Here is a 53,096-nt window from a genome sequence, read left to right as displayed (position 1 = left end):
TCGGTTATTTGTTTATCTCCTCTAATCTACACGTGTGAAAAATTGAGCTTCTAGCAATGGACCTACTACGAACACGCGTCTTAAAAGTTTCATTATTTTGAATAGGAGGATGGGGAAGAACTACATCAAGAAGGCGGGAAACTCGAGTGGTTTAACAGTAACGGCGGGGACATAAGACGTCAGGAAGGCGAGTCAGATGAGGGTTGTAACAAAACCGAAATACCTGTAGAAAATGAAACTGCAGTTGACGGTGAACAAGAGGCAAGTGTCTAACTTTGATGATTTCGAGTATTTGTGACATTTGTGTACGTAAGTATGAATCTATGTACGTACACCTTATTAGGCCGAAGTCCAAGCACTACAAATTGAAAGCGATGGCATGGAGGGCTGTAACAAAACTGATGGACATGTACAAATAGAAACAACAGTTAACCTCCAATTGTGCAAACTTATTTTTTTATTTCGAATATTTGCCATATTTATAGTGTCTACTAAGATGGTCCAGTGTACGTCACAACTAATGTATGTACGTGCATCTTATTAGGCCGGAGACCAAGCAATACCCAATGAAAGCGATGTCGAAGAGGGCTGTAAAGAGACTAGAGGTCAACCAGATCAAAGTCCCGGGGAGGAATGTATTCCCGGTGACTCAGACAATTTAGTGCCGCAGACGGTTATTATTGTGGATGAAACAGGACGGGCTGATATATTGATAATGGAGATACGTGCGAGTCAACCATCCGAAGCCATAGTGATAAAAGCAGGGTCAGTTTCATACGACCCTATGGAAGATGTTGCTGATGGGAAATTCGCCAAATTCACCGAGTTGATAAAACAAGATAATGTGTAAGTGTAGTATATATTACTCCCATGACATATTGATATCCTCAATCATTGATATAGGGTATTCATAATTACAAAATTTCGCAGGGTACACACCTTTTTCGGATTCCGCAAGGCAGATATCCTATTTTTCTCTACTCTTATATCGTCTTAAAAATGGGTCCATAGTCAGGTACATATTTTAAACTTTAACTACACGATTTTGGTGTGTTCATGGTTTCTTGTTGGATTTAAATCCCACGGGTTTGCATTTAACTGCATCTGCAGCACATGGAGATGATTGCCCTAACGCTGTGGCACAAAAACGGAGAAGAAATGATAAAACAAAGGACCGTAATTTTGGACGACGTTCTCTTTTACGAGTTGACAAGAAGGTTCCAAGCATTCAACAGGAGCACGGCGAAACGGAATTTCAGATGGGACGAAGTACTCATTGACATCGTCAATGGGGAAAGGATGCACCACGAACCAAGGTTGAAGTGGGTTACAGATGTCGACGTTACATATGCTCCAATGAACTGGAAATCTAGTCATTGGGTAGGAGTGGGCATAAATCTTAAAACGAGACATGTTTCCATTTACGATCCTTTGATGACCCTTACCAGAGAAACTCTTGTAATGTCCCGGATCAAGCCGGTGTGTGAGATGATACCGTACCTACTTCAGAGGGTTATCGATGTCAATTACCCTCTCCATCCATTTACCGCTGAAAGGGTTAGCCAAGTAGGACAAAACTTGAGGATGGGAGATTGTGGACCTTATACTATGAAGTATTTAGAACTGTTGAGCATGGGCAAACCGATGACTGATTGCTTGAAGATCACCGACAACAATATTGACAATTTCCGAAAGAAGTTCGCGATGGACGTCTACGAAGCTGGTATTGGTCCAATAAATTAAGTAGCGAATAAACAATCTTCTTGGTTGTACTTATTACTTTCACGCAGGTGGTCCATATGATCCGCCACAGTCTGTTAGGATGATTATGGTTCGCTGAATTTGAATACAATTTAATTGCCTCGCTCATCATATCATATGATTGCCAGTAGGGACAAGTTAGTGTGCTCAAAAAGGATAGAAACTAAGCACCAACGATGCACGCATAAATCAAGTCTATAACGTTAGAAAATTGATTGTACGTACACTAATGAATATACGTACGTGTGTACACTGACCATAAATATACGTACGTGTGTACACAGACCATAATAAGGCCGTTACTTAGTTGATGGTACGTACACATATGAATATACGTACGTGTGTACACAGACCATAATAAGGCTGTTACTTGGTTGATGGTACGTACACATCTGATAAAGGCCTAACATATACTAATACTGGTTAAAAAGACGTCATAATGATACATAGCTAGACCCTCCAATATACAAAAAACACTACACCTGAAGAGGGTTTACAAACAACCGATAGGAGCTATGTGAGTGACCAGACCTCGGAAAATCTAAGAACGACATCCTCAAATCCCACATGTTACCAAAAAAATGACCAAACACGCATCTTCTATTAGCAACACGCGTAAAACCAATCTTCAATTTTGCAAAATCATACTGCTCCGGTAATGTACATGGAACCTCTTCAACTTTTTGATCCCGAGTTGAACTCAGCTTCCGGATAATCTACTGTCTCCGACGTAGCATCTAGTTGGAGAAAGCAGTCTCGGTCTAGGACCTCATCAAACACGTCTGCAGCAAGTTTCATCCTAATAGAAGGCATGGCCGCATCACATAGGCCTGTGTAATTTACTCCAAGAGCTATACAATCTAAGCACTTCAACGTGTACACACCACAGTCACCTTGTTGATAGTTCTGTGGGAGTGTTTTCACCCGGTAGTAACTAAATGCCGCCGCCCCGATATGCTCATCTTTGTACCTCCGGTTATATGCTTGTATCAAGCGTGGGATCATTTTTGCGAACGGTTTGCACTTCTTTTGTAGACTCTCGTCGGTTCTACCGCTGTTTATGCTATCGTAAACTCTTAGCCTCCGCTAGACTAAGTCAGCTTCGATGGCTACCCAATGGTTGTTATCGAGGTTGTATGGGAAGAGCAGGGTGTCTACATCGTCAACCCACACCTTGTTTGTCATTCTGTATTTTGGCAGCCTTCCCACGTACGTCTCAAAATAACCTTCTCCAAAAACCCATTGATTAGAGGCTTCCATTTTAGGGAATTCGAATGCCCACATACTAACAAACAAAGGATCGAGAAAAGCAATACGATCTGTTTTATATGGGGATGGCGTTTGCGTCTCCCTAATACGGAACATATGCATACATGTAACCATGTGCTGCAACACGAGTGACATCTATCAGGCATTAGTATACCATAGTTAACTGCGTCAAATGTTATGCTACGAAGCTTACCGCATCCCATAACCAGCCGAATGTTGTAGTTGGCCACAATTGTTTAGGGGTCAGGAGGCGAAAATAAAATTCGGCATTTCCAGTGCAAGGTACTTTAGCCCTGAATACCAAAATTAACAAATCAGTTATAGATCGTAGTCCTCAAATCCGAATATAGACACTAATTATATACAACTCTAAATGAAGACTTACAAATCATCAGTTAGGAAGGACATCAGCTTTGCAATTTTCTCAGGACTTGCCTCACTAAAAGGATCGTACACTGCGGGAGATAGGACTACAATGTGGCTTTCACGTCGGGTCATTAATGCAGCTCGCATTGATTCGTCATTAGGGTTTAACCCTATGTTGGTGCCCACTGGATCTACTAATAGAAGATCAAGCTCTCTTGATGGAGGAAACACCTTTTGTAACAAATATGCAAAATACCTGGCTTTCTCCTTATCTTTCACTGTATGAGACGATGCAGGACTGCTGGTCCCCTTGGTTAAATCCACAACAGATTCGCACTTTCGATCCGACGAGCCAGGGTTACCACCACTTACCGGATGGATAACATTAATAGGAACGGGTTGAGCACCTGCTCCATCAACTTTGTCATTATACTTTGCTCTTTTATCGCCTTCCTCTGTCTCCCAACTTTGTACTCTTTTGACACGCTGTACACTGTCTACCATCTGCTTTGGAATTCGCTCTACACTGTCCTCTGGTTCAATGTTAATACTCCCAGACCACATGACCTTATCCTTAATGGCTAACGGATTCCTAACACAACTAGCAACTTTATAACCATCCTTGTCCGAATGCTTTATCTGATATAGCCATGACTTGAAACAAAAGACATGTATTTGACGTTATATACAAGACATTTGAAATATAATATGACGATGTTAAAGTAGAGACAAAGTATACAAATTGCTAAATTGTGTGTACGAAAAAAATTATATATCAAAATAATTACAAAATTATACAACTTCACAAAACTGAAATTAATATTGTTTCCTCGAATAGATAAATACAAAGACTTCATACTGAACAATAGATATATAATAACAATTTTAGCAACTTGTACGCAGATCATACCTCCTCTATTTTTTGTTCGTCATTTCTTAATGTAAGAGGTCCTTGCGTATGCGCTCCTCCATCTGTTGTGTTGATAACAACTTTCTTCAATAGTTGAACGTCACTCTCAAAGTTACCCATCCTACTCTCCATAACTTGAAGTTTGAACACAACTTCCGCTATTGCTCTAGAAAACGATATCTGAATATTATCCATTTTCGCCCCTAGTGTTTCAACCATAGTAAATAACCTTCCACTACCATCTTCACCCTGCACACCTGAATGCTTATCTCCAGACGCCTTCTCTGCTGAACATTTGTCCCCAACACTTTCTTTCTGCTCCTTCGCATTATTGGGGACATTACGGATGCTGGTTGGGGCTGTTTCAAGGAAATCATCGTCACTTACCCCTGCAACATGTTGCCTCCTCTCCCTCTTCTTCGTATGTTCCCCCTTCCTTTTTTTTACACAATCCCATTCTCTTTCATCCACTTCGCCATTGATCACGTCTAACAGCAGATTATCCAGTTTCTTCTTCAAACCTTCTCCTACACCATACACACAATACTGTCCTGGCCAATCTGGATATATGAACTCCAAAGGTTTAGGTACTAAATGCTTCACCTAAAGCTGCATTTCAGATACCATAACTTTTAATAATCTATCACAAAGAAAAAATGCAGACAAATAATGTATACGTAAATTGAAGGCATACCTCCCCATTATTAAGGAGCTTGTTCCCGGATATGAAGGCTTCGATATCCTTCCTTGGCCTCCCTCCTCTCCACCTTAACAGAGGCAAATCTACACCTTCTCTTACATTCCCGTAGCTAGCCCCCAGCACCTTCACGCTCTCAAATGCCCATATCAGCAATACATGGACACATCCATGGAGGGTATAAGCATTGTTAGGTAACCCAAGGACTTTGATGGAATCAACTAAACTCTTGAATCCAACCCTACCCCATTGAAAACTCTCAAATGCTTCTTCATTCAATGCCCTTTTAGCTTATTCCAGAGGAATCCGACTGTTCCTTGATAAACCAAGCACTCCAACATGAACAAGATACAACCGAGCAATCTGCGTCTTCATTTCATCAGACCACCCACGGCAGCTTCTCAAACCCTCAACTAGCTCCTCCCAGTTGGGTCCATTAAAAGCTTTCAGCTTTAAAGCCGCCCATAAAGGTGTATGATCGACTTCAAACTCTGTTTCATCAATCTTCTCACAATTCAAACCACTAATTTCTTCATATTCATATAGAGAGAACCTCAGCGGCTTTCCTCCAACCAAAAACCATACCTCCGAAGGAATGTTTATTGCCAATTGATTGGACAATAGATAATGGATGGTCTTCCCACAAAACAGGTAGTCAGATTCGGCTAGATCCAATAGAACTCCCAGCTGCGAATTCTTTCTTATTTTGTCATACACCTCATCACCAACAAAGCCTTTCAAACCACCAAGATTGGACAAACTACAATCGTGGTGCATGCTTCTCATTGGCAGTGGAAAATTACCAACCCCATACAACCTACTTGGATACCTCTTGCTTGACCCCATATCTACGACAGAAGCTTTAGTTTAGTTATTAATTCAATATCACAAAACATTTGTTGCTTAGATTAGCAACGAAGCAACATGAAGTCACACAAATATCTTCCGAAAAACAGAGTTCAACAACATACAGAAAACTAACATACAATATACAAGGCCTACTATGTAATACTCGGGTATAAGAAAACAGTAAGCAATAGAGACTAAACCACGATATAGAAATTTACCTCTGAGCAAATCGCTTTATTTCCCTCCTCCTCTACTTCAAACCACCTCGCCGTCAACTCGCCGTCAGTGGTCCTCCAGCCAAACGTCCTCCACACAGATTATTTTCACGCCGCAAGCTATCTAAAAATAGCTGATCTCAACCCAACAATCGTAAGACAAACAACACAAAGATTCAAGGGATCGACTTAGGTTTATGATCTTTTTATTTTCCCCTTTTAAGATCTTCGTTTTAAAAGAGAATGGCATAAATCGTAATAAAACACACAACTCAGATATAGAAGTAATTTGCAAACTTTTATGTGTTATTCTAGTAAGACAGAAATCTTAACGTGTTAGTCTAGTAATAAACCTACTTTTATGCAATATTCTAGGTAATTTCCCTATATTTAATATATATTTTTTAATAAATTCATAATTTATTAAACTGAATTACAATGTAAATTTTGTGCTAGAATAAAATAATTATATCAACAATACATATCTATAGTTGACAAAACCATAGTACAAATATTTTGCTACTATTGATTATAATATGGTACATAAAAAACGTTACTAATAATTTTAATATAACAATAACATAACGCTATTACGGAGATACAAATAATAGCATAGGAAAAAACGCTATTGTATGTGTCCCCTCTAAGATAGCTCCGGCAAAGACAGCGTTTACGAAATTGCTATTAAAACGATATAATAGCATTTTTCGTGGGCTAAGAATACACATATTTCTTGTAGTGGACAAGCGGATCGTTGTTTGGACTTGCATTGCGCGCGTCCTCTTCAGTAAACGTAATAGGATCAGAGGATGTTTTGAACATGTTGTTGTGGGAGGGCAGGTTGCGCTTTGTTTCTGTTTCGTGACAGTAGGCTTGGATCGACCGAACTGAGTCGTGGCATGTTGACAAGCCGCCCATGATCATGTTGATCCTCCGGCGTGGAGCTGGTGGTTCATCGCGCTCTTCCGCGTCATGTTTTCGTTTTGGGGGAGGAGGTAGGCGAGCGATTTCCCGTGCTCAGTCATTTTGTGCCGAAGCTTCTTCTTCTCACTGCCTGTCGTGCTGCTGCTCGTCTCCCAGACAGTACTGGTTGTCTTTGTGTGTTAACCTTTGTCCGTTCTCGTTCTACATCATTATTTTACCCATTTTAGCTATAGTTTTAGTATGCATTTAGGATGAGTTTAGTATGATTTCAAGGCTCTAATGTCTATTATCAAGTATTTTAGGTTTCAAGAAGGTTTTACAGGTTTTATAGCAAAAAGGACCAAAAGGCAAGGAAAATACGTTTTAGAAAAGTTTCAGAGCTTTACAGTACGGACAACGTTTGAAGATTTTCCAGAACTCACATTTCGACGTACTTGGTGTCTATGGAAAGCTGAGAGAGTCATCTTTCTCCTCGAAGTGGAATCAAGTCGATCCATCCAACCATCTGGAAGTTATGCCCGAGTTATCGAGACGTACCTTAAACCGACCTAAGAAGAACCATCAAGCCCATGGGCTTTTATTTGAAGGCCTGACCACCGACCACCACGGCGGCCCAGTCCAAGTCTTCACCACCGTTCTAGAAGCTTCCTATGCCGCTCTTGCCATGCACTTATCAAGAGAAGACGTTTTTACCCTTACAAAACTTAAACCTAGATAGAACCCTATAAATACTCTTCTAAGCCCTAGGGTTTAGGGTGTGCCTTAAAAGTGACTTAGAAGTGCCTCAAAGCAACCCCAAAGAGCCAACGACCAGAAGAAAAGCCACGACCAGCAGTCCTCTCTTGTCCATCTGTTGAAGCTTTGAAGATCCACCAAACTCTTTCTACTCTATTTGCTTTGTACTTTGTTTCTAAGGAAGAAGATCTTACAACTTTGTTTGACAACCATTGAAGTAATATCTAAAACCCTTTTCTCTATTTATTCTTTTATGTTTATGAGTTTATTAAACCTTGCTTTGATGATTCCCTTAAACATGCTAGAGTATTTTTCTAGTTGGGTTTAAAGGGATAAATCAAAGGGGGGAGATGATCTTAGTTTAGGTGGCAATTTTTAGGGTTTGTTAGATTTAAATTCTGTTTATTCTATGCTTTAATTCTAAGTCTTTACTTAGTACTTTAAGTTAGCCTCATGAACTAACTATGATCTAAAGTGTGTGTGCTTTGCCAAAAGCTTGCATGTCTTCTTGACCTAGCTTAGATGTGTGGGGAGACATAGGAAGCACATACCCTTTACCTATGGAATTCCACGGATGTTAATCGAACCTGTTTTAAATGCTTTGATCTATGCGTCGTAGTCTGCGACAGTTGAGTTACGGGGTGTAGTGATCTTAGACGGTTAGCTTGAGAACTTTAAGTTAATGGTTTATTAGTGTTTCGTAGTCCAAGTTTTAGATAAACAAACTAACCCTAAACTTTCCTAGATAGATAGATAATTTAACCCCAGCGATTCCCCTTGATGCCTAACGCTTGTTTTATTATTTTTATTTGTTATTATTTACATTCATTTGCTTGCTACAACCGTGAAAACCACAAACCCCCATTTTTATTGAGTTCTAGCCTTACTTACTTCTGTTGGATTCGGTTGAACAACAACTCTCTCTCTGTGGGATCTATTCGGTTAAATACTACTACCGATTAGTTGTGCACTTTCAGCAGTTGTGTGGTCTTTTAAGGTAAAAGATTTGAAGTGAAAAACCACACACATCAACGTCTCTACTCTTATGCTTATTCAAAATCAGCCTTTGAAGCGTTTTGCACTCTTCGGTTGAGTGTCCGTTGAATCTGTGGAACTCGCAATACGAGCGCTTGCCTTTGTAGCCGGGATTTTCGGACTCGCGTTAGTATTTGTTCCAAGGCTTATGTTGCTGCTGTTCTTTTCCATCAATGGCAAACATCGTTGCTTTCCTTCCTTTCGCTACGGGCATAGTCCCTGTTGTAGTGTTGGCGTGGCTCGTGGTACTCGTCTACGGCTCTGCCTTTTGAGCTCGGGACCTTCTCTGGTGCTTTTTCTGTCGCGCTCGGTTGATTGGGGTTCCTCTTATCTTTGTCTTCCTCGACTTGAATGTATCGATTGGCACGTGCAAGTACTTTGCCTAAGCTTGTGATCGGCAGGATTGTCAGGTCGTCCTTGAATCTGGTGCCATGGGCGAGCGCGTTTTTTAACGCACCAATTACGGAATCGTCACTTATAGCAAGTTGGAACACGACACCTTTAAACCTTTCCATGAAAGTCCGTAATGACTCGTTAGGCTTCTGATACATTCTCCACAGGTCGGCATTTGACGCAGATGTGCGCATGAAGCACTGGTGATGCTGAAGGAATGCGCATGTCAATGCTTCGTATCCATCGATCGAGTTCGGCTCAAGTTTGGACAACCAATTTAGTGCTTTGCCGGAAAGACTCTCGACAAACAACTGACAGCTTCCCGCGTCTGATTCCTCAGGTGAGAAATACGACCGATTGATGTGGATCGTCATTGATTTCAGGAAGACGGTGGGGACTCCCTTTCCATCATATGGAATTGGTCTATTCTTGTTGTTGTCCGGATTGTGCCTGACTCTGACTCCTGAGACCCTTGCAGTGAATGGTGAGCGTCTTGCTTCCACCAGCACGGTTTCTAGCTCTGGTGCTGCACTTGTTGCCCGGTGCATCTGAGACGTAATCTTCTTCAGCTGAGCTTGCATCTGTTGAAGTTCTTCCCGTAGTGCGCGATTTTTGGCATTCTCAGATTGATTTGACCCAGCACGCTGATCCGCGAGCATCTGGTTGGTCTAGAAATGTACTCTTGGCTTCTCGCCATTAGGTCCAACGACGATCGACGAGAGACAGGGCCTTCCATTAGCGTTGTGCTCAGTGTGTGGAATGGTAGCGGCGTTGTGCTCAACTCGCGGTATGTTGTGCTCAGCTCGCGGAGTGTTATGTTCGGCTCGCTGAGTGTTGAGCTCAGTTTGCGGGGTGTTGTGTTCAGCTCATGGAGTGCGTGGCGCCAATGCGTCTTCATTTTGTTCGTGTCGAGGCTCCGATTGTCGCCTTTGATGCCTTGCGTGGTTACTTCGCCCTTGAGATTCTATCTGCGCCGCTTGACCGCTCATCCGATCCAGGGTTCTTCGTACAGCTTCATCGAGCGCGGCTTGATTGATGGTCACATGTCTGGATGCTCGACGGGGGTGAATGTCGCGCGTAGTGCCCATAGCTTCGCGGTTGTTCAGAGTGTCGCCAGCAGCTACACGATCAGGAAGGATAACTCCGGTTAAGCCATTTGTTAGAGCGATGCGCGTAGCTCTACAGCTTCACGAACAGGGGACGTAGCGCCTACAGCTACGCCATTGGTTGGAGCGACGCACGTAGCGCCTACGGCTGCGCGGTCAGTGAGTGTTACGTCCTCGCCCGTAACTGCTTCGGTCATGTTGACACCTTGGAGCTGGTTCATCCTCGCACGGGTGCGCCCCCATACGGTGCACCTGGGAGACACGTCGCGGGTTGCGGATGAGTCAACGCCTTCATTGCTGGAGAGATCGGTGTGAGACATGCTTCTGGTTTTCTGAAAACGCCTTGTCTTGAAATTCTTTTCGTCAAAATGAAAGGATTCCGTTCAGCCCCACGGTAGGCGCCAAATTGTTGATGTTATAAATCGACAATATAAATAATACGGATCTTAATGGGAATAAATCGGAACTGGTCTTTTTAGTAACGTAGAATTTAAGGATGGGTTTACAGAAAATGACAATTAAAGAGCTAAGCGCAGTTAATACGAAAATAATAGCTATTCTCTCTCTAATTGCCCAAAAATTGGATCCCCAGCTCTGACAATGACATCTGGGATATATAGTGGGCCAGTGACCTAGGGCTTCTTCTGTCTCTCTGCAAAATGACGATTTTGCCCCTGTGGCCAGATGGGCCAGATCCAAGACTTTAGGCCCAAAACTTCCTAAGATCTTCTGTTTGGGCTTCTGTAAATGTTGGGGGCAAAGCCCATATCCAACATTGACCTGGATCGTTCTTCAAATATTTGAGGACATGATGAGTAGCCTCAAGGTGGACGTCTGTTGGGCATGAAAGGAACTGGCTCAGGCGATTGACAGCAAACGTAATGTCTGGTCTCGTGATGCACAATTGTCCTATTAGTTCTCTATAAAGCATACCATCAGTCAACATGATGCATGTGTCTTTAGTAAGAACCTTCTTATAGTCCATAGGAACTGATTTTGGTTTGCAACCCAATAAACTTGTATCAGCTAGAATATCAAGACAATACTTGCGCTGACTCACTGATATGCCACTTGCATTTCGTGCAATCTCAAGACCCAAGAAGAAACGAGCTGGACCAAGGTCTTTAGTCTTGAAATGCTTTGCCAGAGATACCTTAAGCTGGAAAACAGCATAATCACTGCTACTCACAATTAGAATATCATCTACATAAACCAAGGCAGCAACATAAGAGGTAGTTGTCTCCTTAATGAACAGAGTATTATCTGCATACGCCTGTGAGAAACCATCATCAAGAAACACTTTTAACAAGGATTTTTACCATTGTCGTGAGGCTTGTTTCAAGCCATAAAGAGATTTGTGAAGCTTACACATGGGATTCGGTGGCAATGAAGTGTCTGGAGGTGGTGTATAACCCCGAGGTAATCTCATGTATATTTCTTCCTCTAGCTCACGATGGATAAATGCATTGGTAACATCCATCTGAGTAAGACTCCACCCATTCTTAGCAGCTAAACCAAGGACCAATTTCACACTAGCTAACTTTGCTACAGGAGAAAAGGTTTCAATATAGTCTAGCCCCTCTTGTTTTGTGAAACCCTTTGCTACTAGACGAGCCTTATATCTTTCTATGGCGCCATCAGCATGGTACTTGATCGTATAAACCCACTTACACCCCACGACATTTTTACCTGGAGGTAAGGAGACAACACTGAATGTCCGATTAAGTTCCATAGCTTCAAGCTCCACATCCATCGTCTTAGTCCACCGTACATATATTATGGCATCCTTAAAGGTTGTTGGTTCTGTTTTGATAGAAATGGAAAGAACATAGGAATGATAGGGTGGTTTGAACATATAATAGGATAAAACCAAAGATAATGGATAGGGTGCAGTAATATGTTTGGAATGTGTAGAAAAACAACGGTTAGAATGTTGAATGAGAGAGCAGTGGTATCAGATAAGTAACCTAGAGCCTTCGTCGTGCGTCTCGGTTTGGCATTAGATGGTGAAATGATTCATGTTCATGTAGTGATTGTTTATGCTATCCCATTTGATGTACTAGAAACGAATGTGTGTAATGCAGATGATGCAGGTGTAGAAACAATAGGCATATCTAATGCAACAGGAACAGGAGATGGAAGAATCAAGTCACTAATAATGTCAGAGGGATGGGGAGCATGACTAGAATGAAAGGGAAACTTGTTTTCATGGAACACGACATTACGAGACATAGAAATGACATTAGTATCCAGATTGAGCACCTTATAGCCTTTACACCCTGGAGAATATCCTAAGAAAACACATTGTTCTGCTCTATGACTAAACTTTGTTCTATCCTTTAGCAGTGTCGAGACATAACAAAGACAACCAAAAGTACGAAGTGAATCATAAGAAGGTGGCTTTTTATTTAACAATTCATAAGGAGATAAGTTCTTTAAGAGCTTGGATGGTATTCTATTGATCAAAAATACAGCTGTCAAGACACAATCACTCTAATAAGCAATAGGAATATTAGATTGAAACAATAAGGCTCTAGCAACATTGAGAAGGTGTTGATGCTTTCTTTCAACTACAGAGTTCTGCTGTGGAGTGTATGAATAGGAAAATTGATGAATCATGCCATGTTGTCTAACAATGTCAGTAAAAGCTAATTCATGAGCAATATCTGTTCTGATTGCTTTAATATTTGAATTATATTGAGTCTTAACATACTGAATAAAAGCTGGAAAATGTTGTAAAACGTCATTTTTATTCCTCATCATGTAAACCCAAGTACATCTAGTAGAATCATCTACAATGGTGAGAAAGTAAGTATATCCTTCTACAGACTCGATTGAAAAAGGACCACAAACATCTAAGTGAAGCAAATCAAAAGGTGAACTAGACAAACGATTATGAGACTCAAAAGGTAAACGTCTTTGTTTAGCTAACGGACAGATAGAACAATGAGATTGTAATGACAACCCAGATTTGGAAATATGCAAAACATCATAAAGCTGTTGTAATTTGTCAGTAGACAAATGTCCTAGGCGTTGATGCCACAGATTTCCATCCACCATCAAGGATCCAGAGAAGTTCAAAGAAGTAGGAGACTTAGACAAGGCGAGAGATGATGCATCAAGTTGTAGAATATACAGATTATGCATAAGAGTTCCTCTACCAATCGTCAAGCCCTGAATAAACTCCTGAATAATGCAAGAGTCAATATAAAAATGTGCAGAACAATGATTATGTTGCAATAAAGAACTAACAGAAATCAAATTGAATTTGAAAGTAGGCACATGTAAAACATCAGTCAAGATAAGAGATGATGATAATGGGACAGTGCCAGTATGTGTGATATCAAAACTAGTATCATTTGGGAGAGAAACAATAACTCTATAAACTAGAACAGTTTCACCAAATAGTGACAAATCAGAATACACATGAGTAGTGGCTCCACTGTCAATTATCCAAGAACCATGAGGAAGGTTTGAATATAGGGAAGAGAGACACTGGTTTGAAAAGTAAGAATATTATTTTCTAAACGAAGAGAAGTTGATGGAAAAGGAATAATACCGGAGGTAGGTTGGACAGCCATAACACCATGATCGGTAATAGACGCAGTTGATGGGGAAGGAGCCGGACTCTCTGAAATTCGAACATGTGCTGTTAGATGTATAATAAGATCGTGTACCTGAGTAGGCGTCATGTTGTTCAAGTCTACGCTAGAGACTGTTGAAGCCGAGGACGACTGAGCCTAGGAAGAGTTTGTTATCATCGGGTCACTTATAACATTTGCCACAATATGTGGGTGTTGCTGACTCTGAGATAGTCCTCTAAGTTGAGAAGATTGTAATGGATCAGAATGTCTCTAAGACTGATAGTTAGAGAGAGAGAGTTCTTGAAGCATGGAATGTAACCTGGAGGATAACCATGAAGCTTGAAACATTTGTGAAGCACCATGTTGAATACTATTCAAACGCTGCTCAATTTCAAAGACTCGAGGAGCATCATCCTGCTTAAAATGCGCCAACACATTCTTCCAGATTCCTTCAGCCGTGGGAGTGAACAACAAACTTTGACTAATCTCCTTACTCACCGAATTCATTAGCCAAGTCGAGACCATTTCATTGCATCTGGACCAAGATCCACAATCTCGATGATCATAAGCCGGTTTCAAGATAGTGCCATCTATGAACTCAAGCTTATTACGAACATTCAATCTGATATGCACCGAACGACGCCAAGAAGTAAACTCTGCACCAGTACAGAGTCGACCATAAACAAGTATGAGTCCAGCATGATCCGAACTATGGAGAAAGTAAGGATTCTCATACTGATTTGTTGCATAATTCATACCAGAATTCGCAGATTCCATCATACAATAAACGATGAACAGATTCCACAAAGCAAGAATCACCAAAGCTAAATCGGAGTTCGATGATCTTAAACACCTAACCGATCAAGAAGATAAAGCAACCAAGATTGCAACAAAGCACCAGAAAGAAGCACTAACCAGCTCAACAATAGCAATCAACAACTCCGCAAAGAAGAAAGCGACGAAACAGCGATGTGAGGCACTCATTGATTCAAATCGGTGCTCAGAAAAAGCTGAGAGATAGATCACGAGATGCGGAATTGAGAAGCAAAGCTGGGACAGAGACGGATTGAAACCAATTTGAAGAAGCGGAAGTTCAATTTTCTCGAGAAAATTTACTGTTATGCGTTTTCTCGAGAAACAAATGAGAAAAAAATCATTTCGCTCTGATACCATATTAACACTTTGTAAATGGCAAAGTAAATTTCTCATTAGAGTAAAATATAACTAATACAAGAGTATTTATACTAGACTGTTGAGACTAAGAGGGGGTTATTGGTTCTATGATTTTAATGGATTTGGAAATCCAGACAAAAATCATGTGTTATTCAATCATTGATTTTAGAATACTTATCAAAATGATGTGTTATTGGTTCCATGATTTACAAATACTGTTAAAATCCCATGTTATTCATTCAATGATTTGTTTTTGGATTTCAAAATCCACATTATGTTTTAAATGGATTTGAATGGATTTGAAAGTGTAAAATATAAGGATTCAAATCCAAGGATAAAACATGTTATTTCAAAATCCATGTATTTTGATTTCTAGAATTTACAATTCCTTATGGATTTATAAATTACCTCTCCAATAACACCCCCTAAGTAAAAGGAAGCTTAATCTCAACTTAACCAACTATATAACTTTATATGCTAATAGTGGTTATAAAATGATGAAAAAAAAATTCCCCTTTTTTATATCGGAGCAAAACTAAGATGTTGACAAATATCACTAAGCGAAATATCTTAGCCCCTCTCAGGTCCGTACCACACCCTCTTTTGTTTATTCTTTGGAAGGTGAAACATTCTTTATTGGTCTTCGTAATTATTACAAATATGTGCATATATACTTTGTTGATTGTAAGTATGGTTGGCTAACCGCGGCGAAGGATGACATGAGATGAGAATGTAATTACGACGTAACGTGTATATTTTAATTAGGCTTATTCATACCATCTCTCGAGGGTTTGCAATTTGTCGTCAAAGTCTGCTTTGACTTTTTTTTTTTCATATTTGTACAATATATATATATATATATATATATATACTAGGTTTTGAACCCACGCTACGCGTGAATTTATTTAATATATTTTGATAAAAAATTATATATGATTGATGATGGTAATAAAATATTATCTTATAAAAAAAATTAAAATTAGTACTAAGGAAAAAAAATTAAATTTTAGATACATAACTTTTTAAAATATAAAAATTAGTTGTGTTTTAAAATCAAATCTGATTAAAAAATCATGAATTTAACTCGACGTCCAGGCGAGACAAATCAAACTGATGACCTCACATATCCTAAACCATTTCTTTGACCACCAGAAAAACGAAAAAATTTTATAATCATCAATTTAACTCGTTTTCATATTTAATTGATCGCTACCAACTATGTTTTCGTATTTTTTTTTTCCAACCACACATTAATAAATTAAAAGATAACTCTGAGGTTGGTTGCCCAAACCGGAGAAAAAGAGTTTACAAAAGAAAATTCAGAAACTAAAGTTCTTGAAGAACGGGCTAAACAATCTGCCCTTGCATTAGACTCACGGGGGACCCTGTCCAGGACGAAGGAAGGGAAAGATGATCTGATGATAGAAAAGTCCTCCAGAAGAATCGAGAAAGCGGGCGAATCATTGGGCTTCTGCACCATCGCGATTAACTCTGCACGATCCGTCTCAAAAGCTTGACAATCCACTCCTGCCGCCAATAAAGACTTCATAGCCCAAATCAGAGCTTGAAGCTCCGCATGTAAGGGAGTTAAGCCGCGCCGCTGACTCCGTGCTCCCAGAAGAAGCGTCAAACCATCACGACTACAAAACCACCACCCCAAACCCTGGAAAGCATCTGGACTTTTCCAAGAATCATCAATCTGACAACGGGAGAAGACTCCCTAACATCCAAAGAATCCGGAGGAGTTGAATAACTCCCGGTGAAAGATATGTTTCGTGTTTTTTATTCAATGTTTTCTTATTCTTCATATTCTTTCTTGTCATTTTCATTGTCAAATTTTATGGTAATTGTCATCGTTACTTTTACTGTTTGGTTCTTCGTTATATCTTTTTCTTCTTCTTCCTCGTCAACTTCTTCACATTCTTCCATTGAAAAATCTTTTTTTTTAGACTACCACACAACTTGGACAATAAACTGTAACCGTGACAACTGTAACCCTGATCCTGCCTATGTATATCTAATAAAACATGTGTGTTTGTCGTCCATCTTTCTTCTTTAAACCTCAAAATTTGACTCAAACATCAAATTAGGGTCTTGCGATGTCAATCCTTCTTCCTTAGACCCAAAAATAAAAAATAATGAAAGAATATCAACTCATCTAGATAAATAAAAAAAGCACAAATGTGTTTCACAGCTCATAAGAATTAAAAAACACAAATGTAGATAAATAAGATAATTTCTGTTTTACATTAATATTTATAATATTTTAAAATTTTAAAAGATTTCGAGATATAAAATTTGAACCTTTTAAAAAGTTTCAATATTTATAATATTTTAAACTTTTAAAATTTAAAACTTATAATATTTAAAAACTTTTTAAAACCTAAGAACTTTCAAAAGTTTCAATATTTATAATATTTAAACTTTTAAAATTTTTAAGTATTATAATATTTTTTTGAAACTTTTTAAAGTTTTAGTTTGATCAAATAAAAAACCAGATCAAACCAAATAAAACTTTTAAACTTGGACGCCTGATAAATCAAGCTTTCTTGCTCATTCGTTGTTGGAAGTATATTAATCTTATTTATACTGGTTCTGAACCATTATCTAAAAGATTTCTAGCCGATGTGGGATATTGTGCATAGTTCTTTGATTTCCATAAATTTTAAAAAAAAATTTCTGAAAAATTCTGTAAATTTAAATAATGTTAATGAATGACATGTCAAATCCTGATAGGTTGTTTAAAATAATTCCTAATATAGAAAATTCTGGAAATTGTATAAAATGTTAATAAGTGATATGTTGAATCCCTATTGGATGTTTTAAATCCTAGGTGGACAGTTTTAGGAGCTTATAGCTTCTACTTTTTATTAGTATAGATTATTACTAAAACAAATTTACAGTATTATTTTTACTATTTTAAAATTTTCATTTATTTTACTTAATTCATTTTTAGATAGTTATTATTTTTATTATTTACTACAAAATTATATTAGTTTTTCTACTATTTTAAAATTTAATTAATTTTAGTTAATTATTTTTTATTTAGTTTTTACTATTATTAATTATAAGTAATAAATATGCACTGAATGAATATTAAAAATAGTGTTTTATTAAAAAAAATTGATTAGGTGGATGCTGATGTGGAGGGAAGAGAAGTGAGCAAAGTTAACTTTATATATATAGATATATACTAGATTATGACCCGTCCGTTCCGTTGTGCAGTTTTTTAATTTATCAAATAAATTAAATAAACAAAAACTATATTAATATTTTATTATAAATAAAACTATTTTTAAGAAGTATAAATTTTTTTTTTTTTTTAATACAATTAATTTTATTAAATTATAAAATCTAAACTCTAATCCTCATTTATAAATCCAAATTAACATATAATTTTGTTTAGTTGTAAAATCTAAACTTTAATCCTCTTTTATAAATTCAAACCAATGTATAACCTCGTAACTTTAAAGGTGATTATATTACAACATGTCATGTTTCTAATTTTATTAAACATTTGAGATTTTATATTGGACAAATTTAATTTTATTGGACAACTTTAGAACCGCACATTGTGTTTTGCTGTAAATGAACTATAATGTAATTTATTTATACCAAATAGACCTAAGTGATACAATCATTTGGATTTCTTGATTTTTTGGTTAATAATTATTTGAGTAACATATAACTCAATAACAATCTTAGATGTTAACTAATAACATATTATCCTAATTTTAAGCAATAGATTGTATATATAATTTTAAAATAATCAATACAGAAACAATACACAAATCACTAAAAAGATAAGAATGGACCCTAATCATACATATATTTATACTCAATTATATGTAATACTAGATAAGGACCCGCCCGATGTGCGGGTTTAAAGTTTTATAAATTAAATTAAATTTAACAAAAATATATTAAAATTTGTAGTATGTTATTTGTAAATTTTATTTTTGTAAAAATACACTGATTTATATCCATTTACAAATCTTTTATGTATGTTATTAGAAAGTATATTTTTACACCTATATGTACTCTATGTTACAAACATATTCTTTATCACCACCTAGAAAATGTCTATATGAATACATTAAGCCAACTATTTTACTTTCACTTCTGCATAGTTTTTTAATTACTAAATTTGATGCTCAAAAACATTTTGGAAAAATATATATTGCATAATATACTAATCAATGATGTATTATTACAATAATATATGACCACCATAGAGAAAACCCCGGCTCCGCCCTTATCCCTTATAGAAAGAACCTTGCGTCCAACCTCCTCCACCATGAAGAGAACCTTGGCTTCGCCTACGTTCCTTGGGGAGATAATCTTGCGTCCAACCTCCTCCACCTTCCTCCCTTGGGGAGATAACCTTGTGTCCAACCTTCTCCACCATAAAGACAACTTTGGCTCTGCCCTCCTCCTGTGTGAGGAGAACATGTTCACGTCTTTTTGCTATCTCAAAATGGCTTGCTCCGACATCCAATGAAAGTAAAAACTTTTTTCTAATATCACAAAATCTTTTGATAGTAATTACTGTTAAATTTTCTAATGTATTCGTGAAAGTGTCTTTGACACACCATGATGTAGCCTCTGTCTCTGTAACGCCTCAACCGCCACCTTGCTTAGTGAATCCATGTCCACTCTCAGTTCATGGGCCCACCTTCCTAAGTGGACCCTACATCTATTCCCGGCCTGTGGACCCATCCATGTTCGATGGCCGGTTTGTTATGTCTGAGAGACTTTAAAAACTTCACTCGCACAGTAAAAAAAGTAGAAGGTACTCACAGAGGCAATTGATAAAACTAAATTGGGATAAGGGCCATCATAATTGGCACTTCGCTACTCGTGAATTGATTACGTATAACTTCCAGTGTTTGATGATATTTTCCTGTGTTTTGTCCTCACTCGCACAGTTCCGACAATCACTTCCAGGAAGTTCACCCATCATGAAGTTTTCTGAGGACCCTTGACCGAAAAATAATTGTGCTTTGATGAAATACATATGTGGCCAAATCAATTTTTTTAAACCTTTCCGCAAACCAGGGTGTCACAGTCTTTAAGCTCCTATGGATCTATCAACAATGATTTATGTTTTTCCAATGTATCTATCAATGTTTGTTGTAAACTTGTATTTGATTAGTTCTATTTTATTCATCTATTAGGTTGATGAGCTTCCACTTGTTATATCCCTTTGGGATTGAATGAATAATGGTAACAATTATGTTTGCAAAAAAAAAAAAAAGATTTATGAACAACCAATCAAGGTTGAGATATTAGAAGAAAATTAATTTGACATAATTAAAAAAACAATAGAAAATTATAAGCACGGTAATATGAATCTCAAATAATTCAAAGATTAAAATATAAAATTAAATAAAACAATCTTAAAATACTACAATAAATTTTAAATTTCAATATTAGGAAAAGAAGACGCATGTATTAATCATTTTTTGGGTCAACCTATTATTCTTACCTATTCCCAACTGAAAAAAAGAGAAACTAGCAGAAAATTTTTGTTTTATAAAATAAGAAAATTTTACCTTCCCATTAAAAAATATTTTCCAATTTAACAAAATTGGAAGCAGTATTTTTGAATAAATTATTTAAATATGAGACGATCTATGTTTATATAGAAGTGAGTATTTACAAAATTTAGAATTCATAATTAACTGTATATTTTCCTTAATCTCTTTTCTATTTTTTGTAGAATTAATAACTTAAAATTAAAAATAAGTAAATAATATTATAATTCCGAATTTTATGAAAGAAATATATATATATCTATATATATATTTATATATATATTTATATATAATCTCCTTATAATTATTTAAAAAACTTTTTATTTTTTTAAATTCTGTAATTTTTTATAGTTATCCTTTTATATTATTATTATTTTATTAAACAAAATATTATATTTTTGTTGTAATCAAAAATTCCTCTTATTAAATATTAACTTGACACATGTCAAAATCTCATATTGATAACTTGACACATGTCAAAATCTTGTTAATGGCTAACTTTCAAAACCCAACTTTATATAATAAGATAATAAATCTATTGTTTATACGCTACAATTATTTATTGTTACTTATGTATAAAAAAAATTTATGATAGGCTTAAAAATTTTCCCTTTTTCTGAATTTTAGTTTATATAATAAATTTAGAATTTTCAATATATAAATAATTATTCATTGTTACTTATTTATATATTTCTTTTTATGATAGATTTAAAATGTTTCATTTTTGAATTATAATTTTTAGTAAATTTAGAATTGACACGTGTCAACATATTATCGATACAATTGACACATTTTTAATACCAAATAGACCTAAGTGATACAATCATTTGGATTTCCTGATTTTTTAGTTAATAATTATTTGACTAACATATAATTCAATAATTATCTTATATGTTAACTGATAACATATTATTCTAATTTTGAGCAGTAGATTTTATATATAATTTTAAAACAATCGATACAGAAAAAATGCTAAAATCACTAAAAAAAAGAATGGACTACCCCTAATCATATATATATATATATATATATATATATTGTCAAACAATCATATATATTTATACTCTACAATTATATGTAATAGACTAATTATATTTTATTTATTTTTTCAACCATTTACACGAAATAAAATATTTCTTTAGTAAGAAAAACTGAGTTAGATTTCTTCATATAGTAAGCAAATTTGAGTTAGTAAGCAAATTTTTATTGTTACTGTAGTTTTGTTGCAACTGCATCACATACATTATTGTATAGATCTGCTCTAATTTTTTCTGGTTATAGAGATAAAAATTCATACGTTCTTGTTCGATAGCAATATATGCATTAACCACATATTGATGGAAAAGACGGCCTGAACGTATTATTGTTCCTGGAGATGTCAATCTTGTATGTATTTGGTATGCATAATACTCTCGCATTGTGACATATGACCTCTTCGTAGTTTATCCTTCTCTATATGAAATGGTTTTTTCCATATAACCTTGTTCACCATATGGAAACAACAAAGGATATTGTAGAGACATATAGGATGGATGTTGATAGACTCCTGGTAAGGAATCTGCTTCCCAAGAACACACTCGCAGGGTTTTGAAGATGAATGGTCGGATTGATGATGTTCAGGGGATGAAAGGTGCAATAGATCGAACAAATGGAAGGTGAAGGGGGTTGATTATGCAGCGGATTGAAAGAGATGGAATGGTGAAATGATGCAGCGGATAGAAAAGGGGATTGAAGTGAACTTCCAAGAGAGATGAAAATCTCTTAGACTTCAGGCTCGAATTCAACTTAGATATAACACACTAAGAAGAAGACAAGTTGAGAAGATATTACACACTTCTCAGATCAAACAAGTAAAAGAAAGGTTTTTGATTAAAATGTTTGATGAGAAACAAATGAGAGATACAAGGTCCTTAAATAGGAGAAGGGAAACGAAGAAGAAGGATCTAGAAGAGAAGAGGTCGAGCTCATGCAAGAGGCCACACTCATGCAAGCTCATGCACAAAGTCTTGGAAATTACAAAAGCATTAAATGCAAAGTTTTGGAATGAGAAAGAGATAGAAAATGGGCCAAGGCCTTCGTGGGGAACCTTGGACCACGAATTGGGCTGGCAAAGGGGCTTGAAAATGTTACTTAGGCCTCATTAAAAACCTTGTCAAGAAAACCCAATGGGACAAAACTTGACCAAGGGAAAAAGAGCACCAAAGCAACACTTTACCCTTTACCGAGCACCTTGAGCTGTGAGCAATGTCATAGTGGTTTGAGCCATGTCTTCTTGGTTCTTGTCCAGCTCCTTGAGTAGTCCAGTGATGGCTTGGTTGAACCTCTTGGACCGTGACCTTGTTATAGGACCCGCCGGAACGATTAGTGCTTCCTCCGCTGCTTCCGCTGGTACAAGCTGCTCCTCTGGTGCTTCCTCTGGTTCAAGCTGCTCCTCCGGTGCTTCCTCTGGTTCAAGCTGCTCCTTAGGTCCGTCTGGTTCGGTTGAGCCGTCCATGATCTCATCATCCTCTCCCACTTGAAAAGGATTTGACCTCAAATCCGAATTATCTGCACAATAAGGAAGAAGATCAGAAACGTTGAAACTGCCACTAACTTTGTACTTACCTTGGAGGTCGAGTTGGTAGGCATTGTTGTTGATTCTTTTGAGCACTGTGAATGGTCCATCAATCCTCGGCATCAGCTTGGATGCTCGCTCCTCCGGGAATCGCTCCTTCCGAAGATGAACCCACACTTGATCACCCTCATTGAAGATGACTTCTCTATGCCCTTTGTTCGCATACTTCTCATACAGCTTCGTCCGGGCCTCCAGATTCTCCTTAGCCTTTTTGTGAACCTGTTTAACTAAATCGGCCTTTTTCTTGCCATCAAGACTTGTTCTCACACTCAAAGGTAAAGGCATTAGATCCAAAGGAGAAGTGGGGTTGAACCCATAAACAATTTCAAATGGAGAAAACTTAGTCGCGGAATGCATAGAATGATTATAAGCAAATTCTACATGCGGCAAGCAATCCTCCCAAGTCTTAAGGTTCTTCTTGATAAGCACACGCAACAATGTGGACAAGGTTCTATTGACAACTTTAGTTTGACCATCTGTTTGCGGATGACATGTAGTAGAGAAAAGCAATCTAGTTCCTAGCTTAGACCACAAAGTTTTCCAAAAATAACTAAGGAACTTAGTGTCACGATCAGAAACTATGGTCTTAGGAATGCCATGCAATCGAACAACTTCCCTAAAGAACAAGCTAGCAACATGAGATGCATCATCAGTTTTATGACAAGGAATGAAATGCGCCATTTTAGAAAAGCGATCAACCACCACAAAAATAGATTCCTTACCTGCCCTAGTCCTAGGCAATCCAACCACAAAATCCATAGATATATCAGTCCAAGGATGCAAAGGAATAGGTAAAGGGGTATACAAACCGTGGGATTGAACCTTAGCCTTAGCTTGCTTACAAGTCGCACACCGTTCGCAAAGTCGTTCAACATCTCGTTTCATGTGCGGCCAGTGGAAATGTTCTTGCATTACCTTATAAGTCTTAGCAACTCCAAAGTGACCCATTAGACCACCTCCATGTGCTTCCCTTAAAAACAATTCTCGCAAAGAAGAGTGAGGCACACAAAGTCTATTTTCAAAGAACAAATAACCCTCATGGCGATAATATTTTCCAAAGGCAAACTTCTCACAAGATTGAAATATTTTGCTAAAATCAGAATCATCAGCATATAAGTCCTTTATTTGCTCAAAACCTAGCAATCTTGCATCCAAAGAAGTAAGCAAAACATACCTCCGAGATAATGCGTCGGCAACGACATTATCCTTACCTTTTTTGTACTTGATAACATATGGGAATGTTTCAATGAATTCGACCTACCGCGCATGACGTTTGTTGAGCTTTTGTTGACCTTTTAGGTGCTTAAGAGACTCGTGGTCAGTATGAATGACAAACTCCTTTGGCCAGAGATAGTGTTGCCACGTTTGTAGGGCTTGGACCAAAGCATAAAGCTCTTTGTCGTAGGTCGGATAATTGAGTGTAGCTCCTCCAAGTTTCTCACTGAAGAAAGCTATGGGCTTATGATCCTGCATCAAAACAGCTCCAATACCTCTATCCCTGAGGCATCACACTCAATTTCAAAAGTTTTCATAAAATTTGGAAGAATTAAAACACGGGAATTAGTGAGCTTCTCTTTCAAGGCCTGGAAGGCATTTTCCTGTGCTGCTTCCCATTTGAAACCAACGTCCTTTTTAATCACTTCCGTGAGTGGGGCGGCAATAGTGCTGAAGTCCTTGACAAACCGTCGGTAGAACCCTGCTAGGCCATGAAAACTCCTCACCTCGCTCACATTGGTAGGACTTGGCCAATCTCTGATTGCCTTGACTTTCTCCTCATCTACCTTGATTCCATCTGCACTCACAACAAAGCCTAGGAAAACAAGATTATCTGTGCAAAAGGTGCACTTCTTATAGTTCGCATAAAGTTTTTCCTTGCGAAGCAAATCTAAAACAAGTCTAAGATGCATGACATGATCTTCTGAGTTCTTGCTATAAACCAAAATGTCATCAAAATAGACCACAAAAAATATACCAATATGCTTCCTAAGGACATGATTCATCAATCTCATGAAAGTGCTAGGCGCATTAGTTAACCCAAACGGCATGACTAACCATTCATATAACCCTTGTTTGGTTTTAAAAGCCGTTTTCCACTCATCACCTTCTTTCATACGGATTTGATGATATCCACTTTTAAGATCAATTTTAGAAAAGATGCTAGAGCCATGCAATTCATCAAGCATATCATCTAATCTAGGGATAGGATGGCGATACTTAACCGTTATATTGTTGATTGCTCGGCAGTCCACGCACATTCGCCAACTCCCATCTTTCTTTGGTACTAGCAGTACTAGAACGGCACATGGACTCATGCTTTCTCGAATATGTCCTTTGTCCATCAGCTCATTCACTTGTCTTTCAAGCTCCTTTGTTTCGGTTGGGTTGGTGCGATAGGCTGGTCGGTTCGGTAGAGCGGCTCCCGGTACAAAGTCGATTTGATGTTCGATCCCTCGGATTGGTGGCAGACCAATGGGATTATCCTCCGGAAACACATCACTATATTCTTGCAAAACCAACTCAACTTTGCTCGGTAGCACCGGTTCGGGGTTAGTAGAACAAGCAAGAGTTTCTTTATAAACAAATAGCAAACTATTATGACTTACCTTGCTCTTACCCTTGTTATCGGTTGGTTCAGTTTGTTTGGCGGTTCGCTATTTCATGCTAAGCTGATCTAGATAGACCTTATGCGGCGTCATGGGAATGAGAGTCGTCTTGCGGCCATTGTGTTCAAAGGTGTGTCGGTTGGTGAAGCCATCATGGTGAACTTGTCGGTCTGATTGCCATGGACGTCCAAGAAGAATGTGGCTAGCGTCCATCGGAAGTATGTCACACATGATTTCGTCCTGATACTTACCAATAGAAAGCGGCACCTTGACTTGTTCCTTAACGGACATCTCACCTTTTTCGTTGAGCCATTGAAGCGCATATGGTTTTGGATGTTTGAGCACTTCTAAGCCAAGCTTTTCCACCATAGTCCTGCTTGCAACGTTAGTACAACTTCCACCATCAATAATCAAGCTACATACCTTGTCTTTGACAATACATCGCGTGTGGAACAAGTTTTCCCTTTGCGCTTGCTCGTCTGATTTGGTTAGAACACTCAACGATCTCCTAGCAACAAGCAGCTCTCATTTAGCTGGGGCTTCCAAACCCTCTTCCATAGAGTCATTTTCTGAACGCTCTTCTTCAGACTCCACCTCGCCATTATCCTTAAGAACCATGATCCTTTTGTTGACACATTCGCTGGCGTAATGCCCAAGTCCTTGACACTTAAAGCAACGAATATCCCTTGTTCTTGTGATCACTTCCTTACCCTTACCTTTCGGGTCTGACTCAAATGGCTTTGGCTTGACGAATGGCTTGTAATCCTTCTGGTAGCCGGGCTTATCCTCCTTGTGATAACTTGACTTACCTGAGCTGTAGCTGGTCTTAGCGGTGCTGTAGCTGGATCGAGAGTTCTTCCTCTTGATTTGCTGTTCGAACATGACTGCTTTGTGAAGCATCTCCTCAATTTCCACATAGTGCTGGGTTTCTAGACGGTCTTGGATTTCGCGGTTAAGACCTCCCATGAATCGCGACATTATAGTTTCTCCATCTTCATGAACATCAGCTCTTAGCAATAGGGTTTCCATTTCCTTGAAGTACTCTTCGACAGTCTTGCTTCCTTGAACTAAGTTCCTCAAACGTTGATGAAGATCGCAGTGATAATAACTCGGCACAAATCTCCTTCGCATGACAGTTTTCAGCTGGTTCCATGTATCGATCGGCATGTCTCTGGTACGTCTGCGGCTGGTAACAAGCTGATCCCACCAACTTAGAGCATAGTCGTAGAACTCGGTTGCGGCTAGTTTAACTTTGTTGACCTCGGTGACCTCTTGACAAACAAACACTAACTCGATTTTCTGTTCCCACTCCAAGTAGGTATCCGGGTTGCTGGTTCCGTGAAAGGCTGGGATCTTGCACTTAAGACCTCCTAACGGATCTCTTGGTACTGGACGTTCACGTCGACGCCTCCGCTGACTGCTGTGTGAAGAACCGTGGCTATAATACTGCCTGGTTTCGTCGTCTTGCCTTGGTTCCTCCTGGTTCTGCCTTTGACGCTGAATTGCTTCCGGGTTTGGTTGATTCAAGTGTAGAGTGCCAAGTCTAGTATCAAGCATGGTTGTCATAGCTGCGGTGACTGACTTAAGGATCTTCCTTTCAAGACTAGATGTAGATGACTCTTCCTCTTCTTATGTCACCATGGTACCTGAAAAGAAAAACAAAGATCCACCAGTAAATAGTTCTAAAAACACGTAAATGAAAACAGATCTGGGAAAATTATGAAAACGAATCCAAAAATTCTCAAATCAATTTTCAAAAATACATTTTATAATTTTTGAACGAGTAAAACATTTTATAAAACTCTCGCAAGATGAAACGACAGATCTGAAAATAAGAGAAAAGTGACGATTGGAATTCAAAACCTGTTTGCAGAGCGGTTGCTCTGATACCACATGATAGACTCCTGGTAAGGAATCTGCTTCCCAAGAACACACTCTCAGGGTTTTGAAGATGAATGGTCGGATTGATGATGATCAGGGGATGAAAGATGCAATAGATCGAACAAATGGAAGGTGAAGGGGGTTGATTATGCAGCGGATTGAAAGAGATGGAATGGTGAAATGATGCAGCAGATAGAAAAGGGGATTGAAGTGAACTTCCAAGAGAGATGAAAATCTCTTAGACTTCAGGCTCGAATTCAACTTAGATATGACACACTAAGAAGAAGACAAGTTGAGAAGATATTACACACTTCTCAGATCAAACAAGTAAAAGAAAGGTTTTTGATTAAAATGTTTGATGAGAAACAAATGAGAGATACAAGGTCCTTAAATAGGAGAAGGGAAACGAAGAAGAAGGATCTAGAAGAGAAGAGGTCGAGCTCATGCAAGAGGCCACACTCATGCAAGCCCATGCACAAAGTCTTGGAAATTACAAAAGCATTAAATGCAAAGTTTTGAATGAGAAAGAGATAGAAAATGGGCCAAGGCCTTTGTGGGGAACCTTGGACCACGAATTGGGCTGGCAAAGGGGCTTGAAAATGTTACTTAGGCCTCATTAAAAACCTTGTCAAGAAAACCCAATGGGACAAAACTTGACCAAGGGAAAAAGAGCACCAAAGCAACACTTTACCCTTTACCGAGCACCTTGAGCTGTGAGCAATGTCATAGTGGTTTGAGCCATGTCTTCTTGGTTCTTGTCCAGCTCCTTGAGAAGTCCAGTGATGGCTTGGTTGAACCTCTTGGACCGTGACCTTGTTATAGGACCCGCCGGAACGATTAGTGCTTCCTCCGCTGCTTCCGCTGGTACAAGCTGCTCCTCTGGTGCTTCCTCTGGTTCAAGCTGCTCCTCCGGTGCTTCCTCTGGTTCAAGCTGCTCCTTAGGTCCGTCTGGTTCGGTTGAGCCGTCCATGATCTCATCAGATGTAATAATGGTTTTTTAGGATGAACTATTATGTCTTTCTCACAATTTGGAATAAACATGTCACCCACAATAAGTCCAGCAATCTCATCTCCTTGTGGAAGGTCAAACTGTCTACCACGTTCGTTATTTTTGATTAATCTAATTGAGTATTCTTCAGTTTTTCCAGATTTGTATCTATCTCTAGCTATTCTGAACACTTTAGCTAACTTGTTGTATTTGTCAAGCATTTTAATCAATCCGCTGAGAATACTTCATTCAAGTCATTATTTTTTCCTTTGGCAAGTGCATTGAGACGGTTTTGAAGTTCATGAGCAGTATCATATACATATAGCTGCGCAAAAGGTGGTAGATCTCCTTCGACTCGTAGTAGAGATCCAATTTTGTGGTAATTCTGACCATTCATGCGAAAAGTGAAAGGACCATTTCCTGAATTGATATCGTAATCAATTTTTCCACCCATTGATGTAAAAGCAAGCATTGAATTATATGCTCGTATGTTGTTCTGAAACGATATTGACCGTGACCATAAGTCATCTAAATAAGTTGGTGGTTGTCGAGATGGTTACAGCACAACTCGTCCTTGTTGACAAAAAATCAAAATTTTCAATTTTTTCCACTATGTTTAAGACTTTCAGATTTCCATACCAAAGCTTCACAATAATTACATGTCACTAAGTCATTGTTTTTTCCTTTATTGTTTCCTGAATAAAGAACAACACACTTTTTTGTAAAATAACATGATTTTTAACATATTTTTATTAATTTAATAATTATTATAATTAAAAATATTGAACTACATAATATGGGATAGAATTGTTACCTCGCGACGTTTTATTCCGGAGACATCTTCGTTTTTGGTTTAGAGCATGATCATCTTGATTGTTATCAATACATCCTCTATTAGATGGAATGCCATCCAAAATATATTCAAATTTCCTTTTTTCTGTTAGATTCCATTGCAAGATATATGTGGTTAAATTTGATGGGTTCGAATGTTTGCTAGTTTTAACTTCTTTTAATCGTTTGTAGTAAATCCTGAAATATATATTTTTGTTAGATGAAAGTGTCCAGAAAAAAGGGGAAAAGGTTAAAAAGTTGAAGTTATTAATATTTTCTTAGTTGCATAGTTGTAAGATGTGGTCCCTATATTTTGTAAAATAATTTTAGTCAAGTATGAAAAAATATGTATGTGAAGCTGAATATGAGTTTTATACTTACGCATTGATTTAGTTTGTCCACCCATGCTTGAATTATAGCTACTTTCAGCCGCAGATGAGGTTCATCGGTAAGCGTTTTCTCCATCATAACAATCTGATCATTATTCATAATGGTTTTATTCCTTTTATTGGCTGACTTTTTGTTATTTTCACAGTTTTGGTTCCCATATGTAGTGTTCATGATTAAAATTCTGATTGAATTTGATACATTGGAATGACGTCTTCATCTCTCTATATATATGAGAGTATACATATTTTTATATTTAAATTCTTTTTTTGCTAAGATTAGGCCAAAAAATTCAATATAACGTAGGATTATTTTTGTATAAGTTTAATTATCGTAGAATTTTTTGGATTTTCTTTAAGATAACTATGTGTATTTTTATTGTTAAATTATTTGTAAGGATTTTTTTTTGTTTAGATGATTCATTTTTCTTTAGAATTACAAAATTGTATAATTTACAACATAATAATAAGATTTTACTAATATTTTAATAATTTACAACATTATAAGATTTTGACACATGTCGCAATCTTATGATCGTTAGTAATTTTTGAAACCATACTTTATATAATAAGATATATATATATATATATACACCTACAAAAGACATAAACAAAACCGACCAAATTTGTAACACACGAATAAGAAAAAGCTTATATCTCATTCGACTTTTTTTTTTGGTAAAAGGTTAAGATTTATTATCAATTTTCTGTTTTTTCTGTACAAAGGAAAGAAAATAAAAAGAGAAATTAATCGAGAGATTAAAAAGGAAAGCTTATACCACTACAAGAAAACACGGATTTTACGACTACAATTGGCGACTAAACTAGTAGTCGTTAAATTTAGCGACTAAATACCCACTAATTAGCGACTGTTTGGCGACTATTTTGCGACATTTACGGCGTGTAGCTTGTGTAGTCGTAAATTTGGCGACTATTTTGCGACATTTACGGCGTGTCGTAAAATTTAGTCGCAAAATAGTAGCAAAATGTTGGTTCAAAATCACGTTTTTAACATTGCTGAGTAGGTGTACTGGTATTTGGTGACTACATGATTTAGTCACTTTTTAGTCGCTAAATTTTTCTATATAAACTTAGCTCACCAATCGTTTTTCTCACTCACAGAAACACAAAGCAACACAAAAAAAAAAGATCTTATATATTTTTAATAATGTCATGAAGTTACAATTATAGTAATTTCCGAGAGTGGATGTACAAGAGGATCGATGAGGTGACGGGAAATTTTACAGAAGAGTTCAGAGCCGGGATGGAGCAGTTCATGCAATTTGCAAATAGCCAGCCTTTTGCACAAGAAAACGGGGGTATGTTTTTTTGCCCTTGTAGTAGGTGCAAAAACGGGAAGCGTTTTCTAGGGACTAGAATTTGGAATCATCTTTTTAGTTATGGGTTTATGCCAGATTATTATGTTTGGTATAAGCATGGGGAAGAAATTAATACGGATATAGGAACGAGTAATGTTGATCCGAAATTTATTAGTGGGAGTGAGGAAGTGGGTAATGTAGTAGAAGATAGATATGTGGATATGGTGAATGATGCATTTCCTTCTAATGTGGGTTTTGATGATAACTATCAATGGGATGGGGGTTATCAGAGTGTAGAAGAACCAGTACTTAACCATTCAAAAAAATTCTATGACTTGTTAGAAAGTGCAAAAAATCCAATATATGATGGTTGTCGTGAAGGTCAGTCACAATTATCTTTAGCTGCTAGAGTTATGCAAAATAAGGCAGATTATAATATGAATGAAAAGTTAGTGGATTCAGTATGTGAAATGTTGAGTGATTATTTACCGGAGGGAAACCAGGCTACGGGTTCTCATTACGAGACAGAGAAATTGATGTGCAATTTAGGACTCCCATATCATACAATTGATGTTTGTATAAACAATTGTATGTTATTCTGGAAAGATGCCAAAAAGGAAGAAAAATGTTTGTTTTGTGATACACCAAGATGGAAGCCTAAGAATGACCGACGCAGAACCAAAGTATCATATAGTCGTATGTGGTACTTACCTATTGGTGATAGACTGAAGAGAATGTATCAGAGTCACAAGACTGCAGCAGCAATGCGATGGCATGCCGAGCACCAAGCAAAGGTGGGAGAAATGAGTCATCCGTCTGATGCAGCGGAGTGGAAGTATTTTCAAGAACAAAATCCTCAATTTGCTGAAGAACCACGTAACGTGTATTTGAGATTGTGTACTGATGGGTTCAATCCATTTGGGATGTCTCATCACCATTCATTATGGCCAGTGATATTGACGCCATATAATCTACCCCCTGGTATGTGCATGGATGCTGAGTACTTGTTTCTTACAATTCTGAATTCTGGTCCAAACAATCCGCGAGCTAGTCTTGATGTCTTTCTCCAACCTCTTATTGATGAGTTAAAAGAGTTGTGGTCTACCGGAGTCGATGCATACGATGTGTCCTTGGGCCAAAATTTCAACATAAAAGCAGTGCTGATGTGGACGATAAGCGACTTTCCTGCGTATGGCATGTTATCTGGATGGACAACACATGGTAAATTGTCTTGTCCAGTTTGCATGGACGATATAAAGTCTTTTTATCTACCGAATGGAAGGAAGACATGTTGGTTTGATTGTCATTGGAGATTTCTTCCTCCTGATCATCCTCTGAGGAGGAATAAAAAGACTTCTTGAAGGGAAAAGACGCTACAAGAGAGTATCCACCAGAGTCCTTGACCGGTGAGCAAGTTTATTCTGAGCGGTTGAATTGTGTAAATCCTACAAGAACCAAGGACGTCGGTGGAAATGGTCATGAAAGGAAGATGCATGGATATGGAAAGGACCATAACTGGCATAAGGAAAGCATTTTATGGTCGCTACCGTACTGGAAGGACCTTAATCTCCGACATAATATTGATGTGATGCATACAGAGAAGAATTTTTTGGACAACATCATGTACACTCTTATAGGTGTGAAAGGTAAATCAAAATATTCCGTCATGTCAAGGTTGGATATAGCAAAGTTCTGTTCTCGGCCACACTTACATCTTGATAGTAGGGGTAAAGCACCTTTCCCGCCCTATACATTGACAGACGAAGCCAGAACAAGCTTATTAGAATGTGTGAAATACTCGGTGAAATTCCCAGATGGCTATTTAGCAGACTTAGCTAGTTGTGTTGATATGGAAAATGGAAAGTTTTCAGGCATGAAGAGCCATGACTGCCATGTTTTCATGGAGCGGTTACTTCCATTTATCTTTGCAGAACTCCTTGACCGGAATGTCCACCTTGCGTTATCAGGTATATTAATTAATTATTTAAAGTTCTATATCTATATATGAAGTGAGTAATTGTGATGAAGTTTGACTAAATATAATATTGTAGGGGTTGGAGCATTTTTCCGGGACTTATGCTTGAGAACTTTGCAAACAAGTCGACTTCAAATTCTAAAACAAAACATTGTTTTAATCCTCTGAAATTTGGAAAAGATATTTCCACCATCCTTTTTTGATGTGATGGAGCACCTGCCTATACATCTTCCCTACGAAGCTGAATTGGGAGGCCCTGTCCAATATAGGTGGATGTATCCTTTTGAAAGGTTTTTCAAAAAATTGAAAGGAAAAGCAAAGAACAAAAGATATGCGGCTAGATCAATTGTTGAATCATATATCAATGACGAGATTTTCTCTGAGCACTACTTTGCTGCGAATATACGAACAAAATCAAGGTGAGCAATTAAGAGTAAATATTTTTAATGTGATATTTAATTTAATAATCATAATAATTACTTTTTAATTATTTGGTCAGATTAACAAGATTTGATGAAGGTGAAGCGTTTGAATATCATGTCCCTGGAGTACCTTCTATATTTACTCAAGTTGGCCGTCCAAGTGGAGAAATGAATGAAATATGGCTTTCACGTGATGACTATCGTTGCGCACACGCATATGTTTTACGGAATTGTGACTATTTTCAGCCAATTGAAAGGTACTTATATTTTCAGACTAGTTACATATTAAGATATCTAATTCAACTATATTTTCTCATATACATTGGTGATCTTATCTTTCTATATAGTATGTTTGAGGATTATATTTCGGCAAAATATCCAGGACTTACGGAGAAAGAACTCTCCGCGAAAAGAGCTGACGAATATCATTCTTGGGTTAAAGAATATGTATGTTAAACCATTTTTTGTGATATACATATTGTACTTAATGTTATTATTTAACATAACAAGACTTATATATATGCAGGTTAGTTATTGGAACGCCTCAAATCCATTTCCTACATGGGTTCAAGAGATTGTGCATGGACCTTTAAACAAGGCTAAAACATGGCCAATGTATTTTACAAGAGGTTATTTGTTTCATACGGAGAACCACGGTGCTGGACGAAAGACATGTAATTATGGGTTGATCAAAGTTTCAATTTAAAACCCAAAGCACACTCAACCACGATCTAGTGGTGTCGTCGCAGCACTTTGGGGTCGAACCACAGAGACCAAACGATACACTATGAAATTATATAAACCGAGTTTAGCTAAAGCAAAGAGATAGTTTGTGTTGCAAGTAACCGAACAAAACTGAAAATAAATAAGAGTTTGTAAAATTAAGAGAAATTATTGGGCGTAGGGAATCAATCAAGGGTTATGATCACGAATTTGGGTGATGGATTGGGATAGCTTTAGGAACCGTTCTTGAACTCGAATCTCAAATATAAAACTAACCTACTGTCGCAGTATTAGTTATCTAAGCAAGGAATCGAATGAACCCTAAACTGTCGTTTGGATCTAAACAATCCTAGCAAGCATTAAGTTCTAGTCCGATTATGTTCACAAGGTGCCCCAACTTCAACTGTCGTTGGCCGAGGATCACCTTGCTCACCTAAGTTCTTTCAAGTAATTCAACAACACTTTTGATGGCTAGATGAATTAAACCTATGGTCATAAACTAGGTAGCTAATCTAGTTTAAGCAATAAACACAACAATAGATGAAGAACACAACAGATCAATCCCAAATCTAACAACCTAAATCAATGAATCATAAACCCCCTTTGAAACCCGAAACCCAACAGAGAAATTACTCAGACATGGAAATAAAAGCACAGCAAAACAAGGATGAAGAAATCATAATCGAATTGCAAAGAGAAATGATAGGGTTCAGAATTCTTCTCCAAAGGGTTAGAAAGGATAAGAGATCTTCTCCCAAGCTTACAAGTGCTCAAAAACGGCGTAGAGTAAAAGTTATTTCTCTAGGGGTCGAGCCCCATGGTTAAATAGTAAAATAAATCCCTAAAAAGTTGGTTTAAATCAGAAAATGAAAGATTGCGTCGGGGACGGGATTGGTCGATCTCGTGAGGATCAGTCGATCCGGAATGTATTTCTGCTCTTACTCCATCTGCCTTCTAGCTCGATCAGTCTTCAACCAATTAAGCTCCAGATGCATATTTTCATCCCCAAAACGCTCAGATTCCTTCCAAAGTCACCTAAGACCTGTAAAGACTCACAAAAGACTAAAAGGACTCTAAAAGCACACTTGGACCTAGGAAAAGACTCAAAACAATCCTAAAAACTATGGTCAAGCAAGAACAGACAAAAACTCAAGAACAAAGAAAAGGTTTGAAAGTGGAAACTCACATATTCTTGGAAACTTCTTCTTTGCACTCTTCATCACATCAAATCGAGAACTACCTTATGTACTCTGCTCATGATTAGGATCAACACTCCCTACTCTGAACTCCACGGCCTTTGAGAACCTTCAGTCTCCCCATCGTTGTCTCTCTACATCAGATTAGCAAAAAGGTGTGGTCTTACCATGGGAGTATCGATCATTGAACTGTTGACTCCTTCAACCTCTTATCGCCCAAGACCTCCTCTTATGCTCCCTTTCCTCTCTCTTTTCTCACTTCCAAAGGATTGATTTCTCCCTAATTTTCTAGGGTATCATTTTACTTTTTTTATCAATCCTTTGCTCTTTTTATGTGGACAGGTTTCCATGAATTCCGAAGGATGCACGAGTTTACGCACAACCCTCGGTTCACTTCTTTTATTTCCTATATCCTTTTCTTTTCTCTTTTCTTCTTCTTCCCTTTTTTTTCTACTGAGTATTGAAGGGAAGAGAGAGGGGAAGCATACTGGTGAGGAGTTGCATGTCCCGTGAGGCTCAAGGGAGGAGTCTTGTCCGATGTATACCAAGCCCCAAGGTAAGCAATTTAGTCCGGTTAAGTCATGTCAAAGCTAGAGACAACTTCTGGTTCAACTTAGTGTTCTCCTTGGCGAGTGTCTTTTGGGGCGTGTTGAGACTGCTCATGTTCATTCCAAGCTTCATTCCAAATCAGAGGTACAAAAGTAATCATAAGAGTGTTAGTTCAAAGCAAAAGATTCCTAGAAATGATCATAGTATCCCAATTTTTTCCTTTTTTTTTAGACACGACAAACTGACTCAAATAAAAGGAAAATCAAAAGAAACAACCAAAGAAAACGTCATTAGTAACTTGGAGACATCCCGCCCCCGGACTTACTTCACACCGTCCCGGTGTGAAAGGAAAGCTAAGGAAAAGAAACCTCCGACAATAAAAATCAAAAGATAAAAATAAAAATCCTAGAAAAGAAACAGAGTAACCCGGGAAGAGGTAGCTACTGGTCGGAACTACTGAGATGGTGAGGATGTCGCGGAATGGTCAGACCCAAGAGGCTCAGTAGCTGTGTCCTCCTCGTCTTCGGTATCGATGTGAGCTGTTGGAGGTGGTGCGAAACAGGATGGTGCGAGACTCTGGAGCCAAGTAGCCAATCGAGTGAGTAACATGTTGTTCTTCCGCTGAGTGTCGTAGACCCATCTCTCAAACTCGGTGCGAGCTGGCTCCTTAGGTGGTGCAGCAAGAAACTTGTTCACATCGAAAGGAGGAAACGGTGGAAGGGGCTGAGATGGCTGCGAAGAGGTAGATGCCCCGGCGGGTTGTGGGCGGCTACGGGATCGGAGGGCTGCAGGCTCTCGCTCCTCTCCCAAAAGAACATCGTCAATATCCATAAGGATGTCAACAGGAGGATCAAAATCGATGTTCTGAACCTTGTGGAGGGAGGTGACGAAAGGCATAGGGATCAGCATATAACGAAGCTGACCGGTCTTGGTCTGGAAGCGATAGCAGAAGTTGTGTCTCACCAAAATCTCACTAGTAAACATGTACTTGAGGTCAAGCAACTTCCGCTGTGACACCATAGCGTGTGGTGGCAAAACAACGCCGCAATACTCGATGATAGGGGTCACCAACCTGCCGATGAGAACTCTCTTGTTCTTAGCATGTGCCATGTTCCTCCGAACCTGCACAAACTCCTTAGATAGCAGGAAGCCAAAGTTGACATCATGAGTTTGCTGGTACAAAGGGGAATCCGGAGAGTGAAGGAACCTGCGAAGACCATGGAAGAACATCCACAACTCGGGTAGCTGCAATGTGCTAGTCTCAGCCCTAGCATAAATTGTGTTACTCAGGAACTTCGCAGTGATTCGGAGGATGGGGTTGCGGATGCGAGACTGCCTGGCGCTTCGAGAAGCATATTGCCCAGCAGCAAGAAGCTTCCAAATTTCTGTCCTACTGTCGAGCTTCTCCATCGTGCATAATGTGTTTCTGGGGAAACCGAATATGTCACATAGATCAAACATGGAGATGGCATAGTGTTTCTTGAGTAGGAAGAAGCTGATCGAACACTGCTCGGCCATCATATCAGAACCACCCGGCGAATCAACTTGCACAGTGGCGAGGAACTCTCGAGCGAGCCGATCAAGCTAGTCCCATGCTTGCTCAGAAAAAGTACCAAACCCCATGTTTTTCACCAACTCATCGAAATCCGACAGCATACCCATCTTCTCAAAGAGCTCCCGATCGACAAAACGAGTTGGTTCCATCTTGCATTGTCCGAGTAGCTTCAAACCCTTAGTATCCTCATCACTTCAAACTCTCGTTGGCGGTTCTTCGGAAGGAGTGGCAGTCTCCTTACCGCTACGGCTTCGTTTAGGCATTGTCTACAATAAAAAGTAAATAGCCAATATATTTGAAAAATTGAAGCAATCGAAAATTCCCTAAGCTAAATCAATCCATGTTACAAGCCTATGCTAAATTCAAGCTAATGCAACCTAAATCTAGCTCCAATATTTATCTAGGACAATCAATCTCACTAATGCACTCATCAACGGTAAAGAGGAGGAGAGAATAGCAGAAATCTCAAAAATTGAGAAGTGAAAACCTTGGAATCGCCGAAACCAAATATAAATTTGGAAGAGGAAACACTTACCTTGTTCGAATGATTGGCACAAAAATTGGGTTGGGCAAAGGATGAAAAATCAAGTTGAAGAAACCCAAAATTCGAATCAAACAAGAGAGGATTTGAGAGGAGAGGGAAATCGAGTTTGTGGACGAGGGAGGAAGGAAGAAGAAAAGAAATTAGGTTTTATGGGGTGTGAACACGAATCCGGTTTAACCCGGTTCAATTTAAGTTCATAAACCCGAAAACCAGTTTTCTTCCTTCCTTCTCTTTTTTTTTTTTTCTTCTTTTTACGTCCCTCGATTTTACTTACCTGGAACGGGGATCAGTCAATCCTGAATTGGATTAGCTGATCCTGACCACCATGGAACTTTCCTTGAAAAGGGTTTCGCATCTTCTGCGTTTAGAACCTGTTCCTGAAAACCAAACTCACTACCAAACGTGATTCTCGAGTGACTCTGTAAAGAATAGCAAATTTCCTAAGAAAAGAAAAACAAAACGAAAAAGAGAAGGGTAAGCAAATGCAAACCCGTTGGATTGCCTCCCATTAGCGCTTGTTTATAGTCTCGAGCCTGACTTTTCTTGCTGCTTAGGCAGCCTGTGGCTCCTCCAGAGGGAGGGAGGTCTCAATCGTGTCATACTCCGCTAGGTACGGTTTAAGACGTTGGCCATTGATAGTGAATTCTTTGCCCTCTCGGTCCCAAAGTACAACAGCATTATAGGGCATGACTTCCTTGATTCGAAAAGGTCCGGACCAACGGGAACGCAGCTTCCCAGGAAATATCTTCAGCCTCGAGTTGAAAAGAAGGACCAAATCATTCGCAGCAAAATCCCTGGGGATAATCTTCTTGTCGTGTAAGGCTTTGGTCCTCTCCTTATATATCTTGGTGTTCTCATAAGCATCCATGCGAATTTCAACAAGCTCATTAAGCTGGATAAGGCGTCTTTCTGCTGCGGTCTTGACGTTGAAGTTCATCTGCTTGGTCGCCCACAAGGAGTGATACTCGAACTCAACAGGAAGTGACATGATTTCCCATAGACTAACCGAAAGGGGGTGGTGCCGATGGGTGTTTTGTATGCAGTCCGATATGCCCATAGTGCTTCATCGAGTTTCAAGGACCAATCCTTTCTGGTTGAGTTGACTGTCTTCTCCAAGATGCTCTTGATTTCTCGATTAGAGATCTCGACTTGCCCACTGGTCTGTGGATGGTAAGGGGTAGCAACCTTGTGTGTCACGCCATGTTTTCGCAAAAGGTTTGCAAAAAGCTTGTTAATAAAGTGAGTGCCCCCATCGCTGATTACCACTCTAGGAACACCAAACCGTGGAAAAATTATGTGCTTGAACATCTTGAGGACCACCTTCGAATCATTAGTAGGACTTGCGACAGCTTCAACCCATTTGGAAACGTAATCCACTGCAACAAGTATGTAGAGATTGCCATAAGAGGGTGGAAAAGGCCCCATGAAGTCGATTCCCCAACAGTCAAACACCTCGATTTCCAAGATGAAGTTTTGTGGCATCTCGTTCCGCTTGCTGATGTTTCCACGTCGCTGGCAAGAGTCGCATCGGGAGACAAAGTCTTGTGCATCTCGGAATAAAATGGGCCACCAGAGGCCTGCTTGGAGCACTTTTGTCGCGGTTTTGAAAGTAGCAAAGTGTCCCGCATAGCTAGAACCGTGGCAGTGAAAAAGAATTCCTTGTACTTCTGATTCTGGAACACATCTCCTGTAGAGGCCGTCAGCACAATGCTTGTAAAGAAAAGGCTCATCCCAGAAGTAGCGTTGCACATCTCTGAGGAACTTCTTCTTAGCATATCCAGTGAAGTTCGGAGGTGTTAAGCTCAAATTAATCCCTAGAGCTACTCTCTCAAACAAGAGATTACTGCAGTACTTAGGGGTCGAATCCACAGAGACTCAAGATCAAACACAATAGATTATAGAGTTTTGTAAATTACGCTAAACAAGTTAAATTAAATTAAAATAAAAACAATGCAAATATTTAAATGAAAGTGTTGTAAATGCAAAAAATCAAAAGAGTTAAGCCTAGGGAATTTCTCAGGAAATTATGAAATATTAAATCAATAAAATAATTAAGGTTCAAGCAATAAAAATCAGATCTAGAACTCTAAACTTTTGGTAAATTAAATCAGTTCTCACTGCAAATAATATCTAAATTTAAAACCAGAAAATCCAAATCTCTTTGTAAAATTCCAAGTTAAAAATTAGCTTTAAGAACAGGTTTAGATAAGTTCACAGAATTATTAATTCAAATCTCTTTGTAAGAAACAATTCTGTTCATCAATGGTTTAATCAGGAAAACAATTATATTCTCATATCAATTTATTTCCCTAAGATAACAATTCTAGGTGATCAATCAAGAATTATTGTGAAGAACAACCAAGGATGAAGATCATAAAAGATTAAGAACCCTAAAAATCTCAGATCTAATAAATCATAAAAACCCTATAAAAATTCCTAAACCTAACAAGCAAATTACTTAGACATATTAAATAATGCACATGCAATAGATATTAAAAGTAAAGAGGGAGTTCAAGAAATCTTCTCTCTACAAAGAATTCAGATCTATCTCTCCCAAAAGCTCTCAATATCTTTTCTCTCAAAAACTGCTAGAAAATAACTTAAGGGTTTGTAAAAACCTAAAAATACTATATATACATCCTAAAACACGTCCAGGGGCTTATGTTGCAATTAAAGAAGACTTTGGGCAAATTTGTAAAACTTCCAATTCTTGTTCTCTCGTCGGCCAAACACGGGTGTCAATCGATGCTCATGTGGTGTCGATCGATGCTCATGTGGTGTCGATCGAACTCTGATCAAACTCAAACTTGATTTCCTTCGGTAAAATGCTCCAAAATGATCCAAATTGCTCCATCCGTGCCAAAATCCTAGATAACCTCTAAAGATTCAAAAACAACCTAGAAACAAATCAAAACACTCAAAAAGCACACTTATATCATGGTTAAAAACCGTAAAAACCATGATATATCAACTCCCCCAGACTTAGCCTTTGCTTGCCCTCAAGCAAAACAGAAACTTAGAACTGCGAAAGAGGTTTGAAAACATAGAATTCACTCAACTGCAGGCAGGGCCGGTCCTAAGATTACCTAGGCCTAAAGCATTTATTATACAAAATATTTTATAAAATATATTAACTGTAAGCATATGATACAAACAATTTAAAAAATACAAAAACTGTTGTTTCGAGGCATCGAAACCATGACCTGGGGTATATTTTCGTACAACAGAACCAACTTAGCTAGGAACTTGTTTCATTAATCAACCCAATGGGGCCTAAAGCAGATGCTTTGGCTGCTTTAGGGGTGGGCCGGGCCTGACTGCAGGTAACTGATCTTCGCACTCTTCATCACTTTGACTCTGAAGAACTTACTTCATATACTTTTTCAATTGAAAAGCATCAACATTCCTTACTCAAATCCCACAATCCTCTGGAATCTCTAGTCTCACCATTGCCATCTCATTACATAAATTAAAGCAAGTACAGGTGAGTTTTTACCTTGGTGTATCGAACAGTGGCATATGGACTCTCTTCAGGCCAAGACATTCTTCTTACATCTCCTTTCCTCTCCCTTTTCTCACTTCCAATTTTCTTCTTTTCATATTCTTTTTTTTAGCAAAGGTGTAAGCGAATACCGGGGTCATCGGTAGTTTACCTACCCCTCGCTTCCAAGCTTTGTGTGATCATTTGACTCAAGAGTAGATTAATGAGGTCACTGGTAATTTACCTACCTCTCTAAACTGATCAAAATCACCTCATCTTTTCTTCCTTTTTTCTGATTTTTCTCTTTTTTTTTAAAGCACTGAAGGGAAGAGAGAGGGGAGACATACTTTGAAAAATTGCATTGTCTTGTATGGCCTGAAGAAGGAGTCTAGTCCACTGATTTCCAACACCAAAGTAAGATATTAAGTCCGGTTAAAATCCTGATAAAAGTTGAGACAGCATTGGTTGAACTAGATATCGTTTGAATAAGGGCTTTCAGGATTGTTGATACAGCTCATAGTCTTTCCACACTTCAGTTCTGAGGTCAAGCTTAGTCAAGAATCATTAGAGTGTTAGCCAAAGAACAAGAACCATCAGTTAGAGATCATAATTCAACATAAATTTTTGAAAAATTTGACTCAATAAAAATAAAAATACGGTTTTGACACAAGACACAAAAACCAAGTAAGTAGTTAGTACTAACCTCCCCCAGACTTAAACAACACTGTCCCCAGTGTTATCAAGCAAGGGAAAATTAAGAAACAAAAATGTGTTGAAAAATTGTAATGAAAAATGAACAGATTCTCGGGTTACCATAGGTGTCGACCGACACCATTTCAGTGTCGATCGACACTCTCGTCGAATGGTGAAATTTTGGCCGAATCTCCTTGTTAGTTGCAGTTAGTTGTGTGTGTTGTTGGATCAATCCTTTGATGTTAATTCTGTTAAGAAGCACTCAAACACAAACACAGGTTAATAGCAACATGATAGATGGATAGTTCATAAGTTCAAACAACTTTCAAACACAAACTGACTCAAAGCAAAAATAAAAATGACTCAATCCTAAAAAGGGAAAAAGATAAAGAGAACCATGATCAGAAGCTAAAATGTAACAGAAACATCATCATCACCATCATCATCATCAGTATCGTCAGCATCATCAGCATCCTCATCAGAAACAGGATCAGCAGATGGTGAAAATGGCGAAGGGGACCTGCGCCTAGTACGCCTGGTAGGACGAATGCAGCCACACTGGGAAAGTCGAGCCATGCCATTCCAGATGGCATGCAAAGCAGAAACCACATAAGTCTGATGAGCTCCCTGGTCCATAGTGGCAGGATCCTGCTGTGGCTCTGGAAACTCAAATGCCGCAGTCCCAGAAGAAGAACCAAACTCAAAACCCCCAGCAGGCTTAGCACCATCTAAATCAATAGCAGGAATAGCATCGCCTCGTCGGCGACGAGCAGCGGGTGCAGCAACAGAATCTCTCATGTCAGGCTGAAATGCCAACTGGCGGTAATCCTCACCAATATCAGTAAGTGCAGGACGCGGCATCGAAATCATACGCTCTCCGGTGGTGGAACGAAAACGCCAGAATAAAGGCTTCTTCATCCACTGAGTATGTGCCATGTAACCAACATCCATAACAGGATGCTCAGCAATTATCCTGCAACTCCCGAGATCAATCTGAAAATGCCTAAAGATTGGAGTCAGAAGACTCCCAACATACTCCTTCTTCTTTCCTTTCCCAGTGAAAGGTTTGGTCTTCAAGGTAACCAAGTGATGCGCAAAAACTGCTCCCAAGTTAACTGGCCTATCTAATGCAGGTGTAGGACAAATACCAGCAACCAAGTCTCACAAGCCAGAATACAATAAGATCAACTATGCCACTCGCATCTTGTTAGGCTCCATCTTACACAAAATTGTGTGCCCAGTAGCACGAACAACATACCTCAGGACCGGATCTCAAATATCAGTCTGTGTAGATGACTTAGAATGATATCTCCCATGTCCAAACAAACTCTAGAAATCTTGGACATCAGGAAACTTTTCAGGAAATGCAACTGCTGTAAAATCTCTCTCAAAGCCATAAATGCCACAAAGATCTCTAAGTGGTAGCTTATAACGAATACCCCGAATGAAGAAAGAAAAGAACCCCTCCTGTGCATTCTTAACTGCTTCATTCTGATAATAAACTCCCACAGTGGCCATAAACTGACGAACAAGATCAGGATACATATCATACTGCCTAGATGCAATGGTTCCCAATCCTATCCTATCCAACACAGCAAGAACCTCATCCTTAATACCCAACTGGCTCATAGCAACCAAATCAAGTGTCTTAGTGGGGTGAATCTCAACGCCTAACCATCCATTATAGAACAATGTATCATAATCATCCCAATCATCTGACACTGGCCTATTGATGTAATTTGACTCTTCAAATTCCTTCATGATATCATCATTCCAAATCCTATTACATCTAATCTTTCTACCTTCTGACCTTGGCCATGGAGGACGAGCTGGAACTTGTGGAGTAGAAGGAGTGGTCGTCGGTGGCTGAGCATCCTTCGCCGGAGCTGATGGAGGCGGACGGCGAGTTTGGCGAGAAGTGTTAGCTCCGGCGGTTCCGGTTCGTTGCTTTTTATTGGATTTCATCGCTTTGAATCGCAAAACTGAGACTGGATCCGGACAGAGGACTCAAAAACGAGTGGGATAGAGCTTTGAATTACTCAAAACGGAGCAGTATCAGAGAAGTTATGAGGATCTGAAGGTGTTCGTCGATTTTGAGAGATGAAAAACAAAAGAGACAGCTCGGGGTTTTAATCGCGTGTCCCTCGGTTTTATCGGTGTCGATCGATGCTCATTTAAGTCGTATCGAGTGATGCTTCTTTTATCGGACCTGGCCCAGTTGCAATTAAAGGCCCAATTCTCGCAATTCAGAAACTCATCAACCTTTCTTATTTTCTGCGATCCAATATCGGTGCCGACCGATACCCAGACGGTATCGATCAATGCTGATCAATGGTATCCGTAACTCTTTTTTTTTCTGAAACAATAAAAACTCAAAACCAAAAATTAATATGTTAGTGATCCTAAAAAAAAAACAAAAATTCAAAATAAGTAATTCCTACCAGTGGGTTGCCTCCCACTCAGTGCTTGTTTTAAGTCATTAGCTTGACTGTGTCAAAGCTCAAGCGTCTGGCGGATCAGAACGTAGCTGTGAATGCTTCTCAGAGGAATATCTCATCATCCAAGGTGGTGTATAAGCAGTAGATGAATGAGGTCTACCAACGACATGAGAAGCAGGACCAGAATGATACTTGGGTATAGTGCATCTTGGCTTCATCTGAGGACTCTGGAGTGTGGAGGGATGAGTCTTCCGTTGAGTAACAGATTTATGACTTGGAGCATCAATTTTGGACAAACTCAGTCGCGGATGTGGAGGAGTGTCGACCGACAGCATAGCAGTGTCGATCGACACAGAGTTTGATGATCGTTTAGCAGACACTTTCTCAACACAAAAAGTCTGTCCATCAATAGTAGGAACCCTCCTCAGCTTATCCAATCAAAGTTCTTAGTCAAACCTTCCACAATCAGTGTTATGTGTCCCATCTGCACATCTATGATGGCACCAGCTGTAGCAAAGAAAGATCTTCCCAAGATGAGAGGATCATTAGGCTCTTTATCATACTTCAGCACCACAAAGTCAGTGGGAATCATGAAGTTTCCAACCTTAACTGGAATATCCTCTAAAACACCTTCAGGAATTCGTCGGGAGCGATCAGCTAAGATAAGAGAAATCTGAGTTGGCTTGAATTCTGTCATCCCAAGTCTTACAGCAACAGAATGTGGCATCAAGTTGATGCTAGAGCCAAGATCACAGAGTGAGTGTGAAAACCTTCCTGCTGAGATTGAGCAATCAAGCACAAAGCTTCCAGGATCTGGTAGCTTCTTAGCAGTCCTACACTGAATTGCTGCACTCACTTTCTCAGAAACTACCACTTCTTGCTTTCTCTCCTTCCTCCTTTGAACAGGCTGGTTCAACAGAATTGCACTAACATCCTTAGTTAGCAAAGCTCCTTCCTCAGGGCTCAAACCATTGGATACCATTCTCTTAACATAGCGTTTAAGTGGTGGTGAAAGCTTCACTGCATCAATCAAAGGCATCTCAATCATCACCTTATCCATCATTGCTTTGCATCTAGCTTCCTCCATCTCCTGCTTAGACTTTCGTGGCTTAGGAAAAGGAATCTTAGGTTTGTAAACCCTCTCAACTGCTGGAACCTGAGATTTTGCAACTTGTGGTTCCGTCTGAGATGAGTGTCGACCGATACCCAGTTGGTGTCGATCGACACCATCATCTGGTGTCGACAGATTTATCGATTTCTCACCGTGTTCTGCAGAATCAATTTCATCAACTTCTTCATCTCTCACTGATATAGCATTGCAAGCATGCTCTGGGTTTGACTCAGTTCTCGCAGGAAGATACCCCTCTTGTCGTTTGACAGACCCAGCAGTCTGTGCAACTTGACTCTCCAGCTTCTTAACATGAACATTCAATGCATCTATCTTCCCATTCAGCTCATTGTAGACATTATCAATCTTCCCATTGAATGTCACTGTCAAATTCTCTTGTCCCTGAAGAATCTGCTCAAGCATGGCTTCCATTCTACTCTCAGAAGAAGTCTGCGGAGGCGGAGACTGATAGGATGAGTTCCCATAAGTCCTTGTGAAGTTGCTCCCTTGTTGCTGCTTCTGGTAGTCCAGTTTGGGAATGTAGCCTGAAGAGTTCCCACTGTAAGGCCAGTTGCCTTGCTGATTGCCAAATCTCTGACCTTGATTGCCATATATAAAGTTGACATCTGCTTCTTCATTCCTAGTCTCAGGTTGTGGCTCAAATGATTCAACTTCAGCAGCAAAGTGAACTGAATCAAGCTTAGCATTAACAGAAGCTAGCTGGTTTGCATCAAATCCTCCATGCAATCTCTTCCTTTCAGCATCAGCTCTCTTAGTACTATTACTCGAAGCCAAATTCTCAATCAAAGCTTCAGCATCTTCAGGATATCTTGTCTTGAAGTTTCCATGGCTTGCAGCATCCAAAGCTAACTGATACTCCCAGTCACACCCTCTGAAGAAGATACTGAGCAATTGAACTCTTGAGAAACCATGGTGTGGACAGTCCCTTTGGTAAGCTTTGAATCTCACCCAAGCTGCCTTGAATGCTTCATCTGGTCTTTGCTTGAAAGAGGACAGCTTGACTCTCAACTCATCTGACATTGCATCATCATAGAAGTAGTTGAGGAATGCCACCTTGACATCATGCCAATTTGTCAATGATCCAGCTGACAACTGCTTTAACCACTGAGATGCCTCTCCTGCAAGTGAGTAAGGGAAGAGTTTGCAGAAGATGTAGTCCTCAGTCACCCCATTAGCTTTGATGCTAGTCACCAGGTCCTCAAAATGCTCAATGTGGTCCAAGGGCTTCTCATTGGGCAAAGCAGAGAAAGGTATCTGCCCAACTAGTTGAAAGTACGCAGGTTTCAACTCAAAATCATTCCTCTGAAAAGGGGGAGGAACAATAGCGGACCGGTTCTCATACACCAGATCAGCCCGGTTGTAGTCAGCAATGGTCCTGATCAGATCCCGGTTGTGCTCCTGTCGTCGAACTGGGTTTTGTACGTGGTTGGCAGCTCCACACACGTCTGCAGGTGGGTGTCGATCGATGCCACCTGGTTGGTGTCGATCGACACCAAGATCCGGATCATCAACAACACCAGCTTGCTGGTTCACGACAGCCTGCTCGTTGACAACAGGTTCAGCAATCACGTTTCCTTCAGCATCAAGCTTTTGGCCCTGCTCATTGCGCAAGTGGCCCTCTTGATCCCTCAAAACACCAGCCTCATCACGCATCAGAATGATATATTAACCATCTTCAGAGATTTAGCTGCTTTTCTGTTCTCACGTTCAAGTTTTCCCAACTCTTGGTTGACAAATTCACAGTAGGACCAGATTTGTTGCTCCTTGTGTGAGGTCTAGGAGGCATGCACCTGAAATACCAAAGAGAAGAAAAACAAAAACGTGTAAGTAGAAAATAAAAAGAAAAGTTTAGACGAAATTAAAAACTCAAATCTAAAGGTAGATCAGAGAGTCCCTGGCAATGGCGCCAAAATTTGATAAGCTCAAATTAATCCCTAGAGCTACTCTCTCAAACAAGAGATCACTGCAGTACTTAGGGGTCGAATCCACAGAGACTCAAGATCAAACACAATAGATTATAGAGTTTTGTAAATTACGCTAAACAAGTTAAATTGAATTAAAATAAAAACAATGCAAATATTTAAATGAAAGTGTTGTAAATTCAAAAAATCAAAAGAGTTAAGCCTAGGGAATTTCTCAGGAAATTATGAAATATTAAATCAATAAAATAATTAAGGTTCAAGCAATAAAAATCAGATCTAGAACTCTAAACTTTTGGTAAATTAAATCAGTTCTCACTGCAAATAATATCTAAATTTAAAACCAGAAAATCCAAATCTCTTTGTAAAATTCCAAGTTAAAAATTAGCTTTAAGAACAGGTTTAGATAAGTTCACAGAGTTATTAATTCAAATCTCTTTGTAAGAAACAATTCTGTTCATCAATGGTTTAATCAGGAAAACAATTATATTCTCATATCAATTTATTTCCCTAAGATAACAATTCTAGGTGATCAATCAAGAATTATTGTGAAGAACAACCAAGGATGAAGATCATAAAAGATTAAGAACCCTAAAAATCTCATATCTAATAAATCATAAAAACCCTATGAAAAACCCTAAACCTAACAAGCAAATTACTCAGACATATTAAATAAAGCACAAATCATAATTCTGAATAACATGCAATAGATATTAAAAGTAAAGAGGGAGTTCAAGAAATCTTCTCTCTACAAAGAATTCAGATCTATCTCTCCCAAAAGCTCTCAATATCTTTTCTCTCAAAAACTGCTAGAAAATAACTTAAGGGTTTGTAAAAACCTAAAAATACTATATATACATCCTAAAACACGTCTAGGGGCTTATGTTGCAATTAAAGAAGACTTTGGGCAAATTTGTAAAACTTTCAATTCTTGTTCTCTCGTCGGCCAAACACGGGTGTCGATCGATGCTCATGTGGTGTCGATCGACACCATTACACTGATCCGACTCCAACTTGATTTCCTTCGGTAAAATGCTCCAAAATGATCCAAATTGCTCCATCCGTGCCAAAATCCTAGATAACCTGTAAAGACTCAAAAACAACCTAGAAACAAATCAAAAGACTCAAAAAGCACACTTATATCATGGTTAAAAACCGTAAAAACCATGATATATCAGGAGGTTCTTCTGTAACACAAATAGTTTGCGATATCGGCATACCATGGTGAATTGTTAACTGTTTGTTGAAGTACCTTAACGTCGGCTTTCTCCTTGTAGCAGTCGATGAAAGCTGCAAGCACATACACATTCTCCTCAGGGAGTCAGTCATCTATAGGGATCTCTTCATCGATTCTCAGCCTAGAAAGGTGGTCTGCAACCCCATTCTCAATCCCCTTCTTGTCCCTTATCTCAAGATCAAACTCCTGCAGTAGTAGTATCCATCGCAGCAATCTAGGTTTGGCATCTTTCTTAGTCAACAAGTAGCGCAGCGCGGCGTGATCTGTGTGCACAAAAACCTTGGATCCCACCAGATAGGACCTGAATTTCTCAAAGGCAAATACTATGGCGAGTAGTTCCTTCTCGGTTGTGGCGTACTTGGTCTGTGTCCCATCGAGTGTCCTGCTAGTGTAGTAAACAACATGCAACTTACCATCCTTGTGTTGTCCCAGAACTGCTCCAACAGCAAAATCACTTGCATCGCACATGACTTCGAATGGGGGATCCCAATCGGGTGGTTGTACTATTGGAGCCGAGATCAGTGCTTGTTTGATTGTTAGGAAAGCCTCCAAACAATCTGCAGTAAACTCAAAAGAGATGTCCTTGCAGAGCAGCTGGGTGAGTGGTCTGGCTATCTTGGAGAAATCATTTATGAACCTTCGATAAAACCCAGTATGGCCAAGGAAACTGCGAATGTCTTTAACGGTTTTCGGAGGCTGCAGACTGGACATGACCTCTATCTTGGCTTTGTCGACTTCTATCCCTCTCTCAGAAATTCGATGGCCAAGAACAATCCCATTGGTGACCATGAAATGGCATTTCTCCCAATTCAGCACAAGGTGTTTATCCACACAGCGTTGAAGCACTTTGCACAAGTTGGATAAACAGGAGGAGAAGGATGAGCCATACACCGAAAAATCATCCATAAATACTTCCATAATTTCCTCAATCAAGTCGGAGAAGATCGACATCATGCAGCGCTGGAAAGTGGCTGGAGCATTGCACAACCCAAAAGGCATTCGTCGGTAAGTGAATGTGCCGTAGGGGCAAGTGAAAGTGGTCTTCTCTTGATCATCCGGGTGAATCGGAATTTGGAAGAAACCAGAGTAACCATCCAGGAAGCAATAGTAAGGGTGATTCGCTAAACGCTCAAGCATTTGGTCAATGAATGGAAGAGGGAAGTGGTCCTTCCTTGTGGCTGTATTGAGCTTGTGGTAGTCGATGCACATGCGATGCTCTCTTACTGTCCTGGTGGGGATCAACTTGTTTTTCTCATTTACAACTACTGTCACTCCTCCTATCTTCGGCACTACATGGACTGGGCTCACCCAAGTGCTGTCAGAGATTGGGAAAATAACTCCGGCTCCCAACAGTTTGAGGATCTCCTTCTTCACCACTTCCTTGAGGTTCGGATTTAGCCTGCTTTGGTGTTCGATGGAAGACTTAGATGGATCTTCGAGGTGAATCCGATGTGAGCACAACTCCGGTGATATACCCGAAATGTCATCTAAGGAATAGCCCAAAGCCTTCCTATATTTTCTTAACTCGCAGAGTAAGAGTGCGGTTTTAACATTGTTTAGGTTAGAGTTAATGATAACCGGATATGTGGAGTTAGGTCCGAGATACGCGTACCTTAGCCCTTCTGGGAGTGGCTTTAAGTCCAACTTTGGAGCTTTGAGTTCACTCCAATCCTCCTGATTTGATTTTGTCCCAGGGCAAATTTCGGGATCAGCTGATCTGTCGTCTGGAATGGTCAATCCGTCGCCTTTACCGGATGCTTCCACAGGAGGAGTTTGATCAGTCAGTCCAGTTTCCGGATCAGTCAGTCCAGGTTGCAGATTGATGAATAGGACTTCATGTTTCAGAACTGCTGCAGCATCGAGTGTTCTGGCCAAGCTCTCAGTCTCCTCAGAGAGATATCCCAGCTCTGGTTCCGTCTTGGTGAGTGCTACAGCCAGATGATCACTTGTACACACTTCATCATAGATCTCATCAGCTATTTCGCCTATTGTGTCAACCTAGAAGGTTTGACCATCTATTGTAGGTTTCTTAGCTGCTTTCTCCAAATTGAATCTCAAAATCAGATCGTCCATGTGTAAATGGATCTTCCCCTCTGTGACGTTTATCATCGCACCAGCCGTGGCCAAGAAAGGTCTTCCAAGTAGAATCGGTTCTTGGGATTCTTCGTCAAGCTTCAGAACTATGAAATCAGTAGGAATGTAGCAGTTCCCAATTTGCACTGATAGGTTCTCCAACACTCCTTCTGGGCGTCGAGTGGAACGATCAGCAAGGACGAGGGTGACTTGGGTCGGTTTGAAGGTGTAGAGGCCAAGTCGCGTCGCAACACTGAGTGGCATAAGGCTCACGCTCGCTCCTAGATCGCAGAGGCATTTGCTGAATTTGAGATCTCCTATCGTGCAAGGCAAGGTAAACGGTCCCGGATCCCCACATTTTTCAGGCATTCGATTTTGGAGCATAGAACTGCACTCTTGTGTGAGGTACATCACTCCCTTCTCCAAACTGAGCTTGTCGGTTAGAATTTCCTTCATATACTTCTTAAGAGCTGGAACCATCCTTACTGCTTCAATGAAAGGGAGTCTCACCTGAAGCTCTCCTACTACTGACTTCAGCTTCTCATATTCTCGCTCCTGAATCTTTGATTTGCGGCGGGTAGGGAAAGGTAGTCTGGGTGCATAGGGTTGCTGCAATCCGCTGGGTTACTTTTCTTCAGGAACCATTGATCCATGTTTAACAACATCATCAGGAATGTTGTTGAGAATTTCGTCATGGTTGCCTTCCTGATCTTGTGTTTTATAATGGTCAGTCCCGTCGCTGGATCAGTCATTCCCTGCTTTCTGTTGTGGTTCCGGAAGCTCCTTGCCGCTTCGAAGGGTGACGACATTCATGTATTCTTTTGGATTAGCCTCGTTCTTCCCTGGAAGTGTCCCTGGAGGTGCCTTGACTCTAGCTGCGGATTGTGCCACTTGGTTCTCCAACACTCTCATGTGAGAATTTAACGATTCGATTCTCCCATTCAGCTCGGAGTACATGCTGTCGATCTTGACAGTCACCTCAGTGGCGTTTTTCTTCTGGTTCTCCATCAGAGCATGCATCATCTGCTCCACTTTGCTCTCTTGTGAGACTGTTGCCTGCGGTGCGACCGGTTGATATCCTTCCGCGAAGTTGTTGACCTGAGGTTTCTGTTGGAAATTCGATCCTCCAAAGCCTGTACCCTTGTTCTGGAAGCCCTGTGCGAAGTTGCTCTGCTGAGGTCGCGGCGGGTAGATCTGATCCTGAGGATTCTCGACATTGTTGCTTCTATAGGACAGATTAGGATGACTCCTAAAATTCTGGTTAAAACTTCGATTTTTGGAAGTTCCCTTGTCCTCCCATGTAGTTTACTTCCTCCGTACCCTCTTGGTATGTCTCAGCTACGAAGTCTGCATATCCCCCAGCGTGTTCCTCGCACAAGTTAACACTTTGGTGATCCCTTTTCAGCAGGAGATTCACCTTGGCTGTGAGATCCTTAATAGCATCAGTCTCTACGGAATTTACCCTAACCGTGCGGTCATAGTCTGTGCCGTGGTTGCTGTTGCTGGCTGCAAGGTTCTCTATCAGTGCATTGGCTTCATTCGCGGTGTTGGTGGAGAAGTCTCCCTTGCTGGCCGTGTCCAATGCCATCTGATACTTCTGCTCGATGCCCCCATAGAAAATGTTCATCAGATTCTCTTGAGTGTAACCGTGGTGAGGGCAATCTCGAAGGTACTCCTTGAACCTTTCCCATGCTTCACAAAATGACTCCATGCCTCCTTGCGAGAATGTAGTGATCTTTCTTCGCAGCTTGTCTGAGCGTGACTTGGTGTAGAAGTGATTCAAGAAAGCAGCTCTACATTGCGCCCAAGTGGTGAGTGATCCAGCATCCAACAAGTTCAGCCATCTAAGTGCTTTTCCGCCAAAGAGAATTGGAACAGAGTCAGCATTAGATAGTCATAGGGTACACCATTGGACCTCGTCGTACTGGTCAGCTGCTCAAAAGCCTCAATGTGATCAAGAGGACTCTCCGATGGCAAACCGTGGAA

The 53,096-nt window shown here is 39.4% G+C and overlaps 3 protein-coding genes, 1 non-coding gene and 1 pseudogene across 5 annotated transcripts; 2 read left to right on the top strand and 3 right to left on the bottom strand.

Moving 5' to 3' along the window:
• Positions 1-2,847: 2,847 nt before the first annotated feature.
• LOC104748880 (uncharacterized) lies at positions 2,848-5,849 on the bottom strand. Its single transcript, XM_087487470.1, has 8 exons — positions 5,589-5,849; positions 5,359-5,507; positions 5,001-5,244; positions 4,756-4,909; positions 4,307-4,665; positions 3,416-4,035; positions 3,224-3,323; positions 2,848-3,147 (listed from the first exon to the last, which is right to left on the bottom strand). Exons 1-8 carry the CDS (start codon positions 5,847-5,849, stop codon positions 2,848-2,850), a joined length of 2,187 nt encoding a protein of 728 aa, XP_087343596.1.
• An 8,265-nt stretch (positions 5,850-14,114) lies between these two features.
• Positions 14,115-14,621, bottom strand: LOC147927463 (uncharacterized). The gene has a single exon (XM_087487468.1). It carries the CDS (start codon positions 14,619-14,621, stop codon positions 14,115-14,117), a length of 507 nt encoding a protein of 168 aa, XP_087343594.1.
• Positions 14,622-21,742: 7,121 nt separating this feature from the next.
• On the bottom strand, positions 21,743-28,008 carry LOC109129983 (uncharacterized; annotated as a pseudogene). The gene is made up of 3 exons (XR_015581600.1): positions 25,934-28,008; positions 25,420-25,684; positions 21,743-24,978 (listed from the first exon to the last, which is right to left on the bottom strand). The product of XR_015581600.1 is annotated as an uncharacterized LOC109129983 (transcript).
• Positions 28,009-31,064: 3,056 nt separating this feature from the next.
• Positions 31,065-34,279, top strand: LOC147927462 (uncharacterized). The gene is made up of 7 exons (XM_087487467.1): positions 31,065-31,176; positions 31,273-31,368; positions 31,519-32,397; positions 32,529-33,143; positions 33,671-33,830; positions 33,921-34,020; positions 34,100-34,279. The coding sequence occupies exons 1-7, from the start codon at positions 31,065-31,067 to the stop codon at positions 34,277-34,279; spliced, it is 2,142 nt and encodes a 713-aa protein (XP_087343593.1).
• An 18,475-nt stretch (positions 34,280-52,754) lies between these two features.
• On the top strand, positions 52,755-52,860 carry LOC147927461 (small nucleolar RNA R71). The gene has a single exon (XR_015583205.1). It is a non-coding gene; the product is annotated as a small nucleolar RNA R71 (small nucleolar RNA).
• The last annotated feature ends 236 nt before the right edge of the window (positions 52,861-53,096 follow it).

Source organism: Camelina sativa, chromosome 15 (assembly GCF_030686135.1).
Source record: "Camelina sativa cultivar CO46 ecotype springtype chromosome 15, ASM3068613v1".
Taxonomy (NCBI): Eukaryota; Viridiplantae; Streptophyta; class Magnoliopsida; order Brassicales; family Brassicaceae; genus Camelina; species Camelina sativa.
This window is presented reverse-complemented; position numbering and strand designations above follow the sequence as displayed.

Excerpts from the sequence above, each read along its gene's own strand:
- LOC104748880 (XM_087487470.1), bottom strand. The coding sequence starts at position 5,849 with ATGGGGTCAAGCAAGAGGTATCCAAGTAGGTTGTATGGGGTTGGTAAT. Across the intron at positions 5,245-5,358 it reads ATGAAGACGCAGATTGCTCG|GGTTGGATTCAAGAGTTTAG; the intron begins GTTGTATCTTGT and ends TCAATGGGGTAG. Across the intron at positions 3,324-3,415 it reads TCCTTCCTAACTGATGATTT|GGCTAAAGTACCTTGCACTG; the intron begins GTAAGTCTTCAT and ends TTTGGTATTCAG.
- LOC147927463 (XM_087487468.1), bottom strand. The coding sequence starts at position 14,621 with ATGGAATCTGCGAATTCTGGTATGAATTATGCAACAAATCAGTATGAG.
- LOC147927462 (XM_087487467.1), top strand. The coding sequence starts at position 31,065 with ATGTACAAGAGGATCGATGAGGTGACGGGAAATTTTACAGAAGAGTTC. Across the intron at positions 31,177-31,272 it reads TTTTGCACAAGAAAACGGGG|ATTATTATGTTTGGTATAAG; the intron begins GTATGTTTTTTT and ends GGTTTATGCCAG. Across the intron at positions 33,831-33,920 it reads TATTTTCAGCCAATTGAAAG|TATGTTTGAGGATTATATTT; the intron begins GTACTTATATTT and ends CTTTCTATATAG.